The sequence below is a fragment of the Cnephaeus nilssonii genome, assembly GCF_951640355.1.
Source record: "Cnephaeus nilssonii genome assembly, chromosome: 4".
Lineage (NCBI taxonomy): Eukaryota > Metazoa > Chordata > Mammalia > Chiroptera > Vespertilionidae > Cnephaeus > Cnephaeus nilssonii.
Window position 1 is genome coordinate 38,033,607 of NC_137075.1, and position 72,089 is coordinate 38,105,695.

The following is a 72,089-nucleotide window of genomic DNA, read 5'->3' on the forward strand; positions in this document are numbered from 1 at the left end:
GTCTGTGATCATTTTCATTACCTGGTCCAATTATGTCTTAACTACATCATGGTAAAAATGTTTAAATGGCCAGCGAGTCTCACTTTTTCTTTGTATTTTTAGACATACAGTATCAATAGGAAATATAATTTTTAAGTGTATAAACATAAATTTTCTATAAGAAACAAATGTAATTTTAGTTATCAGAAAAACAAGGTTAATAAGAAAAATATATACTTAATCCCAAGTTCGATAATATATGAAATGTAACTTTTACTTATAGTAATTACCTCTCTGAAACTTAGAAAAAATATAAGGCAATAGATGCAACCTTTGTTTTGAAATGTAAATAGTTTCTCTTATTTGTTTGGTTGAGGGATTTTTCTCATACCTGTACCAAAGTTTAGCTTCTAGAAAGGACTTTTAGAATCAGAGAAATTGAGGTGAGTTCTTTGGTTTGCTAAGTCTCAGGATAATAGCAGTAGTTGGTTTGCTTTCAGGATACAAATACTTAGCTAATAGCTGCACCTGTTTAATTTGTAGTCAGAAACTATTGCCACGCATTCTGCCGCAGTTTCTCCATTTCTATGATGGAAGATTCCATAATGGTTATCCTTTACTGAACACTTACCATATATATACCAGACATACTAGATGTTTTAGATATATCAATTCATGTAATTCTCATAATTATACCTTGTGGTTGATATTTTTTAATTTAAATTCTACTGTTGAAAGTATTACATATGTCTCCTTTTTCCCACATTGACCCCTCCCCACCTGCTCCCGCCCCCCAGCAATGCTCTCATCCCCCTACTGTCTATGCCCATTTGTTATGCTTATATGCATGCATACAAGTCCTTTGGTTGATGTCTCCTTTTTCTCCCATTGACACCACCCCCCCCCCCACACACCATCCCCTGCCATCCCTCTGAGGTTTGACAGTTGGTTCGATGCTTCTATGTCTCTGTATCTATTTTTGTTCATCAGTTTATGTTGTTCATTCTGTTCCACAAATGAGTGAAATCATGTGATATTTATCTTTCTCCAACTGGCTTATTTCTCTTAGCATAATTCTATCCAGGTCCATCCATGCTGTTGCAAATGGTAAGAGTTCTTTCTTTTTGACAGCAGCATAGTATTCCATTGTATAGATGTACCACAGTTTTTTAGTCCACTCTTCTGCTGATGGGCACTTAGGCTGTTTCCAAATCTAGCTATGGTAAATTGTGCTGCTATGAACATAGGGGTGTGAATATCCTTTCTGATTGGTGTTTCTGATTTCATAGGATATATTCTTAGAAGTGGGATTACTGGGTCAAATGGGAGTTCCATTTTCAGTTTTTTGAGGAAACTCCATACTGTTTTCTACAGTGGCTACACCAGTCTGCATTCCCACCAGCAGTGCATGAGGGTTCCTTTTTCTCCACATCCTCACCAGCACTTGTCATTTGTTGATTTGTTGATGATAGCCATTCTGACAGGTGTGAGATGGTATCTCATTGCCATTTTGATTTGCATCTCTCAGATAATTAGTGACTTTGGGCATGTTTTCATATGTCTCTTGGCCTTCTGTATGTCCACTTTTGAAAAGTGTCTATTTAGGTCCTTTGCTCATTTTTTAATTGCATTGTTTATTTTTCTTTTGTTAAGTTGTATAAGTTCCCTATAAATTTTGGAGATTAAACCCTTATCAGATGTAACATTGGCAAATATGTTCTCCCATGCAGTGGGCTTTCCTGTTGTTTTGTTGATGGTTTCTTTTGCTGTGCAGAAGCTTTTTATTTTGATGTAGTCCCATTTGTTTATTTTCTCCTTAGTTTCAATTAGATGTGTCGGTAAAGATATTGCTATGAAATATGTATGATATTTTGCTGCCTATGGATTCTTCTAAGATTTTTATGGTTTCCCATCTCACTTTCAAGTCCTTTATCCATTTTGAGTTTATTTTGTGTATGGTGTAAGTTGGTGGTCTAGTTTCATCTTTGTGCATGCATCTGTCCAGTTTTTCCCAGCACCATTTATTGAAGAGACTGTCTTGACCCCATTGTATGCTCTTGCTTCTTTTGTCAAATATTAATTGAGCATAATGGCTTTGGTCGATTTCTGGGTTCTCTGTTCCATTGGTCTATATATCTGTTCTTGTTCCAGTACCAGGCAGTTTTGAGAAAAGTGGCTTTGTAATATTGCTTGATATCTGGTATTGTGATCCCTCCAACTTTGTTCTTCTTTCTCAATAATTCTGTGGCTATTCGGGGTCTATTTTTATTCCAAACTAGAGGCCCGGTGCACAAAATTCATGCACAGCGGGGGAGGAGGGGATTTGTCCCTAAGCCAAGCCTGTACCCTCTCCAATCTGGGACCCCTCAGGGGATATCCGACTGCCGGCTTAAGCCCGATCCCTAAACCAGCAGTCAGACATCCCTCTCACAATCCGGGACTGCTGGCTCCCAACCGCTCACCTGCCTGCCTGCCTGCCTGATCACCCCCTAACTGCTCCCCTGCCAGCCCGATCACCCCCAACTGCCCTCCCCTGCTGACCCGGTCACCTCCAACTGCCCTCCCCTCCAGGCCCAATTGCCTCCAACTGCCCACCCCTGCCAGCCATCTTGTGGCAGCTATCTTGTGGCAGCCATCTTGTGGTGGCCATCTTGTGACAATGTGGGGGCAGCCATCTTGTGACAACAAGGAGGTGGCCATCTTGTGATGATATGAGGGCATGAGGGCCACCTAGGCTTTTATTAGTATAGGTAAATTTTTGGAGAGTTTGTTTTAGGTCTGTGAAATATGCCGTTGATATTTTAATGGAGATTGTATTGAATCTATAGATTGTTTGGGGTAGTATGGACATTTTAATGATGTTACCTTGTGGTTGATATTAACCTCAATTTCATAGTTAAGGAAACTGAAATTTACAAAAGTTGATTATTTGCTCCAAGTCTTCTAATAACTGGCAGAGTTAGAATTAGAATCAAAGCTAGCAGATGCTGAAGCTACTTGCCCCAAGTTTTGCCTTCTCCCAATCTGTGTGATTTTCAAGAGTGTCCTGTGAAAGGGAGACAGTCACTGAATGAAAATATTAGGAGTAGAGCAGGATGGGGTCACTGAGGTCAGAATTGCCTTGGGAGGGGGGGTATGGGTGACTGCCTGGGGCCTGCACAACAGCCAGGACCAGTAGGAAAAGGTTTGCAGTTGAGACAGGGCTTTAGGTTGGCTCCCATCCCCGTGCCTCTACCTGGCCAATGTGGAGGGAGGTTGCAGTGCTGCCAAAGGGTGTGGAAGCTGGAAAAGGCAATGCTGACAGGAGGGTGATAGAAGACCAATTCTGAAAGAAGAGACCAGAATTCAAAGGTGTAAAGGAACTACTAAAGCAAAAGGTGGCCAGAAAAAGTTCCCTAAAAGTTAGGGGGCCGGGAGAGAAATGGTGATTCCAAACCACTCCATTGGAATTGGGATTCGAGGGTCACTAATAGGTGTTCTCTTTGAAAGCCATCCTTGCTGGAGAGAAGCCAAGAAGAGCAGATGCTCCAATCTGTGGCCTCACAACACCATCGTCGTGGTTTGCAAATCCCTTAATAGCCAGAGTCTCCAATGCAGTCTGACCTGGGTTTGCTCCTTTTAGGGCATTCTTTTCTTTTGGGGGGGATAGTCATGGTTATTGCTGCAAATGGAAAAGTTTCGTAGGCATTGTGGTGTATACACTCAGACCTATGTCAGTGATGGGAAGTGCCCATTCCCAGGGCAGCTTTGCAGATGTAGTTCTTCATGGGTTTTGTAAATCATTGCTCATCTTTGTCTCATTTATATTTCTTTCCTGGTGCACAAGTCAGCATGTTGAATTCATCGTAACTAACTTGAGCATGTGGACTGAGAGGTTAGATTAGATTAAGCAAATGTTTTAAGTAAATTGTGTAAAATTAGCTAATAAAGAGCTAAGACACTCAGCCACTTCTTCAATAGCAAGTATGTGATTAATGTTGAGCAAGATATTTTTATTTAATTCCCTGAAGAAAAAGCAAGGTGTGTTTTTTTTTCTTTTAAAAAAACTTCAATTACAATTGACATTCAATATTGTATTAGTTTCAGGTGCACAATATAGCGGTTACACATTTATATAACTTACAAAGTGATCCCCCCATAAGTTTTGCACATACCTGACACTATGTATAGTTATTGCAATATTATTGACTGTATTCCCTAAACTGTACTTTACACCCCCATGACTGGTTTTATAATTGCCAATTTGTACTTCTTAATCCCTTCACCTTTTTCACCCATCCCCACAACCCCCGTCCCATCTGGCAACCAGTAGTTTGTTCTCTATATCTGTGAGTTTGTTTTTGTTTTGTTTGTTTATTTATTTTGTTTTTTAGAGTCCACATATAAATGAAATCATATGGTATTTGTCTTTCTCTGTCTGACATTTCATTTAGCATAATACCCTGTAGGTCCACTCATGTCATCACAAATGGTGAGATTTCGTTCTTTTTTATGGCCAAGTAATGTTCCATTGTACATATATGTACCACCTTTTCTTTATCCATTCATCATTTGATTGGAACATTTAATCCATTTACATTTAAGGTAATTATTAATAGGTATGTAGTTATTGACATTTTATTAATTGTTTTTTATTGTTTTGGTAGTTCTCTGTTTCTATTCTCTTGCTCTCCTTTCTTGTATGTTGATTACTTTCTTTGTTGTGTTTGGATTTATTTTATTTACTAGGGGCCCAGTACATGAATTCATGCACCTTGAAATGAACTGTGGGCCGTGAGGCTGCAGTGGGCACAGGGGCGGGTCTCAGCCCATCCTCCGTGCCCCCACCCGGCTCCTCCTACCATGGCCCCTGGTCCCCTGTCTGCCCGCAGCCCCACTCCTGCTGCCGCCGCTCCCACGCGCTGATGGCACTGGCCCCACTCACACCTGCTGACGACACAGAGAGATTGGGGCCAGCACCAGCAGCAAGTGCAAGAGGGACCGGTGCCATCAGCGGGTGTGAGCAGTGGCTGCTGCCCCGATCACCCCTCAGGAGCAGGGGGAGGTGGAGAAGCCCTCAGGGGCAATCAGGGCCGGCAGCTGCTGCTTGCACTCACTGACGGCGCCAAGAGATTGGGGCCGGTGCCAGGGGCCGGCAGCGGAGCCAGCGCTGGCAGCAGGTGCAAGTGCAAGGCAGAACCGCAGCACACAGGAGCAAAGAATTTTCAGTATCCACCAGAAGCTCACCCCCTGACAGCAACTGGCACCCCACCTTGGTCTGACATCCCCACTTACCTGCTCCACCATCTCGCCGTGGCCGACGCCCACCATGTTCCACGCGCGCCCCTGGTGGTCAGCTCACGTCATAGAGACCAGTTATCTGGTTGTTCCATTGGTCAGTCTATTTGCATATTAGCCTTTTATTATATAGGCTTTCTTGTAGATTTTTGGTTTGTGGTTACCATGTGCTGCATATATAGGAAGCTATGTGTATAGTAGTCTATTTTAAGTTGATGGTCACTTAAGTTCAAATAGATTCTAAAATCACTACCATTTTTACTCACCCCCTCCCCATTTATATTTTTTATCATTATATTTTGCTTCTTTTGTGTGTTTTTGTGTATCCCTTAATTTACTGTTGGAATTATACATGATCATTCTACTTTTGCCTTTTAACCTGTGTACTAGCTTTAGTGTTGGTTGATCCACTTTTTTTCTGATATTTGTCTGTCAGTAAAAATATTTTTCTTTACAATATTTTCTTCTTTTTTTAAAATATATTTTATTGATTTTTTACAGAGAGGAAGAGAGAGGGATAGAGAATTAGAAACATCGATGAGAGAGAAACATCGATCAGCTGCCTCTTGCACACCCCCTACTGGGGATGTGCCCGCAACCAAGGTACATGCCCTTGACCGGAATCGAACCTGGGACCCTTGAGTCCACAGGCCGACGCTCTATCCACTGAGCCAAACCGGTTTTGGCTACAATATTTTCTTATTCATATTTTTTTTCTTCTTCTTGGAGCAGTCCCTTTAACATTTCTTATAATACTGATTGGTGGTGATAAACTCCTTCAGCTTTTTCTTATTTGGGAAGCTCTTTATCTCTCCCTTGCTGGATAGAGTAATGTTGGTTGTAGGTCCTTGCTTTTCATCAGCATGTTCATTTTTCAAAGAGTCTGTGAGTTGGTGGGTTTTTGAATATTTCGTATTTTTTAAATATTTTTGAGAAAAATTTTTAAAAAGAAACATAGAAAAAAATAACACAGCACCCATATTCCCACCACCTGGCATTATCTCTTCACATTTACCAAGTATTATTTAAGAGTCTTTAATTTAAAAATAATGAGGCATTATAAAATTTTAATTGTACTATTCTATACACTACCTCCCAAAGCCATTATCTTCTTCCATTTTTTCTAGTAATAATCTCCATCATGAAACTAATGTGAGTATCTTTCCAGTCTGTATGTAAATATAGATAGATGTTTATATGTATGTTTACACACATACACAGGCATCTGTGAACAATACTGTTTTGTGGGTTCCATTTATAAACATACACAATGTAGCATATTGCATGCACAGACAATAGTAGGGAACATGTATTGAGTGATTGCAATGTGCCTGGAGCTGTACTATTTCCATCCTTTCAATGACTATATGTAGTAGGCTGTTGTTATCCCCCTTTTTAGCAAATCAAGGTGCACAGAGAGGTCACTTGTCCAGGGTGAAACAGCTAGTAAGTGGTGACGCTCAGAATTAATCCCATAGCCAGGCTCTGGAGCCTGAGCACTTGGCCATCATGCTACATGGCCTCCTCACTGTGTCACTCTGCAGAATGCTTCACTCTCAATATCAGAAGCTTCACTCTCTCAATATCATGTTTCTGATATCTGTAATTAGGGTTTTTATTAAATTTATTGGGTTGACATTTGTTAAAAAGAATATATAGGTTTCAAGTCTACAATTCTATGATACGTCTTTTGTATATTGCATGATGTGCCTACCACCCAATCTCAAATCTTCTTCCATCACCATATATTTGACCCCCTTTATCCTTTACTACTCCCAACTCCCTTCCTTCTAGTAACCACCATACTGTTATCTGTGTATGTGAATTTTTGTTTTGTTTGTTTTTCTTATTTATCTGTTGCTTTCAATTTTATATCCCACATATGAGTGAAATCATATGTTTCTTAACTTTTTCTGTCTGACTTATTTTGCTTAGCATGATACTCTCAAGATCTATGCATGTTGTCACAAATAGAAGTTTTTTTATCTTTTCTTATGGCTGAGTAATATCCCATTGTATATGCAGGGGTGGGCAAATGTAGGTTAAATTGCCAGCCATCATTAAAAGGTAAATCACAAGTAAAGATACAAAATAATAACAATAATAAGAAGAAGAAAACAAATAAATAATACAACAATAAATAAATAATACAAGAATATTTATTTGCATACTCACAGCTATAAACCTATGTTTGCCCCTCCTCCCCTATGTACCACATCTTCTTTATCAATCATCTATCAAAGGAAACTGGTTATTTCCATGTCTTGGCCACTGTAAATATTGCTTCAATGAACTTAGGGATGCATATATCTTTGCAAATAAATGTACTCAAAATTTTTAGGCAGATCCACAGAAGAGAGGTCACTAGATCACATGGTAACTCTATCCTTAATTTTTTGTGGAGCCTCCATACTGTTTTCCATAGTGGCTGAGGACCTGAACATATTTCTCCCATCTAATTGTTGATAATACATTCTGTCAATAAAAATAGATCTAGTTCACAGTTATCCCATATTCCATTAAATGAATGTAATTTTTTTAAAATCAGTATTGCATGGTGATCAAGACCTATAAAATAGGAATAGTGAAAGTTCCTATATCACAAGGTTATCATGAGAAATAAATGGTGTAATTCAAATAAACCAGGTAGAACTGTACTTGGCATGGAGTAAGCACCCAATGAATGTTCGCTGTTATTTACTACTAGGGGCCCAGTGCACGAATTCGTGCACCTTGATAGAAACTGTAGGCTGTGAGACTGCGGTGGGCACAGGGGCGGGTCTTGGCTCATCCTCTGTGCCCCCGCCCGGCCCCTCCCACCATGGGCCCAGTCCCCTGTCTGCCAGCAGCCCTGCTCTCTTCGCCACCACCCCCACGCACTGATGGCGCCAGCCCGTTCGCACCCACTGAAGGCACGGAACAATTGGGGCAGGTGCCAGCAGCGGGTGCAAGCGGGGCCAGTGCTGTCAGCAGGTGTGAGTGGCAGCTGCTGTCCCGATCGCCCCTCAGGAAGAGGGGGAGGTGGAGAAGCCCTCAGGGGTGAGCAGGGCCGGTGCCAGCAGCAGGTGCAAGCACCGGGCGGGACCGCTGTGTGTGGGAGCAAAGAATTTTCAGTAACCACCAAAGGCTCACCCCGATGGCAGCAGCAGGTACCCTGCCTTGGTCTGGCACCCCGCCTTGTTCTGGTGCCCCACCTTGGTCTGGTGCCCCGCCTTGGTCTGGTGCCCCACTTTGCTAACCCACTTTCTGTCCTGCTCCACCATCCCACCACGGCCGACACCTAACAGGTTCTGCACTCTACCACCTGCTGCTGACACCCGCCATGTTCAGCATGTGCCTCCTGGTGGTCAGCACACATCATAGCAACCAGTTGTTAAGTTGTTCTGCCATTTGGTCTATTTGCATATTAGGGTTTTACATATATAGATTATCATCCATCTATTACCCCACTGAACCTAATAATTAGGTTTCCAATTTCTCATTATTGCACATATTCCCACAGTGAAAGCTCTGTGTCTGTATAAAAGTTTCTTTGGGGTATCTCCCTAGAAGAGAAATTGATGGCTCATAGGGTATGCATATTTGCAGTTTTACTTGATTTTCCAAAGTCAGCTATACCAATTTACACTTCCCAGTGCAGTTTGTCAGTTCTCATTCCCCCACATCTTCAGTAACAGTTGATATTGTCCGGATCCCCAGCCTCTGGCTTTGCTAACCCACTTTCTGTCTCTGGATTTGCCTATCCTGGACATTTCACATTAATGGAATTATATAATTTGTGGATTTTTGTAATTGCCTTTTTTCACTTACCTTAATGTTTTTGAGGTTCATCTCCTTTGTAGGATGTATCAGAATTTCATTTCTTCTTATGGTCTATTAATAGTTCATTACATGGATATACCACATTTTGTCTATCCATTTTTCAGCCCATGGAAATTTGGGTTGTTTCTACTCTTGGGTATTATAAATAATGTTGCTATAAACATTCATATGCAAGTGTTTGTATGGATATATATTTTTATTTTCTTGCCTATACATATATTTATATACTTAGCAGTGGAATTACAGAGTCATATGGTAACTATGCTTAACATTTTGAAAAACTGCCTACGTGACTGTGCCATTCTACAATCCCATAAGCAATGCATCAGTGTTCCAATTCCTCTAAGTCCTTGCCTCCAACACTTGTTATTGTCTTCCTTTTTAATTCTAGCCATCCTAACGAATGTAAAAAAGCATTTCCCTGATGACTAAAAATGTTGTCTTTTATTCATGTGCTTATTGGTCATTTGTATGTTTTCTTTGGAGCAATGTTTATTCAAATCCTTTGCCTATTTTTTAATTGGGCAATTTGTTCTTCTGAGTTGTAAGTGTTCTTCATGTATTCTCAATACAAGTTCTTTGTCAGATATATGATTTATAGATATTTTCTCCCATTCTTTGGGTTGTTTTTCACTTTCTTGATGTCAATTGGTGAATTTTCATATTTTTCGTTTTCATGTTTCCTGAAAACTTCAGTTTTCAAAATTGTGTCCATATTGTCTCCTGAGTGGATGGATCACAAGTCAGATAGCCTTGACATGCACATGGAGAATAAATTAACTGCATCTAGTTTTCTGTAGATTAAAAACTCCTGCATTGGACATAAAAGTACAGACTTTCCAAAGCCATCTAGGTGAGCCCCTCAGACAGGGAAGGTAATTTACATTTGATAACACAGAAGATATACCTTGACACCTAATTAGAATCCTATCTAATAAAAGAGCAATATGCAAATTGACCGTACCTCCGCTATGCCCATAAGCCACGCCCACCAGCCAATCAGGAGCAAGTATGCAAATTAACCCAACCAAGATGGCTATGACCACAGAGCGAGCAGGAAGCTTGGGTTTCCCCGGCAATGGAGGAAGCCAAGTTTTCTGCCTGCTCTGGCCTGCGCTCAAGGCTACAAAGTTTCAATTATAAAAGATAAATAAATCCCAACAAAAATGGCTGCAGCCACGGAGTGAGCAGGAGGCTTGAGTTTCCCTGGCGATGGAGGAAGCCAAACTTCCTGGCATGCCCTGGCCTGCACTCAAGGCTACAAAGTTTCAATTATAGAAGATAAATAAATCCCAGATACCAGGACCTCCACTTGGGTCACTGGGGGGCGTGGCCTGCCTGCAAACCACCACAGGCCCCTTGCCCAGGCTGCCCCACACCCCAAGGGAACCCCACCCTGATCCGGGACACCCTTCAGGGCAAACCAGCCGGCCCCTACCCGTGCATCAGGCCTCTATCCTATCTAATCCTATCTAATAAAAGAGTAATATGCAAATTGACTATCACTCCAATACACAGGAAGGCTGCCCCCATGTGGACACAAGATGGCCGCCACAAGATGGCCAGCAGGCGAGGGCAGTTGGGAGGGACCAGCCCTACAAGGGAGGGCAGTTGTGGGTGATCAGGCCAGCAGGGGAGGGCAGTTGGGGGGGACCAGGCCTGCAGGGAAGGGCAGTTGGGGGGGACCAGGCCTGCAGGGGAGGGCAGTTGGGAGTGGCCAAGCCTGCAGGGGAGGGCAGTTAGGGGCAATCAGGCTGGCAGGGGAGTGGTTAGGGGGTGATCAGGCTGGCAGGCAGAAGCGGTTAGGGGCAATCAGGAAGGCAGGCAGGTGAGCAGTTGGGAGCCAGCAGTCCTGGATTGTACTGAGGGGTCCCACATTGGAGAGGGTGCAGGCTGGGCTGAGGGACACACACCCCTGTGCACGAATTTCATGCACCAGGCCTCTAGTTTAATAATGAAAAGCATGAAACCATTCCTTATGTTTCAAAACTGTTGATTAACTCAACATCATTTGGATTTCTGTTTAACCTTATCTCTTCCTATTTCTTCTTTTCTTTTTTCCCCTCCTTCCTTTCCCTCCTCTCCCCTCCCCACTCCGTTTTAATTTCAGATTGAAAATGGCTCAGGAATCAGTCAGCAAGTTGACATCTGAGAAGAAAGTGGAGACAAAGAAAATCAATCCCACGGCCAGTCTGGTAAGATACATTTTTCAACATAACCTGAAGATTTTTCATTACAACTGATGTGCACCCAGGAGTGTGTCTGAATTTAAAGGACAAAACTCAGGGGAATGGCAGGTAGTATCTAGCTTCTCAGTTCCCACCCCAGAGTAATGTATAGAGGAGGGAGTGAGGAACAAAACAGCTTCATGTGTTTACCATCAAACTCAACAAAGGTCATCCTATGTAATAAAACCTTAATATGCAAATCGACCGAACGGCAGAGCAACAGGTATCTATGAGGTGCACTGACCACCAGGGGACAGACTTCCACAGGGGAGTGCACTCCCACAGGGGGAGCACCGCTCAGCCAGAAGCCGGGCTCACAGCTGGTGAGTGCAGCGGCAGTGGTGGGAGCCTCTCCTGCCTCTACAGCAGTCAGACATCCCCCAAGGGCTCCCGGACTGTGAGAGGGCGCGGGCTGGGCTGAGGGACCCCAAGTGCACGAATCTTGTGCACCGGGCCTCTAGTTTTCTAATAAACCGAACTGAGTCGCTTGTCATTTCATACCCTTCCACTGCCCTCCCCCTACATGCTGAGATTCCTCCTCCTCTCAAAGCACATTTCTCCTGAAATGTTTAAGCATTTCACTCTCATCAATTTCTTTCCCCAGTTAAAGAAAGGGGCAGGCTTATCCTCTTTTGATCAGTAGAAAAACTGAGATGCAGAAAAGATACAGTCTACCTGTACCACTTCACAGATGGATAACAAAAACCAGGATCACACTCTGAACCCCAAAAGTCCCTCCCTGTCCTAGAAACCAGCAGTCTGGTCCAGCTTCCTACCTGTGGGGGCAAGTCGTCCCCCAAGGTCATGTTTTCAGGGTGGATCACAATGAATCTCCACCTGTTTGTCACAGACAATAGTTGGAATAGCTAAATGGTTATGAACCCAAGGTGTCAGGGTTCAAATCCCATCTCAGCCACTTACTAGTTGTAAAACCTTATTGAAGTTCTTTTGCTTCTCCCTCTTTTGTGAAAAGAGGGAAATAATATTATCTTTGCTAAGGGTTATTTTGAGGAAGGTAGGAAGAGACATGTAAAGTGCCTAGCACATAATAAGAACTCAGTAAGTGTTAGTTCTTTTCCTTGTTATCATGAATTTTGGCAACTTTGGTTGGTGCTGCAATGGGGAACAGCAGTGAGTAGAAAGTGGGAGTATCACTCTCCTCACTTTGATTTTCAGACTCTCCCTTCCCTGTGCCCTGACCTCAAACAGCTACTTGGTGTTATCCTTTTGTGTCACAAGTACTTTTTGCCAGCTGCTTCAACTGCTGTGACAATCCAAGAGGAAGATAAGTTATAAAGTGAGATTATTTCTGTTGATTGACTGTGGTGTCTCTCATAACCCCATCAGCAGCTAAATGAAATGTTGAGTGAGGTTGATGAGTGAGAAATAGAGAAGCCAGGGCCACACAGCTTGGCCAGCAAAGGCAGTGGTTAGTGAACAGAGCCCCTACCTGAGCCGACACATCCTCCATGCCCATTGACACTCTGTTCATTACATTCACTTGTAGGATTTCAGTGACAGTGGGCTCATCCCTGATTTTTACCTTCTGTCTTCATCAGCCTCTTCCCTTTTCCCCAGGCCTCTTATTTGGATTTCTGTCCTAACTTTTATAGCCAAACCCATATCCAGGGGCAAAGAGAATGGACATAGCTCAACAGACCAGTAATTTCCAACCAGTGTGCCACAAGAATTTTTAAAACATACAATACCTGACTGTTTAGTCAGAGGTGCTGACCTTGTTTCCTTTAGATTGCCAGATTTAAAAAAATGACAATAGCCATCCAGTGTGAATGAATCAAAATTATACCCTTTTTTTTGTTGTCAGGTTGGCAAAAAAAGATAATACATTTTTTGGTGTGCTGAAGAATTTTAGTAATTAATTTATGTGTGCCATGAGATGAAAAAGGCTGAAAATTGCTGCTTTAGACAAGAGACTCAGTGCTATTCTTTTGTAGGTGACCTCCACTATGAGCAAGCTCCCAATTGTGATCCTAAACTTGTTAGGGTTGTTTATTTTGTTGTTTATTTTGGTAGAAATTAGGGAAGAGCTTGAAAACTGATTCCTGATTTAATTTCATAAGACAGGGATGGGATCCAAACTAGGGATGGCTGTTTAAAGTCATCAACATGCATTTACATCTAGACCAATATAATAATTCATTGTAACATCATATCCCCTGGATCACAAGCAGCTGAGGATCCACTCTCAAAGGGCTTCTCTCTGCCTCTGCTCTTCCCGAAGGAAGGTACTTCTCCCGTTTCTCCTTTAGCCTTCTATTCTCCCACCCCTAAGAGCAGACACACCCATCACTGTGCTTAATATATTTACTTCTCTAAAGCCCTAGACACAGTGAGGGCCTGTGTTTCTGTTTTGTGTTCTTGTTTGAGTTTACATCCTGCCAGCAGACTTCCACGTTCTTCCCCATGAGAAATTTGTCCCTGGGAGGGAAGCTCAGGGAAAACAGAGCGGAACATCTATGGCGAACGGGAGCTCCTGCCATTCTGCATAGACCATATCTGATCATCTTCCAGTTTGACTTTTTGTATTTAGACTCCCTAGAAACTATTTCTTGAGCATTCCATAATTCCATTAGTGGGCCAAGGTTAGGGATGGAAGGAGCCTTTGAGTAACACTACAAAACTAGGACTTTTATCACAGAACCACAACCTGGAATAGTAATGGTCAGTGTTTCAGATGGATATACTTGGTTTACTAGCTGGTTATTATTTTGTTGGCTTGTTGGAGAGTAAGGGCGATAGGTTGGAAGGGGCTGGTAACTGAAGGTTTCAGGAAAGAAGGCTAGAAACACTCTTCTTTCTAGGGCATGTAGTACAACTCTAGAATTCTAGACCAAAATTTTAGAAACTTATCAAAATTTGAGGAAGTTGAAAAATTAGAAAAGGAATGATAATAAACTTGTTGTGTGTGTTTTTTCTTAAACAACAGAAAGAAAGACTACGTCAAAAGGAAGCCAGTGTGACCACCAACTAAAAAAGAGACACTGAAGATGACAGCATGGCTGAGTACCTTGCTTATCCTTTGCAACACCAGCGCTGCAGGAAGTTCTTGAAAGACATGTTACTAAATATTGCTTTTGCTCATGGCTTTGTGAGGTCATCTGCAGTGAGAACTCGTGCCTTCCCAAAGAAGTCCCTGGTTAAGCCACAGAACCAATGACAAGCTGTGTAAGGGAACAGTGCAGGAGTATTTGATGATTGTTTCTGTAGAGGTCCAAAGTCTTTGTTATAAAAGATCAGAAGAAATCCCCAAGATTTTCCAAAAATTTTTAAAAGCAAAGATTCCAGGCTTTCTGACCCACTCTTGATATATGTAAATTTGTGACCAAAGAAGAGAGGGATCTTACGACAGTTGCCTTGAGAGAGTTCAAGCCTTTACACACTGCTGGTTTGACTATTGACCTTGATTTTGATCCCATTGCATCAAGATCCTGAAGTGTCTTTCTCGCCAAAAAAATGTTGACATTTACCCAAACTATTTTTAAAGAGGTCCACGACTATGTATTTCCAAAAGGAGAGAAATGGTTATCTTATTGTTGTTCATGTTATGGAAAGGAGAGGAAATGGGATTATACATGGTGGAGAAGGGTTTAAATAACCATAAACTTCATAAACCTGGAGAGCAAATTATGATACAGAGAGTTGACATCAGCCAGTAAGCAATTAATTGTGGTTTCCTGGACCAGCAGGGAGTCTCCATCCCAAATTCCGGAAGAAACAGTGATACCTGAGCAGGGAGACACTTGGGGTCAAAGCAGTTGCTTGGACAAGTGACCCAGTAACAGAGCACATTTCACGTTTCAGAACATTCGTGAACGGGCAATGTCTTGTTGATGTGCACCTGAGCTCTACGTCTTGTTCTGGGACTGTGTGCAGCCAGACCTTTCCCACCAACCCCAGAAGGCAGTTTCCAGACAGGACTGCAAATGTTACTTGCAGCCTTTTGTTCTGACCTTGACCCTTGATGGACTGGCAGTTGACAGAGGTCTGAAAAATTAAGTTCAGAAAAGTTCTTTACACGCAAATGCAAAGAAGGTGTTCACATTAATGGAATATCATGTACGTGCAGCTTTTTCGGACCCTGGGAGCCGACATGACTACTGCCCCTTGAGTCACAAGAGAAAGGAATCTACCTTGTGAGTAGAGAAAAGAGGGGACTGAGGGTGAATTGATAATAGGATCAAAGACTATTAGGTTTGGGCCTCGAAGAGAGAGAGGTCAAAGCTTTCTCCTCCAAATGGTGGAGCAACAACCTTAAAACCCTTCCCAATCCAGCTGCGGTGTGTGGCCTGACCCTTGTCCCATGATCTTCCCAGAACCTCTCAACTTCTAGGTGGCTGAATGTTTACCCAGGACATGCCTGCCAGGTATCAACCCCCTCAGGGACCCATAATAGATCCAGCTTATTAAAGTGGCACCATATCCTACTATAATGCCCGTCTTGGGAATCAAGAATGCACTGTCAGGATCCAATCAAGTCTCTGAAGCCATATTCATGCAGGTGCTAACCACCTTTTCAAAAGAAAGGAATATGGTAGCATAGTTGGGTTGCTGTTGTTTTTTCCAGTTCAAAATAAAAGGATGAGACAAGCAAAATAGGAAAGCTGGTAAGAAACTTACATGACTAAAAGAAGTTACTTGTGAGCAAGAAGCTTTTTTAGATTAGACTGTTTTCTTATATTTTTTCTTCCTTTTCACTTAACTGTGAAGAAAACCTAAGGAATTCATCAATTGAAAACAATTTTGCTTACAGCCATCCTGGGCTCTGTGACATTCCTTTTGGTATTATCGTGCAAAAAAAAAAAAAAAGTGCCTGTTTTGCCTATGCCTTGGGAATCAACTTTGAGTTCAGTAAGCCCAACATATGTTTGGATCCATGTGTGTCCTTAGAGACCCGATGGGAGACAGCTGCCAGTGACTTTCAGTGGAGTCGCCATCATCCACTTTAAGTCTTGAAGCGTGGTCTCATAGGAAAATCACTGAAGATAAGCAGGACTGTCACTTTGGCCACATAACCCAGCAGGGACACGCTCTCAGGGAACCAATGGGGCGGAATAACGAGTGGGAACATTTAATTTGAGAGTTAGACAAATGCAGCCGGAGGTGGGTTTTATCCTCGTGGATAGACTAGAAATTGGCAGTAAAATACCTCTTTCTAAAGAGCAAAGTTTGCCTGCTGATGTTGGGGAAACAGTGATTTTTGTAAGATTAGTCAAAGGCAATATGTTAGTATATTAAGACACCAGGGCAGGATCGCCATCATTTTCACCCAGTTTGAATCCTGCAGGGTGTATCCGGATACCCCCTCCCCAATCCACACACATGCTACACTGTTGACATCACCTTCATTTCTAACTTAAGTTGATCATCAGTCAAGGTTCACAAGAGTTGTTCAAGGTAGGCCATCTAAAACAGCCTTCAGGCCTTAAAATGTTCCCTCTAAAATGCAGTTGAGATTGTGTTTACACACAGCAGGTGTCTCTAAACTTCTCATGGAGAGGAAATAGTTGGGGTACCACTAGAGCTTGAGCATTTCAGGCAAGCAGGACTTAAGTGGCTATTCTGAGCACAGTCCTCCCTGAACAAGAGGGAGAGTGGCCAGTACTGCTATTCTGCTTAACCAGACACTCACATCGGTTAAGTCAGACTCTGGGAAATCTTAGCTTGTGAACATCATCTTCTCTTCTCGCCAAGATTCATTACATCAGGGCACAGTTGATAGCAGTTCAGACTCTTGCATGAGTAACTGGCATCATCCCTCAAGCACACAAGTATATCATATATTAAACCAGAGCATGATGTAACTATCTTAGGTAAAAATAAAAAAATAAAAACTCAGACCTGAGAGGTGTCAAAAATCAGGTTAGAAGGAGGTGTGCTCTATGGCTTTTAACCCAAGAAGAGGCAGCTTACCGGGGGAGAAAAAAGGGAAGAGTCTGGTCAAGCAGAAATTGATGATGGTGACTCCCCCACCGTCACAGGTGATGGACCTGCTGCCCATCCGTTGCCTTTTGAATACTTGAATTGACGTCCATTGATGTCTCTTCAAATGCTTGCTGCAACAACCTAGGAATTAGGGAGGAAGAATTTCCAAAATCTGAGAAGTAGGATAAGGAAACCTGGTGGTGCTATTACATCTGGAAATGTTGTAGCCTAAACAAACTGGCAACGTGGTTGAGGAATTGAATGTCAGATTGGATGCTGGTCTCCGACCTCCTGTTCTCCAAGTAGGGACAGTAGAAGCTGCACACCTGCTGAGCCTCCCTTCGGCACCCCTTTGTCCATAAGTACCGTGAGGAAAGGTGTTTTCTAAGTGAAAAGCTCGTATGCTGCTGCTGGAGCAACTGGAGAAACTGAAGGAAGGAAAAGAGATTTTGGTGGTATTGGAAATCTCCCCAAAGATAGTCATGGTTCTTCCATGGGCTTGGATGGTTCTTCCATGGGCTTGGATGTAGCAGAAGAGAGATGTAAGTGTATTTGTGCTCATCTCTCCATAGATTGCACTCCTTGCAATGGGGGAGTTTTCATTTCAATTATTCTTGCTTTCTTGAGTGTTGTGCTTTCTCATTTCTATTTTTCCTTCCTTGCCTGCTGTCATTCATGCAGATCACTGCCTGCAGCATCCCAGCAGTCAGCGGCTAGTCAGTGTGTGAGGGGGAATTAGCAAAACCGCAGTCTCTTTCCCAGTAACCAGGCTTTAACTTTGGCAAGGGAACCTCTTCACTCCTTGATCTAATAAGTTGGTCTATTTTGACACTCTCCCTTCCCCCAAACAAAGATAAAACCAATTTAGGGCTTTCTGTGTCAAGAAGAAATAAGTCAAAAAAATAGAGCTTTTTCCCAAAAATATCAAATATACAATGTTATAAAGTAGTTTAAGTTGTCTTTAGGAATCACTAGGAAGAACTGTTAGATTTGAGTTTTATTTTTCTTTGATCCTGCCTGTTCTAATCAGAAAAAAAAAAAAATCACAAATGAAATAAACAAAATGCCAAGAAATGGAAGGGAAAATAAAAAGCATCAGCAGGTTTGGCAATCTACAAATTAATTTATTGGTTTCTGAATTATAAAAAAAAAAGAACATACTGTGAAATTCAATGAGTTAATTTTTGAAAAAGCTATGTAGAAGGAGATGTGGCATGTTGTAGTAGAAATGCTAGACCATTTAAGTTTCCTTACTCTGGATTTTCTTAAGAGCAGTTTATAAATGCATGGAACATCCAGAAGTTCATGGCTATCACATTTCACATATTACATATTGTACCTTCAGGAACAATACCACTGAAGAGAGTGAATTCAATAAAGTCATGACCTTTCATTCATGTCAGCTACTTGGTCATCACAAAGAAATCTGCAGCATAAGAGAAACAAATTTGTGTGGCCAACCTAATAGTATTTAGTAGGAATTGAAAAGTAGGAATCCTTTTCAGCCTCTCCAAAATGCAAATAGCTTGTTGAATATATGTCCATTTTCCAGCTGTACAGAGTAACAGTCTAGCTGCTTGGAACCTTCTCTGTAATTGGGGCAGAAGTCACTTAAAGAAAAGACCTTCAGAAACAGGCGTAGGCATATTTGGCTCCTTTATGCTCACATATCAGTATGTACAACTACATTAGCAATTGAACCCAGGCATGACTAGGCTCCATAACAGCTGTATGGGACTGAGCGGCCCATTTTGTGTCATTTCTGCATACCCACCAGTTGTTGACACCTTGTTAGAAGCATTGAATGTTAGTTTCACAATTCTTCATTCCCTTCCCAAGGAATGGGCATTCTAACAAACCCTCCTCCAGATCAATGCTTTGCTGGGCAGTAGTGAATTCAAGAGGGTTTTAATATGTCCAACTTGAAGCCTATTGTGTGGTTGACAACTTACTTGAAAGCATAAAGATATTAAAATGGCAGCTAGCTCACTCTGTCTCTTAAGTCCCTGGGAAATTTCTACCAATGCAGAGATTAGGGAAGCAAATCAAGCCTCATTCAGTAGGTTAGCTGTCCTCAGATGGAGCGTATTGGATTCATTTCCCCTCTATCCCCAGCCCCTCTCCCAACCAGCCTGGTGGTTGTAACATAGAGGACCGTTTTCCTCTCATCCTTCCTTTCTCTGGTATGATGATTCACTTCAATCAGCAGTTCAAATGAACTCCAGACTTTATTGCATATTATATATATGAAGTGCTTGTTCATGAATTTCTTCTCCACTCTATGATCTGGGGACGACTGACTTAATCTCAATTTTTATATGGAAGTGGTAGCTAAAGCCATTAATTTATTCTTCTATGTCCCATCTATGTTTATATAATTTTCTGTTTGTTTGTTTTTTAATTTTCCCTCAATACTAAGAACCTCCAGTCTGCCTCTTTTTCTAAAAGCAGATCCAGATACTTACTTCTATGGGCTTTTTAAAAAATGTTTTATGTGAAATTCTATAGCATTGGACTAGCAAAATGCAAATGAGCCCATAGTTTCCTGTAGAAATTCACCTCCAAAGAATTTGGCATTCTTCCCCATGGAGTAAACAGCCTGCTACCAGACCTAGGCTGTTTTGTAGGCTGAGCATTTCCCTTAATTCTGTCTGTACAGACACCAAGGCACCAAGGGGCTCTTTGTCTTTGAAACTATAAAAATGTCTAAGAAGATAGTGAATAATTCTTCCCCCCATATATAGTGTGAGCTGCCAACGCATTATGCTTAGCAATGAAGAAGTCAAGTGTTTTCAGGTGTGCATTCATGGTGGCTTGTCAACATCTTTGGCAAAGTTGTACCTCCTTTGCTTTCTTGTGCTCTTTCAGGGCTAACTTCCATTATTGTCTCATGGAACAACTGTAATTTTATTTACCAATCAATCAGCTTCCCAAATGAAAGCTATTCCCATAGAGCACCGAGTGTACAGGGAAATTACTCCCTCCCTCCCCACGACATGGATGATCAATGTGTTCAGAAATGAACTCTCTGAGAACTCTTGGGATGAACTTTGAATTCCAGGTCTCTTTCTGTGAGATATATAAAAATGGGTGTATAGCATACAAAACGTGTACTACTCTTTTCAATAATAGACTAAAAAGGTATTCAAAATCTTTACATTTTAGGTAGATTTAAGTAAATTGTAAATAGCTAATTTTTTTTCCTTGCTCCTTGGCAATTGATCCCTAGCTATAGTCTTATTTCTTTACATCTGACCACCAAGACATAAAGAAGGTGGTCTCAGTCCCACTGAGATTCCACTCTGTGTAATCCTCCGAAAACATCCAGTTCCTTTGGAAACAAATCCATGAGTGAGGGGGAAGTCTAGCAACAATTCTCCTGTCTGCCCAGGTTGACACACCCAGGATTTTTTAGTCTACCAGAGGAATAGGACTATTCCAAGTAATTACTTTTATAATTCTGCAGTTCTTCAATTTCTCAAAACACAAATAATATGACTCTACTGTTAGTCGAATATGTAATCTTCAAAGAATATGAGCATTTTAAAAAGGATTTATCTTTAAAGAAACAATCTGAGATAATTCTAAAAAGGCAGAAACTTTTAAAATGAGAAATGGAATAATTTTTAAGACTCTTTAGACAAAACATGTCTTTGATTCATTATAGTCTTTTCTCTCATTGAGTTTTAATTTAGACTACTGTGGGGAGCAGCGTGCCCCTGGAGTTTGATTTAGGGAATCGTGCTTTGGCCTGGAAAATCAGCGCTGGCCTGCACGCCCAGACCTAAGTGAAATCAGTCAGCATCCTAATAGGAATCAGGCCTAACAGAAATGTAAATTATCTCAAGTCCTTAAACGTTTAATTTTCTTAGCAACACCCTTTCTTAAAATGGACACTGCTTTCTTAAAATGCATTGGATACATGTAGTCATTTGTGTTCATTCTACCTTGTGAGATTGCAAGCCATGGGCTGAGGGAGAACAGGTGACAGGGAAGAAGGAAACTTTGAACAAGGCCAGGGTGCGCTGTTTGGCTGATCATTGCATTATTAGGGAGCTGGTCATTTTCGCCATGGTTGTACCAATGGCAACTTAAGGAATCTGTATTAGGCAAATGGGAGTCCCCAGTGTCTCATATTGGTCAGTACCCTAACGAAACTGGCCTGTGCCTGCTGAAATAATGTCATTCAATTTCAGAGTCATTGCCAAGGGGTTGGTGGTCCAGGGATCTTTCTCTTTTCTCTGTGCCTGTCCAAAAGTCATTTTGGCATCTAGCTTCATTTCTGTTTTCTCCTTTCAGTACGGCTGCTGTGGCCTCCCCTTCCTTCACACCCCACAGCTATTTTTTCCCTCACTTTACAGTTTCTCCAGGACCCAGCTCTTTTACCCCTTTGCCTCACAGACAGCCCAGTGTCTCCCTGAGCCCTCACTCCCTCCTCTCACACCCAGTGCTCTGCTTCCCAGGCCTTTGGACAGGGCGCTCCTCTGTCACCAAGTGAGACACACTGCTATGACTGCCTCTTGTTAATGTCAGCATCACCTCATCACTTAGGCAAAGAGGGAAAAATCCATAAAAAGGATGGAAAATACATTTCTTTTTCATTTTATTCTATTTTATTTTAAGGAGGTTAGGGGGAGGGTTGTTCTCAACTTCTCATAGATTTTACTTTAAAACTGTCTAACTGGGACCATTCTTTTGATAAATTACAAATCAGTCCAGCTATGCTGCCTATGACTGAATTTTTGAAGCTCAAATAACTTCTCAGTGCTGTTGGACAAATTGACTTCAGTTTTGTACAAACATTTTGAATCATGGGCTTTTTATTGCCACTCCATTCTTACTACTCACGATTCAAACATCTCCATGCATCTGGATCAGACGTCGACAATTTGTGGTGGATTTCAGATCAACAGTAACTGTGACACTCTTGAAAGAGCATAAAGAGAAAGTATAAGCACGTCTCAGAGAGTCAAATGTTTGACTTGCAAGTATATTAGACCAATCTGTAGAAGTCATCTTCAAGGATTTTAAGCAATAATGAGGGCAGTTTGAGAAGTGAGGCGGCACTTTAAAGACATGAAACCTTACATGACATTGTCTTGGATATTTTTACTGTAATAAGCTAATTGGATTCAGGTATTTTTTCCTTTAAATTTTTTAAAAATATATATTTCTCATTTGTTTGCCTATTTAATTTTGTCAGTGCTGGAAATGCTCGTTAGTTGAATTTGTAAATGTCACTTGCAACCAAATGAAGTATTTATTTTTAAAAAGAAAAGGTGAAGGAACCAATATTGATTGTACATAATGAAAATATGTGTGTGCGTATATATGTATATTTTCCTCCTTGACACTACTTGGTTACCACATCAAGTGTATTTTTGTACATAGTATATATTGGTTAGAAAAATTAGATTGTCTACTCAAAGGATTCTATCTCTATGATAGGTTATATTTATTCTAATCTATTGATACCTCTGTTAATTTGTTTTAAGAGATAGAACTCTATTTTTTTGGAACTTGCAGAGAACTGCATTCATGGCTTCCGATGGTAAATATGCTAAGGGCATTTTAATAAATCTTGGTTTCATGTCTGTCTGGTGTGCAGTGCAGATTTATTTCCAGGAGGCATTTTGGAAAAGTATTCCAACAGTACTCTACCTTAGAGAAACCAGTCACTTCTAACTTTCATTCCTGCCCAAGCTCTGCATTACTACTGAGCTGCAAGAGCTGGGTCTCAGTAAACCTGTCATTCATATTTCCTTCTTTCTGCCCCGTCCATCCCGCCAGCCATGGCAACCTGCCTAGGCATAAAAGGCTACCACCAAACACACAAACCCAGCCAGGCATTGTCTCAGCTAAGCTGACCCAAAAGCAACACTACCTAAACATGTATTACCCAAGATGGGATGAGTGGGAGGAGAACCACAGGGATTGGTGACTTCAAGTTGTGGATTGGTAAACAATATACTAAGGAAAGAACAGAAATATAGTGGTATTGTAGTCCAGCGCTCAGCACAAGGTACAAATTCTTTTCAAGAAATGATATGACACTTGTAGGTATTTATGAACAAAAAAACTAAAATAATTCCAGCAGAATACACTTCTGTTTAAATAGAAGTGTGATTATTTTTAATTGATTAATCCATTCAGTGTTCCTGAATGCCATGCACTCCAGAGTTCTAGAAGTTTGCTGAGATATGCCCCAGAGGCTATTGACATTTAAATAACAGACAGGATTATTATCTAGGGAGACATTTTATCACTAGAAAATCTTCTAAATTATAGTCATAGAGTTTCTTTAGATATTGGATAAAAGCTATTTCACAGAGTAAAAACTACAGAGGTTCAAGAGACTTCACACTTAGTGAACATATCAAAACTAGAATCCCGATCCTTTGACCCCTCAAGGCCAAAAGCCCCTCCCAGAGGCTCAACTCATTTATCACATTAAATTGTTGTCTTCTTCCATATTCCCTTATGGAGACATGTTCTAGAACTGTTGGTGGAAAATAAGGGACCCAATGATCCTAAGAGTTTGTAGAAACCATTATTAAAGTTGTGTTCTGAATTAGAGCTCCTAGGAGAGAGTGGAAGCCTGTGTATCATAAGGACCTAGGAAATACATCAACCCAACCTTAGGAAAAGTCCTTTCTGGTTCCACCAAGGCTTACTCTCCTTAGCTGAGCATAGTGATACCTGTTGAATTTATAAGTATACATTTTTTGCCTATTCTTTAAATGACCTGTGTTTGCTGGTGGTCCAACTAATAGGCCTAAAATTTCTGAGGCTAAATATTCTACTTTTGGACTTTGCCACTTTTCCCCTGGCTGTGCTGTATTCATTGAAATAAAAGACTTGAAAGTTGGCCTGCCTGCGCTGGCCCGGCCTGCATGGATGCCTGCATTGCTTTGGATGACTCTGAGTCAGTCTCCCCAAAGTAGCATTTGCTTCATGCCCATCATTGTGTGACGATGAATGGTAAGAGATGGTAACTATGTTACTTATCATTTGCTGCATAACAAAATACCCCCAAAACTAAGTGGATTAAATCAACAACAATCACTTCTTTTCCGTGGTTTTTATTAGTATGAGAAGAGCTCAAGAAGGCAGTTCTCACTTGGGATCTACAATGGCTGAAGTAATATGTCCATTGGGCCTGTGATCATCTGAAAGCTGGAATGCTTGAATAGGGCTGGGATGTGGCTGACTCACTTGGCTGCCACGTTGGTGCTGGCTCTAGGCTGCTTGAGTGATCCAAGGTGAAACAGTTATGCTTTTTTGACTAAGGCCCAGAACTCATACACAGTCACTTTCATCATATTCTATTAAGGACTAAAACATTCTTCAAGTACACACACACAAAAAAAAAACCATAAAGATAGATAAATTTTACTATTTTAAAAGTAAGACCTCTCATCCAAAAGTATCTCTAAGGCACTGACCATGTAAAGATATTGGCAATATATATGCCTGATAAAGGACTCCCATCAGAATACAAAGAGAACTTTTAGTATAAATTCATACTAAAAGATCCCCAAATAATGTAATAAAAGAATCAACAAGAAACTACACAAAAGATATCCAAGTGGGCAATACATTTTTAAAAAAGATACTCAACCTTATTACTGATCAGGGAAGTCCAAATTAAAATCACAATGAGATATCACTGATTACAGGGTGGGGTAAAAGTAGGTTTACATTTGTTTGTATGGAAAATAACACAATCATTAAAAAAATATACAAGAATAAACTCTGTTTAGTGTACTCACAACTGTAAACCTACTTTTGCCCCACCCTGTATGCACCAAAATGGTTGCAATTAAAAAGACTGTCCATAGCCTAACTGGTTTGGCTCAGTGGGTAGACTGAAGGGTCCCAGGTTTGATTCCAGTCAAGGGCATGTACCTTGGTTGCGGGCACATCCCCAGTAGGGGGTGTGCAGGAGTCAGCTGATTGATATTTCTCTCTCATCGATGTTTCTAACTCTCTAGCCCTCTCCCTTCCTCTCTGTAAAAAAATTAATAAAGTATATTTTTTTAAAAAAGACTGTTTATACCCAGCATTGGTAAGGATGCAGAACAAGGAAATTCTCATACTGTTGGAGAGAATGTAAACTGAGACAGCTACTTTAGAAAAATAGTTTGGCATTATCTACTAAAGCTGAGCAAACACTTCATGATCTAGCAATTTCCTTCAGAGATAAATGCTCAACAGGAGTGCAAGCACTTTTATACAAAGATACACATGCAACAATGTTTAAAGCAGCCTGATTCAGAATAGCCAAAATTGGAGATGAGTTAGATTTCCATCAAAAGTAGAATAAATAAAAAATTTATTGTGATAGATATTCATATATTAGAATGTCATACAGTAATGAGGCCAAATGAATGGCAGCTACAAATAACATAGGTAAGTCTCATAAAAAAGATTTACTGCCCCACTGGTGTGACTCAGTGGTTGAGCATCAACCTATGAACCAGGAGGTCATGGTTGGATTTCTGGTCAGGGCACATGCCCAGGTTGCGGACTCCATCCGCAGTAGGAGGTGTGCAAAGGCAGTCGATAGAGGATTCTCTCATCATTAATGTTCCTATCTCTCTATCTCCCTCTCCCTTCTTCTCTAAAAACAATAAAAAATTGTTTTTTAATTTACTGAAACATAACATAATATTCCATATATTTCATTTATGTAAAATTCAAAAACAAAAATTATAATCTTTGCACATGCATACTGAGATGATAAAAACTATAGAGAAAAGGGACTATCATAAAAATTAGGATAATAGTCGTTTTGGGGGAGAAAACATGATTGAGTAGGAGCACGACTGGATACATAATTTGACAGGCCAGTGCAAAACGAAAAATTATTCACAGATGATGAGCAATTTCAAAACAGTGGCAGCAGAGCGTTAAGCCAAGCGTGGAGCCCCCTAAACACAGCTCCTGTCTCACAGCCACGGAGCCGCCCAGGTAGCACCCACAAAAGGCCTCCACGGTGCCAGCAATACTACAAAGGCCTTTGTCTATTAATAACTCAATAAGCTTTGTGTATTTTTCTGTCTGTGCATGATAAAGCATGATGGAGAAAGGAAATGTTTAAAAGGACCGATACAAAACAAAACACAGAAGCCACAAAGTCATTCCAACCCAGGGAGCCTCGGAGACTCATGCAAATCAGACTACGTGGCCAAAGATACACAAATAATTTGAAAAGCACTAAATTCTGCATTGGGCGGCTGAGTTCTGGTCACAACTCTGCTGTGACTTTAGGCCAGTCGCTGGACCCTTTAGGATCTTTATCAGTCTGCCAAATGTGCTCTCCCTCCTCCCTATCTCACAAGAGTAGAAGAATCAAAAGATATCAGATGGGGGAATAAGGACACATATGTAACACCTTAATCAATAAAGAAATTTTTTTAAAAAAAGACATCAGAGTAGCACCTTAGAAAGAACAAGTTGCTGTGCATTATAAAACAGTAGGACTGGAATATTCCTAACACTTTTTCATTTTTAAGTATCCGCTACTATGTAGAGCAGATGATTTCCATTTAAGTGGGGTCCCCTGGCGCCCTCGCTCACGGTTTGCTCTGGGCGAGGCCAAGGAACAGCAATGGAATTTCCAGGCTCCTTTGCATGCCTGTGCACATTTGGATCCCGGGATTGGAAAGGCCACACTGAACTACCGATCTCAGTCCCTAGCCGTGATCTTTCCCTCATGCGGAATCCAAGGAAGCACCGCATTTCGCTGCCCACAGCATCGTGCCACCTGCAGACCAGCCCTCAGCACTGAGGGTACCCAATTGCATCTGCCAGACTGGGAGACAGAACTGCATGTCTGAACTGAAAACGGGGGCTCACTCTCTGCAGCTGAGTACAAATGGAGGTTCTGGTGTTTTGGAATAAAGTCCCATAGTCCCTGTACAGTTCTTTATCAGGCCATCTAAAATAATTGGATCATACAGTTAAAACCTCTGTGGCATTCATTCAATACAATGGAGGTCTTTATTCAGCTGGGTTAAATTCTAAGGTTTTTGGAATAGGATGAACGTGCAGGGAAGAGGCGAGTGGGCCCCAGGTCTCAGTAAGCAGTCACTTTAAGAGACCGCTACATGAAAGATGAATGAAGTCAGCCACATCCACAGTCCCATGACCGCTGACAGTCTATCTCCATGTACACCTATTCCAATATCATGCTGTAATTGCCGACGTCACAGATTTTTTTTTAAGTGCTTTTGCTACCATTTTGTCTGTAATGCTCTTGGGTATACAGACTGGGTCTTATATATTTTCTTCATATTTTTAAAAAATATCTAGAACTGTGCTTTGTGACCATGGACCACAGAGGACTAAGTATTAGGGAGACCTGGTTATTAGCCGTGCTGAGGGTCTGCTTTGGCTCCCGATCGCACAGCCTTTCCTGCCTAAGGTTTCTAAGAGCCTGTCTTGGGGCCATCCCCATCCGACTTAAAGCTTCAGCGGTGGCCATTGTTCATCCTATCTAATAATAGAGTAACATGTAAATTACCATCACTCCGCTACGCCCACGATTGGGCAGCGGGAGGCTGGGGGGCGGGACTCGGGGTGGCCTATCCGGCCATTGAGAGGCACGGATCCGCTGCCACTGAGGGGGGCTACCCTGCTGATGAGAGGCGCAGGGGGTGGGACTCCCGCCCCCTGTGCCTCTCAATGGCCAGATCAGGGGCCGCTGAGGGGGCCTGCCGCGGACACCCAGCTGCGCCTCTCAACGGCAGGCTAGCCAGGTGTCCGCGGCAGCCCCCCTCAGCAGCCGTTGAGAGGCGCAGGGGGCGGGAGTCCCACCCCCTGCGCCTCTCAACAGCAGGGTAGCCCCCCTCAGCGGCCGCGGACCATCAAAAGTGGTGGAGTTGGGTTCCTGTCTGCTCCAGCACCAGGCCTTTCAGAAGCCTCCGCTGAGCCGGAGGCTTCTGAAAGGCCTGGTGCACCAGCGGACAGGCACCCAGCTCCACCGCAAAAAGTGAAAGCGTGTAGGGGACCCTACACGTGTATGATTCAATCATGCACTGGGCCTCTAGTATTTCATAACCATAAAGCAGGAAGAAGTGCATTTAGGGCCTAATACCTGATATCGAAGGAAATGACTGAAAACGAACTGGAAAATCTGACAGATGTATTGACTCAAAGGAGAGCCCCTGGGACTCCACTCCCACGCTGCCAAGGTGAGCCCACGGGAAAAATCAGCCTTTGCTGTTTTGTAATTCCTCACCTTCCCCGGTGCTTTTGCGGCTGTCCTTCCTTCTGGGTGGAGTTCAGAGGGATTCTTGGGGAGAAGGAATCAGAATTTTGCTGTAATCACTTTGCAAACCCTTCTTACAGATAAAAACCCTCCTGGTCCTCCTGACTCACAGGCTGGGAGGCTGGGTGGGTTTTGTTAAGTGCACAGAGCTAGGGAGAAGGTGTCAGGAGATCTGCGTCCCAGTCTTGCCTTTGTCTCAGACTAGTAATGAGTCTTCCAAAAAGTCTTCATCCTTTAGCTCAACTTCCTCATCCTAAATATGCACAGTGTTGCCTGGCTGCCAGGGTGATTATTGGGCTCAAATAAGATCTGACTGGGAAAGGCTTTTTAATCTAATAAAATGCTAGGTCAGTATGGGTTCACCTAATATTCCAGAAGAGAAAACAGAGATGAGTGGAAGCCATGCCTCCTCAAGGTCACAGAGCTTTAATGGAAACGCATTGAGCCTTGAGCCCCTGTTCCTGCCATCCTCTGGTGTTCCTCCCAGAACTCCTGCCTTCTTCGGGCAATTTGTCTGCATTTGATCTCCTTGAGGGAAGGAACTGGGCTAAATGTTTTCCCCATTTGATTGAGTGCCCAGTCACTATTGTTCACTTAATAGTAATTGAAAGTAAAAGATTGCCAAATGCCATGTAACTTCTGGCGGATGAGGTTGGATTCAGACGTTTGCATCTCCACAGTCAACAGGACTGATGAACTGAAGCTCTGGGCCTCCGCTGACTGCCTCCCCCAGGCTGCGTACCAAGGGCAGGAATGAAACGCTAACTGGGGTGAAGGTCACGGAGGGCTTAGAAAAGGAAGGCATTCTGATTTAGGTTCCTTCGCTTACATTGGATTCTGCTGTAGCACTTTGCTGAGGGAGGTGGGGGTGTGCTGCAAAGAACTTTTCACAAATCTCGCTGGAACAGGAATGGGAAACTTCATTTTGGAGTAATACGACTGGAAACGAAAAAGTCCGTGCCCCCAAGTATCATCCCTGTTTCCTTGCAGAGAAATGTGCACAAGGCTCCGCTCTGCACTCCTCAAAAGCTACTGGCATTTTTTTTTTTTTTTTTTGGCCTCCATTGAACCACCCCAGTTGCCTATATATAGCCCTGTCTTGTGTAAAGAATTTAAAAAGCATTAGAATGCAGAAATCAAAGAGACAATAAATTTAAAACCAATCTTATTGTCTGCAGCCTAAAGTGTTATTCAGATCAAAGGGGAGGGGACATCTGGCTTCTGGCTTGCTACAAAAGGCAGATCACGTTACCTACCAATCGCTAGATTCATCCGCCCTCTCAATCTTGAGGTCTAGAGAACATGGCTTTTTAGCTCTCAGCAAAGCATGTTGGGTGACTCAGTCAAACTTCCTGATACTTTTGAAATGAAACAAACTCCTCGGGATCATATAAAACTGTACTGATGAGTTCAACCCTGTGCCTCTCTGGTCATGTTGGAGGACTTCATGAGCTCAAAGCCATGGTCGGGCTGTCATCATGTACCCCAGTCCACTGACCACTCCTATAACCCACTCCCCCAAAGCTAGAACTTTCTAGTTTGCAACGATAACTTCATAATTGAGGGTGCATGTACATGTCAGATTATTTTAATCTTTTCCCCAAATCAGTTCAAACTGAGTCACAGAATGTTTAGTTGAAAACTTACATGCTTCTTTTCCCCCGTTTTGGTTATAAAAGCATAGATTTGCCTTACCATATATTTTTTGAACAGAAATTTAGTTATGCTCATTGTCTAGCAATTTAATGTATGTACAAATTCTATATACGATTCAGTTCTAAATTGCCAAGCAAAATCTCCATTCTGGCATAGATGAGGGAATAACAGCCATTTAAAGGCCCTTATTAATATCCCAAACTAGGAATTATTTAGTCAGTACATGGCTGTGATTTCATTTGTTCTCTTGAGCAAGTAGCACAAATGCAAGATGTTTGTGTGAGTTTTGTTTTTTTTCTTCAGGTTGTTTCAAAGGGGAATGATCAAAGAAGTAAGCACCACAATTAAGAACATTCTCCAGTTAGTAATGCCTCAACGCAACCCTCTCTCCCCTCACCAATTCCTTACCTCCAAAAGTCTGCAGAGGAATGCAGACAATGGCAATATGAACCTGCATTTAGGAAATCACCCAAAGCTGCCAGCAGCATTGTTTGATTAACATGGTTTACTCACTTTTCAATGTAATGGACATTTCTACTGAAGGATCCACATAAATTCCTTGCTATTGTTCAGTCCCACTGGTACACCTCTCTTCCACCACAATTTCCTTCTACTGATTTTGGTTCTCCCCCTGTATTAAAGGCCCTCTGAAAACTCAAAAGCAAATCAAAATTTTCTGTCTTCACCTACTACCTAACATTCTCTTCTCCTAACCAATTCTCACCTAACCCACACTTTCAAGTGAAAGGTTCTCTGTCGGCCAAAAGTTAGAAAAAGAAAATCACCAAGAGATTTGACATGATCCTAGCCTGATGGTCTTCTCCAAAACACACGATTCTCTTCCATAATCTTACTTCGTTTTTCACTAAGTATGCTGTGTTGTTGCTGATGAAAGATTGTTGTTCACAAATACCAAAAATCTTAGGTGAGAGATAAGAATAAATGGGAATTTTGTTGTTGTTGTTGTTTTTTGTCATGACAGGGTCTCAGAGTAGAAGGATATTTGAAAGGTCTTCAGTTTCTGGAGGGAGTTGAAATTAAGATTTTTCCATCTAGTATTTTTTATCAAGATTAATGGTTCTTTAACTCTATTTGAGTAGTATCCAGTTTCCTTTGAATCATGGATGAACATAAGAAGTTAGATTTGGTATGGGTGTAGAATTCAAGTTTTGACTGTCTGGAAAAGAATGAAGAGTTGAAATGCTTAATAAAATATATATGAAGAATAGTCAATAATATTGTGACAACTATGTATGATGTCCAATGAGTATAAGACATACTGGGTGATCACTTCATAAGTATATAAATGTCTAATCACTAGTTGTATTGCTGAAACTAATGTAATGTTAAATGTCAGGTATAATTGAAAAAAATCTTAATTAAAAAATAGAGAAAGAGGGAGAGATCAGCAGTGAAGAAATTGATCCTTCCAGCCTTGCATCAAACAACCAGAAAGGCCAATTTTCAGTGCTGTGTAGCAGGGCAAGAAACCCAAATAACGTATCTTCTGTAACACTGTTTTCTTTACAAACTCAGCCTCTCTCTGGGGCTCAGTGCCACATCCCACAAACTTTTCTGGATGCCTTCCTGCTCTCAAAAAAGCCCTAGAGGTGGGGTTGTACCTAGCCTAACTAGTAGCTACTAAAGGAAAAGCTTAATGCTTCTCTTAATTAGAGTGTTAATAACATAAAATAGCCTATGACTCTGAAAATGGTCAGGAATAACCTCAAACAGACTCTGTTCGTTATGATCTGGCTACGTGTTTATTGTGGGTACAATGACAAAAATGCTATGTCTTTCCCTTTAGGGAGCCTAGGTTTTATTTTGATAGACATATAATTTTTCTCAGACTTCTAAAAAGTGGACCTTTTTTTTTTCTAACACTGCCCTCTCCCATGCCTCCTGAAAGCACATCAATAAAGCCAAATTTGGGCAGAAGAGGGGGGAAAAATGAAGAGCAGAAATGAATGTCTAATAATTGAAAGCATCGTGGACCCCATTATGGTTTATGGCCTTATTTTAGGGGTCGGATGAGCACACTGTAAAGAATGTGGCACTAAATTTATTAGCATGGTTATCATCTTTCAGACAAGACATAAAGCTGAGGGGACCCACTTCTCCCATCACCTGCCATCACTATAGATCCCATGGCACCTTCTACAAGAAGAGTCGAGTTATCCTGGCCCCGGTCCAGATCCAACTATCTGATGACTTATATTTCCTTTGTAGTATGCCTGGGAGACATTACAGGGTCTTCCTCTTTGAAACTCAGCCACTACCATAAGAACAGCCAAGATGGGCTCCTGCAAAGGGATGTGGGAAAAAATTCTCACATCCCAGCATGTGGATCAAGTGAACAGAATGAGCAGCGTGGCCTGAAATAGGAAGCTGAGCTAGGTCATCAAAGTCTTCTTAGTTTCTTTCTAGTAGGTTCCTGACCCACACCCCACAATTGCACACTTGCATTAAAAAACAAGTTCCAGTTTGTGAATTGGGCGCTCCAATGCTATACAAATTCTAGTTTTACTGAACTCCGTGTACTGCATCTTCCCCCTCAAATAAAAAGAAAAACTAGTTTTATTTTCTTTGACTTCTCCTTGTTACCCTTACACTTAATTCCAGAATCTTTCCCCGGAGGACTTGGTAGAAAGCAAATCACTAAAGCAAGGTTGTGCAAATCATTTTATGTCTCTGATTTCAGCTTGTTCACCTTTAAAATGAAGATCATTTAAAGACCTGTCCTGCCTTTCTTTAAAAATTAATGAGGATCAAATAGAATGTATACAAAAGTGCATTTTTTCCCTTTTAAAGCACTCTACAAAATCAAGTTGTTACCAAGTAACAATGGGTATACATTTTTGTTGGACTCAGACAAATAGACTATATAAATTAATCTGTTTTTTTTTTCTTGTGAAACTCCACTAAAGTGAAAGTAAGGAATTTTAAAAGTATAAACATACAAGGACAAAGAGTAAAAAAAAAGACAATAGCAATTGAGTGATTTCAGTAAATAGTTTCAGAGATGCAAGGGAGACAGAAGAGTGAACATTGACATCACAAGGAAAGAAACTTCAAACTGAGTAAAAAGTCCTGAGAATCGAGGCTCAGAGGCAAGTGCTGCAGAAGATACAGGTCACAGTGAGCTGCAGGGCTGAGCACAGGAGACTGCATCCGAGTTTGTAAACAGGCCAGCAGAACCCCATGTCCCTTCTCCCTCCCGTAAGTCAGATGTGGCAGATTAATTGTGGCCCACATTATTTGACATTTCTCTCATCCCCTCGCTTGACTGTAGCAGATCTACATGGCTTTTACCAATTAACTATGGTAGAAGTGACACTATAGGTTTTCAAGCCCAGTCTTTTTTTAACCCCCTTCCCCCCAGTTTTATTGAAATATTGTTGACATATAACATTGTATTAGTTTAAGGTGTACAACATAGTGATGTGATATATGTACCATTAATGAGTTTAGTTAATATCCAGCACCTCATATAGTGTTCAGTTTTCTTTCTTGTCATGAGAACTTTTCAGATATACTCTCTTAGCAGCTTCTTCACCCCACAGCCCCTCTTCTGGCAACCACCATTCTGTTCTCTGCTTCTATGAGTTCAACCTTTTTAGATTCTACATGTCAGCAGAAGCATACAGTATTTGTCTTTCTCTGACTTATTTCACTTAGCATAATGCCCTCAAGTTCCGTCCATGGTGTCACAAATGGCAGAGTTTTCTTCTTTTTCTTTTCAGGCCCAGTCTTGAGAAACTGGCAGCTTTTATCTTCTTCTTTTTCTTGGAACACTTACTCTTGGAACCCAACCACTGTGCTTCCAGAAGCCGAAGACATGTGAAGAGACCACTTAAAACTAAGCTTCCCGCAGTAGCCAGCATCCACTGCCAGCCATGTGAGTGAGTCATTTGGGGCATTGACCCCTGTTGAACCTTCAGCAATGGCAGAAGAAACAGGCAAAAAGAATTGAAAAGGGTTGACCCTGAGAAATGAGGTGGAGGAGAGTCAGGTAGAAGAGACGGGACAAGAGACTGATGTTTTCATATAAGCCTTTCACATTTTTTTTTCACCGGTGTTTACAAATTACTTTGATGTGGCCTCTTGCTGTCTGGGTGCCTACTCCAGGAACCTATCAGGGTGCCTCCTGTAATGTAGAGCGTAGAAAGCGGAACACTCGCACTTCCCAGACTCCCGTGAAGTTATGTTTGTAAATTGCCCTAGATTCCAATGGGCAGTTACACCACACTAGACTTGCAGCAGAAGCAACCAACCTGAGTCAGCAACCATTCATAGGAATGCATAACTTCTGTCAGTCATGAAGAGGGAGTCACTGGGCTCTTGGGCATCTGGGTTGCAGTTTCTACATCTGTCTCTAGTGGCATAACTAAGGGGTGGTGGGCAAACCAGGGATGCTTTCCTACAATAACACCATGGTGCGTAGGGCATTTTTTCCATGGCTAGTTTATTTCTGGACTCTATATTCCTATGTAGCATTCAAACAAGATTCTTGCCCCACCCTCAGAGGGTCTGTGAGCTACCTAATCACTTTTAATACACCTCTTTCTGATCCAACAACCTAAAATATAGATTCTGTTTATTGTAAGCAAGAACACTCACTGACATTTAATAAAAAGAAGAATTTTTAAAATCTGTGATAATTTTTTTAGTAAACTAGTTTATAAATGTAATTCAAGTGACAATTTCTTCTCCATGGTGGATGGCCCCTTCTATTCAAAGCATCATTTACTTTGCTCCTCCGGTATAAGTTTTCAAAAATGTAAATTTTTAAATGTAAGATTTAGAATCTTCAACTTTAAGAGTCTCTTCCTGGGCCTTTAAATGGAAAACTGCAAGGTGGAAAGTGCTAACTAGGCCCATCCTTTTAATTAAAAATTGAATCCAAAAATTTTTATCTATGAAGAGAATGCCTAGGTTTGAGGTTTGTAGAGGGAATGGGAAGGAATTGGAAGGCAGTATAGCCGGTCCCTCAGTGGCACTGAATATTAACTTCTGTCTACTAAGTGGGGCTCTGGCCCCGCTGAAGGGTAAGTTCTCTCTGCTATGGGTTAAGGTCCTGCTTCTGTAGAACCAGTTTTGGTGCTACAGATGATACAGATGCAGGACACTAAAAGTAGCTCTGCTTTGCCTGCATTCGATCATTAGAGATCAATTCACAGAGTAAAAGCAATAAATAATAACATCTAAAACTTTCTTAGTGACACAGGTATAGGGTTCTGTGGGTCTTAAGTGACATAAACCCAATGCAAACTAAGCCAAAGACTGAGTTTACTGATTGGTGTAACTAAGAGTGTGTTGATTTGATTTGATTTTTTTAAGATATATTTTTATTGACTTCAGAGAGGAAGGGAGGGGGAGAGAGAGAGATAGAAACATCAATGATGAGAGAGAATCATAGATCGGCTGCCTCCTGCATGCCCCATGCCGGGGATAGAGCCTGCAATCTGGGCATGTGTCCTGACCGGGAATCGAACTGTGACCTCCTGATTCATAGATCAACGCTCAAACACTGAGCCACGCTGGCCAGGCAAGAGTGCGTTGATTTTTAAATAGGACCACAAGTTCATTGATACTTCTCCCTGTAAGAGGTGAAGCCTAAAAATCCTCCTCTCAAATGTAGGCAAACTTAGTGACTTCCTCTGACAAATAGAATAAAGGTGAAAGTAAAGTGTGATTTGGAAGACTAAGTCATAAAAGGTACTGTGGCTTCCTCCTTGCTTTCTCTTGGCTTACTCATGCTGGAGGAAGCCAGTTACCATGTTGTGAAGAAAGGTCCACAGTGTGAGGAATGAGGCCTCCAGCCAACAGCCATGTGAGTGAGCCCTACAAGTAGGGGTTTCTCCAGCCTCAGTCAAGCCTTTAGATGACTGCAGCCCCTGCTGATACCTTAACTGCAAACTCATGAGAGATTCTGAGCCAGATTTTGAGCATCCAATTTAGTCACTCCCAGATCCCTGTTAAGAAATGTGTGAAATGCTAAATGTTTGTTCTTATAAGCTGCTAAGTTTGGGCATAATTTGTTATAAAGTGATGTATAACTAATACAGAATGACCCAGAGATTGGCCTGATTCCCCATATAGCTTACTCCAGGGAAAAAATTCTTTCATTGAGTTACTTACTCCTTATTTTGGCTCTGCTTTTTTGAGTATAGAGGCTTCATTCTTCAGACAATTTCATCCATATAACCTGGGAAATATCACTATCATCAGATTTTGGTCTACAGGATTATTATAACTTGTGATCCTAGAAAAGCAAAAAGATCTTGTTTCTCCCAGTCTCCAAATTCAAATCTTAAGGAAGTTTATTTTGCATCCAGGTTGTTTCAAGCCCATTTCTAAAATCAATCAAAATGGCCAAATGGAATGGTCTTCTGATTTTCCGATGTGGTCTTATGTCAGCCCTATGCCTAAGGGAGAGCAAGGATGGAAGGCACAGTAATAAGTCTGGATGGCATCACATAAGGCAAGAGTTTCTCTTAAAAAAATTTTTTTTAAGAAAAAGAGGTGCAGAAGTAAAAAACAATAGGTATTTACTTCCCATATTTAACTTCTGCTATCACGGTGCATAGTAATAAATGTCTACATTCAAGGGGTCAATATTGGCATTTGTGGGATGTCTGCAAGGTAGTGAAGTTCATTTGTAATGGACTAATGCTACATGTGCTAATGATAAATGAACAGAGGAGAAAAAGCAGCTTCAATTATAAACATAGAAGATGGTAAAATCCTTTTGTGAGCATCAGAATCTAAGCTTTGTTTTTTATGATGAGGAACAAAATAATTGTTTAAAATACTTTAAAATATCCAATTAATTTAACCTTCTTCCCAGTAAACTTGTTGGTGAAACAGGAGACAGTGAACACTGATTGCTTGGTAATCACCACCCAGATCACAGGAAGGGGCTTAGGGCTACCTTAATGTAGACCTTCATCTTTTCTCACTTAATTCTAATATATAAAAACCCAGGGTCCGTAACATCCAAAATGACCAAAGTCTTGACTGACCGGAAGTCAGTGCTGGATTGCTGTGGCAACCAGCACTGACTGCCTGCCGCTGCGGGCTCTGTGACCAAGCACTGACTGCCGAGGGGGCTGCGGATCAGGCCCGGAGAGAGGCCTGGACAGAGAAGCAGGGTCTGATCTGTAGCCTCTGTGGCAGCTATTGATCAGCACTTGCCTCTCTCTTTCTCTTGGGAGCCTGGCCAGCAGCCCTGCCTCTCTTTCTCTCCAGGCCTCCCCTGGGGCTGCTGATCAGCCCCACCTCTCTAATCAGGCCCATTGATAGGCCCAGAGATGCTGACTGACATAGAAACAGACCAATCAGAACCAAATCTGGGTGAAGTGCAAGGAGCCATGGCTGCCTAGGAGGCAGAGCTTTTGACGCTGACTGGCATAGAAACCGACCAATCAGAACCAAATCCTGGAAAGTGCAAGGAGCCAATGGTTGCCTAGGAGGCGGAGCTTTTGACGCTGACTGGCATAGAAACCGACCAATCAGAACCTAATATGGGTGAAGTGCAAGGAGCCAATGGCTGCCTAGGAGGCAGAGCTTTTGATGCTGACTGGCATAGAAACCAACCAATCAGAACCTAATCTGGGTGAACTGGGAAGGCAAAACATAAGGTGGGGGCTGAGGAGGGGTTTTAAGGGCAACAGCTATTTGGTGTAAGGTGTAAGAAAGTGGTTCAATTTTTTAATGACCAGTTTGGCAGTATAGTGCATATGGCTGACTATCAGTCCAGATATAGGGATTATGTATTTTTGTCTGCCAAGAGCATCTCCTCCTGATGAAAAAGGACCCCCGCCCATTTAAGCAATCCTATCCTATATAATCTATCTATACTAATAAAAGGGTAATATGCTAATTAGACCAGGTCAACCGGCCATCTTCCAGATGTCCGACTTCCTTCTGGACAAAGCAATGGTGGTGGATGCTGAAGCAGAGGCAGTTAGGGGGCGATCAGGCAGGCAGGCAGAGGGGTTAGGGGTGATCAGGCAGGCAGGCAGGTGAGTGGTTAGGAGCCAGCAGTCCCAGATTGTGAGAGGGATGTCCGACTGCCAGTTTAGGCCCAATCCCTGTGGTCAGACATCCCCCAAGGGGTCCCTGATTGGAGAGGGTGCAGGCTGGGCTGAGGGAATCCCCCCCACCCAGTGCACTAATTTCGTGCACCAGGGCACTAGTTGGCTTATAACCAGATGAATGTGTGGAGTTTAGGGATGCACACTTTGATGATAAAACAATAAAGATATGCAAAGAAGAAATTATTATAAAAATTGAGAGTTGTTACTATTGAAGTGTGGAAAATGGTTAAAACAGAAGTGGATCATAGGAAGAACTTCTGGAGAGGCTGGAAAAAGTCCTAGTGGTTGTTAAAAGGGTGTTTGCCTTGTAACAATTGTTTTCTGTAAGTTTTGAAATCAGGAAGGGTGAGCCCTCCAACTTTATACTTCTTTTTCAAGATTGTTTTGGCTATTCTGGGTCTCTTGCATTTTCATATAAAATTTAGGATTAGCTTGTCCATTTCTTCAAAGAAACCAGTTAGGATTTTGATAGAGAATGTGTTGAATTTGAGTAACATTAAATCTTCTAATCCATGAACACAGGATATCTTTCTATTTCTTTAGGTGTTTAATATTTTTAAGAATGTTTTGTATTTTCAATGTACTAGTACATGTCTAGTACTTTCCTTATTAAATTTATCCCTGTGCATTTTATTCTTTATGATGCTATTGCAAATGGAATTATTTTCTTAATTTCAGTTTTAGGTTTTTCCTTAATAGAATACAATTAACTTTTGTATCTTGATCTTGCTGTGACCTTGATACACTCATTTATTAGCTCTTCCTCTGGTCCAAATTGTTTGTGTCCTCTCCCTTCCCCAGTTCGTATGTTGAAATCCTAATCCCCATTGGTAATGGTATCAGTAGGCGGGACCTTTGGGAGGTGCTTAAATCAAGAAGGTGGAACCCTCATGAATGAGATTAGTTCCTTGTAAAAGAGGCTCCAGACCTGGAAGCAAGCTGTCACCTGGCCATGCTGATGCCCTGATCTGGTACTTCCAGCCTCTAAACCTGTGAGAAGTAAATGTTTGTTTTTAATAAGCTACCCAGTCTGTGGCATTTTGTTATAGCAGTGTGAATGGACCAAGACAGCTCTAATACTTCTTTTGTGGATTCCTTAGTATTCCTACATACTAGATTATGTCATCTGAAAATAGAAATAGTTTTACTTCTTCCTTTCCAATCTGGATGACTTCTTTTTTCCTTTCTTGCCAATTGCTCTGGCTAGAACCTCCAGTGCAATGTTGAAAAGAAGTGGTGAAAGCAGATACACTTAGGGGGAAAGCTTTCAGTCTTGCACCCTTAAGTAATGTTAGCTGTGTGGGTTTTTCGTAGATGTCGTTTATTGGGTCTTTTATCAGAATTCCCTTATATTCCTAATGTGTTACGTGATTTTTATCATGAAAGGGTGTTGGATTTTGTCAAGTGATTTTTCTGCATGATTGTGTGATGTTTGTCCTTTATTCTACTAACATGATGTATTACATTTATTGATGATTAACCCAACCTTACTTCCCAAGGGGGAAATTCCACTTAGTCATGATGTATAATCTTTTTTGTGTGCTGCTGAATTCAATCACCTAGTTTTGTTGAGAATTTTTGCATCTATATTCCTAAGGAATATTTGTCTGTAGTTTTATTTTGTAATGTATTTGTCTGGTATGGGTAGCAAAGTAATATTGATCTCATAGGATGAGATAGAAAGTGTTCCCTTCTCTTCTGTTTTTTGGAAGAGGTTGTAAACATTTGGTATTAATCCTTTAGATATTTGGTAAAATTCACCAGTGAAGCCATCTGGTCTCGGACTTTTCTTGTGGCAAGTTTTTTATTGCTAATTCAACCTCTTTATTTGTGATAGTTCTATTCAAATATTTATTTCTTCTCAAGTAATTTTCATACTTTGTGTGTTTCTAGGTGTTATAGACACCAGCATAAACAGAATGGACCTTATTCAAAATTTGGCTCAGATGTCAAGACTGATGACACCACTACACACACCAAGAGTAAATTAAAGTTTTGTGACTCACATAACAAGGTTTTCTGTGGGGAGCAGGGCAGGCCTCCCAACCTGGTCTGAGAACAGGGAAAGAAGACTGGCTGAATTTTTATGGTGGTTAAAGAGTGAGGCTAGGCTGAGGGTTTTCACATGCAGACAGGTCCTTGAATGGTTTGATCGTCCCATCAGTGCCTAATATGGGAGGGCCTGGGCTTTCTTATCAGCTTGCCCAGATGTGGGGCAGGAGGGAATGAGAGAGGAGTGAGGCATAAAAGATGTTAGGAGTCAAACATGAAAAAATGGAATTGGACTTTTTGTTACATTAATAATATGTCCATTTCATCTAATTTGTTGGCATACAGTTGTTCATAGTATTCCCTTATAATCCCTGGTATTTTTGTAAGATTCATAGGAATGTTCCCTCTTTCATTTCTGATTTTAATAGAGTCCTCTTTCTCTCCTACCTCCCTCTCATTAGTCTAGGTAAAGGTGTTTCTCTTTTCTTCTGCCTGCTCTAATCTGCTGTTCGGTCCCTCTAGTAAAATTTTCATTTCAGTTATACTTTTAAGCTTCACAATTTCTATCTGTTTCTTTTTTAAAAAGGAACTTCTCTTATTTGTATTCAGGATTTGATGAAATTTCATTCTGCTATTTTCCTTAAGTTCCTTAGAATAGTTTTCTTTAGTTCTTGAATATCCAAAGAGTTGAGTTAGTCTTTGTCTAATAAGTCTGATGTCTGGACTTCCTAAGGGCAGTTCTTTTTTTCCTGTATGTGGGCCATGCTTTTTTGTTTCTTTGCATGACTCATAACTTTTTGTTGAAAACTGGATATTTAAGTGATATAATATGGTAACTCTTGAAATCAGTCTCTCTTCCCCTCACCAGGATTTGTTGTTGCTGCTGCTGCTTGTTGTTTGTTTCTTTGCTTAGTGACTTTTCTGGACAAAGTCACTAAGCAAAGAAATATGGTTTAGTATTTCCAAGGGCAGGGAATTCACCATCACCATCTCATGGCAACTCACTGCTTTGCTGAATCACTCTCATCTTTAGAGAGCTCTTCCTGTACTGAGCCCAAAATCTTTCTCCCATTTTTCCCTTAAACACCTCAAAATAGAGCTATTATCATTTCTATGACAATTCTTCCACTATTTGAAGGCTTCTCATAACCCTTTCTAACTCTTCTTTCTAACTGCCATAGCCTGAGGTATCCATCTGACATCAAGCAGAATCTGGAAGGTCTAGGTGGAAGAAATAAATTCCTTTTGAGGTCACAGGATCTAATTGTTTTCCTATCTTCCTTCCCACAAGTGAATCCTTGCATCAACTCTACCCTATGAACACTTCCAGTTACACAGACACACAAGAGACAGAGAGAGAGAAGAGGTTCTATTTATTGCTCTTTGGGAAAGGTTATATAGAACATAATTTGGGTAAAATTACATTCTAGTTACAGATTCATAAAACTTTGCTTGAAACCAAATTAACTTTCATGATACTATCAAATCCCCTCTCCTCCTCATACACAGCAAAGTACCTTAATCATAGTCTATATAATCCTCTGTTGTTTTTAAATGATTAAAGCAGACATAATACACAATGCAGTTGATATTAAATATCTTGAGAATGACAAATCAATAGAACTACTTTCACTCTTAAGCATTAACTTGTCACTTATAAATGTTCTGCACACACATTTTTTCCTTTTAGATTTTCTCCTTAAAAGGGCTTGTGAACTATTCATTATTATCCACTATTTGTACACACACATCATAAGTCTTCCAAAATAACACTTAAAATGATTCTTAATATTGCCTCATAAATGTTAACCTTTAAGGAACATTCAATTTAAAAAAATAAAAGCTCAGGTCTGGACTCTGTAATGCATGTTCAGATGTGTCAAGATCTTATTTCCCGCTGACCTGATAAAAGCCTCCGACAGCATACAATGTGCCCGCCTCTTCTTTGCTCAACTCAAAGGAAGTCAAATAAAGGAGAAAAAAAAATGCTTGAAATCACAGTGACCAAAGGATTTGAATTAATAATTACATTAAATAACCATAACTTTTTGTTTAACTATTCACATTCCACACAGTGGAAATTATCCTTTCCTCCAGATTTTTCACTTACATTTTAAACTTTGAAGAACTACAATAACAACAACAACAACAGAAACAACTTACAGACTTGCAGGATGTGTGTTTTTCTCATTCAATGCCAAGCACAAAGTGTACATCATAAAATTCATATTTGGTGTTTGGCATTATTTTAATAGGAAAGATCGAGATTGCAAATAGCTTGCCACTTAAAAAAACTTCTACTATAGTAATGAAAAAACATATCAGTACATCATCGGTGACTCCAATACACTATGTAACAGATATGGCACTTTTAATAAATGTTGGGAGACACACCGTACTTGTGCGAGTCTAATATAGGCACAGTAAGAAAAGCAGACGGTTCCCTCCTTGGCTAGGCTGTGTTTTTTAGGGCAGATTATCCCAGTGAAGTTCATTTTGAGGAAATTCTCTTTACGTAAGCCAAATTCAACTTACATGCAAGATGTGGTACAAGCTACTAAAAGAAGATTACTGCTGCCAACTTAAGTCATCTCCTCTAACACAACTGCATGCTTTTGGCACAGTTAAAACAAGAGAAATTCAGTGACGCTGGTTCTGAACGTCGTTTTTCCTCTTGAGTATGGTTTTACATTTTCAGTTCCTTTCCCTTTCTCTTCCTTTCCCCCACCCTCAAAAACTCTGGCTTAGCATTTGCGTGCTTAATTAAATCCATTCTGTGGTTTATTGCTGGAGGATGTGAATGATAGAAAGATTTAGGGCAGGGGCATACAGTGTATAAGAAATGCACAAATTCACCTAGTGTAGTAGGATCATCAGTAGTGAGTTTAAAAGTTTTAAAATTAGACCCAACATTTTGGGTGTTCAAAATAACTTCTGCTGCAGAGTATGGTTCTTGTTTAGTTGTTAAATGGGAGAACACGGAACCAAAACAAAAATAAAATAAAAACAGCCTCTTTAGTTACAATGGGCCTTTGAATGCTGGAGCCTTGATGGGCAACTGAAACACGAGTCTACAGTATTGGTTTCCCAGGTTACACATGACTTGGGTGGTGAGGCTGAGATGATACAAGACAAAAAAAAAAAAAAGTGTTGGGGGGCGGGGTGCAGTTTACATATAAAACCTCAGGCTTGACGGGAACAGGTTAGCCAAACCCCAAATGCAGTAAGGTTCACCCACACCACACTTGGGCCGTTACATAAATCTTAAGTAGCTATTGAGAAGTAGCTCAAGTTTAATTTTAATCAGAGGACAGCCTCTACCAGTACACTCTGAAGAGTTACAATGTTCCATGAATCCCACCAATGTTACCCTGACAGCTAATGGACCCAAATGCTCGGATTTCTTACCGGGGCTTCCCACGAGGCCCTCACAGGGCAAAGGAAGAAGGGAGGTCCTGTCCCTCCCATCTCCTCCCAGGCATTAAACTACTCCTGAGCCAGGAGCAACCTCCTTTACTTCCTCCCTCTCTCCTGCTCTCCAGCTCAAACTTCTCTCAATGGCTGCAACAGAAGATTCTTCCAGCTAGAATGGAGCAGGCCCTACACGCTCTCCTCTGAGCCTGGTTCCTCACTGTCAGGGCCACCCGGCAGAGGCAGACCCTTTGCAACCAGGCTGTGCCTCTCACAAGCATTACCCAGAAACAGTGAATTGGGAAAGAGGTGATCATAACCAAGCAAAGGGAATTAGTACCTCCTGCTTACGAGGTTTCTGTTCTCTTCTGATCCCTATGTGGGGGGCGCTGAGCTACATCTATTGTCCACCTGAGGGGCAAAGCAGGAAGGGGCGAAACTCAAAGTGGTCAGTACTCGTGTTTTAAGTTTGGAATTGGGTTCCAACTCGTTTCAGCAAATCAGAGTGACAGCCAACGTTAATGAATTTATTTTCTGCAATTTCATTTCTCCCCTGTTCACTTGGGTTCTGTTAACTACCAGGAGGAAACTTGCTAACACAAGGGTCTCACTGTGTTTGGGGGCTGGCCTTCCAAGACCCTGCACATCTCCCTAATGAATGTTGCTGGGCCCAAGTGGTCCTTAAGTTCAACCCCTCCCTTCTCTCACTCCTCTGTCCTTCTTGCCCTTGTCCACACCAACTCCCCTAGAGTCTGAAGGGTCTTCCAAAGATGGGAAATATTTACATCCATGGTCCAGTGAGTTCATTTAGAACCCTTGGCAAATGCGAGATTAGACTGAAACAGTCACTGAGATCCTACAAAGGGGTTGACTATGGAAGGGAGGAGGAAGGCAGGAAGCAAGCACAGGTTGAAATACCCCTTCCAAGTCTAATACAGCACTAACACAGGTCTCCTGCCCTCAGAGTGGCCTCTCCCATCAACATTCATTCTAAAGGGAGAGTCCCTAGGAAGGCACACGGAAGACAAAGGCAGAACCAGAGCTCAGACCTGCACCTTTGAAAATGCCTGGGATGGTGTGGGCTTTCTGGGCCGTCCCCTGCGGAAGCAGATTCATTTAGGTGATAGGAAGTGCCCTCCAGCAGAGACTATGTTTCCTCTGGTGTCTGCAGGCAGCCACAGCCACCCATGCACACGCATGCACACAAACTACGCACTAGCAGGTGCCCGTCAGGAGGCAGCTGGTGGTTCTTCTTGTCTCTAGATTTAAGCCAAGTTCAAATCAGGTTGTTTTAGGTCTGGCTCTGGGACTACCTGGGGCTGCATCCCTAGGACAGGCGGGGTGTCCCGGCTTAATCCAAATCGATGGAGATGCAACGGCACTGCTTCACACGCGTCACCCTCTTCTTCTTGGTGGGTGGCTGTAGTTCGGGGCAGTTGAGCGTGACCATCATGGTGGTGAATTTCTTGGGCTTGCAGAAGGAGCAGGACTGGAAGGAGCCTTCCTCCTTCCGGATGTGCCTGGGGATGTAGAAGGAGTTGCACTGGCCGTAGCAGAAGCGGTTGATGATGGTGCGGCTGTTGCAGCCCTCCTCGTGGATGGTCTGCTTGAGTGGCTGGGTTTTGCACCAGTCTCGCTTCAGGTATTTGCGCTCCGTCACATGTAGGGCCTCCTGGCTGGACTCCAGCACCTCCTCCCCAGGCATGGCAGTGCCTCGCCCTTGGCCCCGCCCCCGGTTCCTGGAGCCAGGCTGCTGGGGAGACTGGGTTTGCTCTGAGTCATTGTGCTGGGCCTTGTCTGGTGGGGGGATGGCACCTTGGGACCCATTCTTTTTCCCTTCAGCAGCTGGCAGCAGGGTCCCCAAGAGGAGAAGCAGGGCTCCCACAGTGTAGGCGGTGCGGCTCATGCTAAAGGAAGGAAACACAGAGAGGGAAGACATGAAAAATAGAAAAGTTAATTCATTAAAAAGTTAATATTGCCATGTGCTGCATAACAACATTTTGGTCAGTGACGGACCGCAGATACAAAAAGTGATCCTGGCCCTTGCCGGTTTGGCTCAGTGGATAGAGCGTCGGCCTGTGGACCAAAGGGTCCTGGGTTCAATTCCAGTCAAGGGCACATACCTCTGTTGCAGGCTCCTCTCTGGCCCCGGCCCCGGTCGGGGCTCCTGCAGGAGGCAACCAATCCATGTGTTTCTCTCACACCAATGTTTCTCTCTGTCTTTCCCTCTCTCTTCCACTCCCTCTAAAAATCAACGGAAAAGTGTCCTCGGGTGAGGACTAACAAAAGAAACAAACAAGAAGTGGTCCTGTAAGATTATAACGAAGCTAAAAAACTCCTATTGCCTGTGACATGGTGTCCATTGTAACATTGTAGCACAAGGCATTACTCCCGTGTTGTAGTGATGCTGGTGTGAACACACCTACCATGCTGCCAGTCATATATCAGTACAGCACATACAATTATGTACAGTTCATAAGACTTGATAGTGATGATAAACGACTATGTTACTGGTTTATGTATTTACTATACCAAATTTTTATTATTATTTTAGGATGCACTCTTTCTACTTATGAAAAAAGGTTTCTGTAAAACAGCCTCATACGTCTTGCGTTTACCACATGTTTTGATTAAACCATTTTCTCTTGTGCTTGATTTAATCTTGTGTTGTTTTATACAGCAACATACTATACAGGCTTGTACCCTAGAAGCAATAGGCTATACCCTATAGCCTGATGCACAGTAGCCTAGACTATCTAGGTCCATGAACTCTATGATGTTGGCTCACAGAGGACATCACCTACTGTATCCCATGTTAGGCAGCACATGAAACAGCAGCTAGTATGTCACCAGGCACTTGATAAACATTTAGGTAAAATATTTCACTTACTTTTCACAATATCTCTAGGAATTGGTACTATTATTCCTATTACCCTCCTGGCCATCAGGCCGCGAGGAAGCGTGCCCAAGGTCACACAGTGAATAAGTCGAGATCTGAACTCAGCCGGGGCCCTTCTCTTCGTCACAGGTGCTCCCGGAGGAATTGCTTCCTGGCTTCTGACACCAACTACGTTTGATTTGTATTGTGGTCACTTACCTGTATTCATTCCTGAACTTGACAATATTTAGTAAGTTCCTACTATTTCAATGTCAGATTACCTTGCACCTCTTTGGGAAACTTATCTTGTTTTTCGCAAAAATAAATTAGCTTCACATGCCAGGCAAGTCTCCCAGTCTTTCCCCCTGACTAGCCTCAGTGCTCCCCGAGTTGTGCCTTGTTCTGCTGGTTGGGTGCTTATGATATTCACTGTTTTCAGGCTTAGGAAGGTGACCGGTGGGGAGACCGGAAGGCGCGGGCGAGGGAGGATACTTCACAGGAAGGGTGCTGGACGAAAAGTTGAGACTGAGTTTCTACTGGAATTCCTAGGGCACCAACTTGCTATCTGACCTGAGGAAAATCACTTTACTTTTCAATAAATGACTTCATTTAAGCAACGGTATATACCGCATCTGCCCAGATAGGCTATTCAGATCAGATCTGATGTAAAAGTGAAAGCAATTTGAGAACTAACCTAATGTATGATGGTACTGCAGACAGAATGAATTACTTTACCAGAAGTTCTCGTAATTCACAAAGACTCCTGGACCCCTCACTTATTCTCATTTTTAAACTGAATACAGATATTCATTATATCATTCTTTACACAAAGATATATATTTTTCTACTTTAAATGATGAAATGTGTCATTCACATATGTGTGTGCGTGTGCGCGCGCACGTGTGTAAAATTTAGAAGGCAGAAAATAGGCACAAGAGAACAGGTGTGTGCAAATATTTGCATTAATAAATGCCATAGATGTGTTAAATAGATTGGTGACAGTGAATTATTGTGGGTGGGTCTGGATTTAGATAAAGATCAGAGAGGAAAATGGCATATGAACAATGACAAAAAATTAAATAAGGGGGGAGACAGAGGGAAAACTGACAAGAGAATAAAACAGTAAAGCAAGGATGAAGAGAGAGAAAAATTAATGGAGTAAGGAATGTAAATTGGGAAAAGGAGCATTGATCTGAGGAAGGGTGTTGGGGAAGGTAGGGCAGACAGAGGAGAAAGAGGAGCAGGAGGAGCAGGAGGAGCGTACTTTTAAAAGGAAAGCGCAAGAGAGAAGCATCAGACTATTTGGATTCTCCGGGGACAGCTTCTCAAACCTGAATATGCATGTAGTCACCTGGGGACGGACGCTGTTAGAGTGCAGGGCTGCCTTTTAATGAGCTTTGAGTAGGAAGGCCTATAGCACTTGCAGCCACAGCGTACAGAGGGACGGGGGCATTTTCAGATTCACAGCCTCCCTCCTCAGGCCTTCACACCAAATCCGACCTGAATCCTGAAACTTCCCCTGGCCTGCCCTGCCCTGGACTCATCACGGTTTTCTGAACTTAAGGACAAAGATGTGAAGCATCATTTCCCTGCTCTCTTCTGAACACTGGTGTTACCCAAGATCATCACGAAGTGCAATTTAACAGTAACCTTATCACAGCCCCCCCCCCCCCCCCAAGGAACTATCAGCTAGAGCAAGTACTTTTCAAAGACAAAGGCAATGTGGACTCTACATTCTCTACGAGACACCCCTGTCAGTAAACACCATGAAACCTGAAGGACACTGTCAAATTAAGATCATTAGATATTAAATCTAAAATATCCTTAAATGACTCATGGACACAGATAATAGGGTGCTGAAGGCCTGGGTCGGGGGCAGGCTGGGGAAGAAAGGGGGACATCTGTAATACTTTCAACAATAAAGAATTATTTAAAATAATAATAATAAATAAATAAATAAAATATCCTTAAATGGCACCATCTTCCCAACATTAGCCTAATACTTTAGGGCGCGTTCAAGTTTGGAGCTGATGATGTGACATTTAGCTCTCTGCTCTGACTGCAGACTCCCTGGCTTTTGTCAGTTTATGTTACAACATCCCTGTTCTTTAAACAGAGCCTTTTTTTGCCTCACCACCCAAAAAATTAATTTCCTTGTTTTGTCTTTTTAAAAAAATCACTCACGAGAAAAGTCCAGTTATAAAACAGGGCTGATTTTCTCCAGAGCCCAGGATAGCTGGAGCCAGGACCGTTCAGTCTCCTCCGCAAATGCTATAGAGTGAAACTGAAACGCTTTCACAAGTTTCTGCTATTTATTCAGCTCAGGGACAGGGTCTAAACTAAAACAGTCTCTGCCCATTTCAAAGAGGAGCATATAAGAGAGCCCCGGGCCTACACCCACTCTGTACCTCCCCCCTCCAGGATAATGCAGCCCTCCCAGAGCAAGGCCGGCACAGCCCACATCACAGAGGCCAATTTGAGACTGACTGGGAATGTATGCTGACTGCATATGACAGGTTCACGTCATGAGGCCATCCCTCCCACAAACATCTGTCTAAAAATGTCTTCTTCTTTTTTTTTTTTTTCCTGCAGACCAACTTAGGCCCTTCTTAGTACTCGGCTTTTCCTTCTTGGCATTTTCACATCTGTAATTACGTAAATACCTAAACTGAGAGCCATGAGGGTTTACTCATCACCTTATCCTGGGCACCTGGCACACAGTAGGTGCTCTTAAATGAGTGATTATTACAGACCATGTTGATTTATAGAGTTTCCATTTCTTTGCATTTTAAAACGCCTTCCCACTTACCAATGAGTAGTGCAGCCGACTGCAATCCTTTCATTCTCACCCTCAGTATAGCAAGCTCCTTACTGTCTAGGGAGCTTCTAGATACTTGCCTTCCTCTCTCTAGGAGAACCCCAAATAGCCACTACTTTTTACCTGATCCCAGGCGGAAGGCTATGGGTTTCATTTTCTAATTGAAGTCATTGTATTCACTATGGCAGAAACCAACAATCAAGCAGTAAACCCCAAATTAGTAAACTGTGGTTTTCAGTTTTAGTTTGGACAGACTTCCTGTTCCTATGGGAGCATGTGTACCCCATAAGCCAAAGGAATCTAGAATGGCAGGCTGGTGGTTTCTTTTAATAAGAAAAGTAAATTCGTCTCTAAATAAGATTTATTAGATGTGGAAAATATTATGAAGTGTTTTTTCATTTTTAAAAAGCCTATTCTTCAAAGGTCTTCAGTGCTAATTGTGAGGTTTTAGAGTTCTTAAATCTTATTAACTAGCTGTTTGGAGAGGAGTGAAAACCAACTTCTGGAATCTCAATCAACAGAGACCTCTGCTTCTTAGAGAAGAGCAGTGCTCTGAAGGACTCCACATGAGTGAGCGTGAGGGGGATGAGAAGGGCAATGACTACTGGAACCAGCGCTCTGTCTAGTGATTGTGGCCAACCATCCAACCCACTCTCCACCCCCACCCCCCACCCCCTACACACACACACCCCAACCTGGTCCTGATGACTCAGTGAAGGATATAGGACTATTTTGCTCTTGAAATCCCATTTGTATGGCCACCAAATAATTAGCACTTTGTAAATATCCTAGACATGGAGGAAATCAAGAAGATGTAAATTCCTTGAGGACCATTCGGAGTGCCCCATTATCAAAACTCAACCCAAATGCTAGTCCAGATTTAGGTTCCTATGAATTATCACCCATGTGCAACCATGAGTTGCAAACATTTTTTGGTAATTTGCATTTACGAAATGACCCATTCACATCATTAAATTAAAGCTGTAACTCGGATCCAGACTGCATCATGACACCCACAAAAACCTCCCTTAATTTTCCTTTACAGACAATATTCTTTTAACCTTGCCTCTATGTCCCCTTAATGCATTTCTCCTCCAAGTAATGTGATCATATTGTCGTGGTGAGCTTTCTCTACTACTGTTCCCCACCAGCAAGACCCATCCCATCTTTTTTATTTTTTCCTTTATCACTGTCCTCCCCTCCAATCCACTTGTACCAGAGAATATAGATATTCTCAAATCAGTTTAACCACCTCTGTCCTGAGTGGGACATGGTGATTTATTCCAGTCTTTACAAGACTAAGAGCACATAGTCTAATTCTGGGGAATCAAAAATGAAAATGCTATATGTGACTGTTTCTAATGTTCTTGGTGTCTTTGAAAAAGTTTAGGCTAGCTCCTTTCCGCCCTCTTCTTGCTATATGTCTCATTTTAGCTAACCAACCTGCTTATCACCAGTTAAATGGAGTATTGAGTGGGAATTACAGTGAAGAGACAATGGTCAGCAAGCCAGCTGTCTGTGCCTCGATGTCTGATCAATTCCTCCTGATGAATAAAGTTTTAGAAAGACATTCAACAGGTATGGCATCAAATTATTCTCCCAGCATAAAAATATATATATATGTAACGGAACTGAAAGCAAATGCTCTAAGTGCAGGCCAGATTTTAGAATAATCTACTCCTTTATCTTAGGGTTAAATCTTTGAGAAGGGCAAAGTTTATTTTGATCTTTACTTTTTAAAAAAGTCAACTTTTAGAAATTAAATAGAAAATTTAAGAATATGCTGGGTTGATTTTTTTTTTTTTTCAGTCAAGCTGTACCAAGAAGAGTTGGTGGTTGGCAAACTAGTGGACCGTAAAGTCTCAACCTGTACATGTTGCAAGTACCCTAACTATGACCTCCTGATTTTGAACCCCATTCAGGGGGTCCAACATTGCATAGGACAGGGAGAAGACCACCTGGTAGTTTCATGTCTCAGGAGCTCTAAGCTCATTGAAAATGTGTGTGTGTGTGTGTGTATGTGTGTGAAGTTAATGATTGTATACAATTCTTGCAGTCAACAGGAAATAAGTTTGAAAGGAATAAACATTAAATATTCACTGAGCAGCACTATGGACAGACAGCTAAGTTATAGGTTCTGTCTTGTGGTGAAAGATGTTGGTCCCTGTGTGAGTGTGATTTAGGATTTAATTTCAGAACCACCTTGTAAAATGGCCTGGTGCTGCAGAATGTTACTGCCTCTTCCAATGCCACCACTAATAAGAAGAGTCACCTATATTTTTAAGCCCTTACTATGCCAGGTATTATGTTACATTTCGAGCAAATTTTATCATTTACTTTTCACAACAAAATATGAGATCGATAATATTGTGTTTGTTTTACCAATCAGGGAGGTTAGGAATCTGTCCAAGGTTACACGGCTCCCAAGTAGGAGAGCCAAGGTTTGAGTCCAATTCTATCTAGCGCTCCAACACATGTCCTTAAGCGCTGTTCTGTGGGCACCCACCACAGTATTTAACAAAGGACATATGGACTTGTTTCGCATGCAATAACGTTTGAAAAATACCTTAAACTCAAAATGATGATCTCTTTTGTATCTTCATGTTCACTGTGGAGGAAATTTCTTGTCCCAGGAATTACTGTTGCACTTGGCATTTCTAAGAGCATATGTTAAAATGAAGGAAAATTCCTTGCAGATGTATGACATGGGCTGGTACCACTTCACCTTCCATCGCAGGCTTGGGCTTACCAGTTCTTCACTCTCTATTCTAGGACATGCTCCACAGCTTTGCCCTTGACAAGCATTTCTTGGATTGATATCACTTTTAATACTGAAACATTAAGACTGGGGAAGATAAGGCAGGCAGGCAGTTCTCATTCAGAGATGTGGGGACTTAATAAGTTTCTATCCTTCCCTGTGTGAGCACTCACCTACAGACTGTCAGCCAACTTAAATTTCCTATAGATCATGAGTTGCCAAAACATTTCAGTCAAAATGAACTTTTAAGAAAATAAGAAATCTGTGAAATTACTAAGTTTACGAAAGACTTTAATTTCTAAATGACCTGGGGGTTAAACACACATGCACACAGAGCAACTACATATCTAAAGAACCCTTAAATAATTAGTGAACCATTGGAAAGTGCAATTTATCCAGTGATAGTAATCAAATTACTTACTGTTGTAGACTTGGGTGTGCCAGGGAGGAGATGATAATCTGTAGTTTTCTTAAGATCTCCCCCTCATGGCTTTGAAAAATCCACCCCTTCAAGTTCCTATGCCCCCCTCCTCCCCTTCCAAAAAAAAAAAAAAAAAAGAAAAGAAAAGAAAAAGAAAGAGGAGGGGGAGTTGGAAAGCCCTGGGGAGAAAGAAGACTCCTCACCCTGGGACGGGGTTATCTTAACCTCTTCTCCGCTATTTATTTAACTTGTGTGTACAGCCAGAGGGAGGCCACTACGCTGGGGTCCCGGGGACAGTTTAAATCCCTGATGACCCACTTAACACAATAGATTATTTTAATCGACTTTTGTCCTGGCACCATCTCGAAGGGGAACATAAACAGACCCGTGCACCGCTGGGATCTGCTCTTTCCAGCAGGAGATCTAATTACCTACCCATGGTCGCCTCTCTGCCCTTGTTCCATTTCTTAAGAGATATTAACCCCTAACTTTGAGGCTATATTTCTGTCTCAAAGAGTCGGGCAGAAGGCGGCAACCAGGTTCGACCGGGAGCCCATTCAGGCCAGCTCCAAACGCACAGGAAGGACTTGATCGCAGAGCCTCGCTCACCTCTTGCTTGTCCCCCACCGTGCCCAGGGGCCGTCACTAAAGAAGGCGCAGAGGAACGCCAGGCCGGGGCGCCCCCAAGGCAGAGCTGGAATTTGAAGACAATGCCAAGCCAGAGTGGGGGCGCTCCTGTTCTCCCCAAGCCTAATGTCTACAATTAACTCTGGCTGATGAGGTGACAGCCCCGCAGCCCCTCCGCCCCTGGCCTTGCTCCCCGCGCTGCAGAGGGGTCAATGGGTGAGCGAGGGGTGGGAGAGGTCGAGAGGCCACCTGGGCTTCCGAGCCGGAGACCAGCCTCCGCCGCCAGTCCCGCGTGGTCCGTCCACAGCGAGGTGCGGCGAGGCGAGGTGGGAGCCCCTAGAACACACACTAAGGGGTGCCCGCGGAAGTGGGACCTGGCGGGTGGTCGCTGCCCGGTGCCTGCAAAGTCAGAGGTTCCGTCGAGAGGCGCACGGGACGGAAAGAAGCCTAAAACAAGGAACCGAGCGCCCACGAGCGCGCAGCCAGCACGTGGGCGTGTGAGCACCGATGAACCTCTGCAGTCCGCGTCCGGGACCAAGTATCCGACTCTGGCGCGCGTCAATCGCTGATTCTCCCGATCCTCCAGCCCAGGGCAGGCTCATCCACGGCACTCCGACGGGTGCCCCGAGACCTGGAGCGGCCCGGCTCCCCGCCTCAAAAACTTGAACCCTCTCAGTTTAACTGGCCCCGCGGTCTGCTGCCGAGCTGCAGGTCCCCGCGGCTCCCCGCGGCTCCTGCTCACTGGCCCTCTGCTCCCGCACTCCGGCCGCGGGGAACTCCGCGCTCCCGCCGTGCCGGCGCACAGGAGAGCGTCGGCGGGGCTCCAGGAGAAGGAAAAGGGACACGCTCTCGCTCGGGGTAGCCTCTTCCCCAGCCTTTCCCCGCAGACGGCGCACGGTGAGGTCTAGCAGCCAAGGCCTTGGCAGGAAGAACCCTGCGACAGCTTTTCAAGGTTCACCCCGGGGAAACGCGGGGCCTCGGCCCATCCGCACGGAGGGCTGCCGTGTCCACACCGAGCGGAACGCGGGAGTCGTTTTAGAAACCCCTGCGCGCGCAGACACGCACCCCCCCCCCACACACACACACACACACACACACACGCGCGCACGCACACAGCCTGCCCGGCGCCTCGACGCTCACCTGTCAGTGCGGCGTGCAGACGCGGCCTGCGCTCTCGACGCGTGGCGCGGGGGGCAGCCGCGGCCCGAGCCGCCGGGCTCGGCGCGGGGGCAGCGGGACAGAGAGGAGCGCTCTCGCCGCACCCTGGGTCGCCCGGTCCGCGGAGGGCGCACCGAGTGCGGGACATCGCGCCGTCTCCCGTTTAAATGCCGGCGGCCGAGCGCGGCGCCCGGGGCCGCGCCTCTCCATTGGCCAGGCGCCGCCGCCGCCGCCGCGGGACCCGCTATCCGCCCCCTTTCCCGGTACTGCCCCCGCCCCCGCACCCCTCCTGCTTCCCCGCGGGGTCCCCTCTCCGCCCGCCTCGCCTCTTTGTCTGCTCCCCCGCCCGGGCCGGCTGGGAGAGGTCACCCCAGGGAACCGCGCCTGGAATGCACAGCAAATCACATTTTCCGCTCCCGTTGGAGGGGGAAGCGCAGGAGGAAATCCCCCGGCTCCCGGCCCCTCGTTCCTTCTCCGCCCCAGGCCCGGCTTTTCTCTCGCCAGCTCCGCTCGCCGGCGTCCGCCCCGCGACGGGCTCGGCCGCGGAGACGGCACCGCGAAGAAGAGCAAGATCTCCGAGGGATCGGGACAGATTCGGCGATTCTTTCCCCGCGGAGGGGCCGGGAGTGCAGGGCGCTCAGGTTGAGCGGTCGCGCGGCTCCGCCCAAGGCCCCCAACTTCGAGGGCTCTGACCTCGGCGCCCCCCGTGAACCCTGGCGGGCTCGTCGCCGCCGGCAGGAGCCGGTCGCCGACGGGACACCGTCCTCTCCTCGCCGCCGCGGGTTCTTTCAGCTCAGAAGCCGGCGGCCGGGGCTGTGAGTGCACAGAAAGGAATAACGGGGGAGAGGGGAGAGGAAGCCCGAAAGGACCCTCGAAAGCCCAAGTTTTCCACTCCTCAGCCATTTTAAAAAGGGAGGTCTAGTCGCTAGGAGAGGAGGTTTGGTGTGGCATCTTAAAGATCGAAGAAACCAGGAAAATAAAACGTCTGACAAGGAAATAACTTCCCAGAAATTTAAGGCAAAACTTCTGTATGTGAAAACCCGATGCCACAGTCTGTATTCATGACTGAGAACCCGATGGATATTGGCGAACCTACCGAGAGCATGTTTTTCGAAAGATGAGCGAGCACTTTCATTTATTCTCTTAGCTTGAAAACTGGTTCTTAAAAGAGGCCGTGAGTTTTTTGTGTGTGTAAGTCATAGCCCGTGTAAAAACCCACCCGCCTGCGAGGTCTGTCTGCAGACCGCCTCCCTCAGACAGGTCAGATGGAAAAAAAAAAAAAAACACGTTTGGTATAGAAGGAAATTTGAGGGTTTCTGCACTGACTAAAGCAAAATAAACAAAACAATGAAACCCATCAAAAGGTACTTATGAAACCGTGGTGATTTAAGTACTTGGCTAAGAAAACAAAACAAAACCTCCAAACAACATGATTTTTTTCCCCTTCAGGCAGGCGGTGTGGGATGGGGGACAACACACAGTGAACACCTACTAGATACTGGAAGTCAGTTTTTCAAAATAAATGAAACAAGAAGGAAATCTGCATTGATTCCGTATCTAGAGAATCTTCATCCTTTGAATGTTTTGTTCGTGCAAAGGGCAGTTTCTCCCCCATGAACTCAGTGCTGCACTTTTAAATGTTTTCGGTAGTTTTTTGTTGTTAAATCATCTCGCGAGCCATAGTTTGTAGTTGCCTGAAGGATGTGAACATTCAACAGGACTTAACGACTTTCCCTGGTGGGGTTGGCTGCAGAAGAGGTAGGGAGTCAGAAATACACAAAGTACTTAGGCAATTAACAGTTCAGCCAAGCCCCGTTCTCTCACTGTGTAAACTCTTCATTCAAAGACCTCTTATTTTGCAAATTCACCAACTCTTTCTGATCTAAGAATTAATGCTTTAGTCACTCCCCCCCCCCCAAGACTCATATAAGCTACCCCAAATAAAAATACAGAGATAGAGCTCACCTGCTGAATTGGAAGTAATCGCTTTGGAGCCCTGATACGGTGGCTCTGTGTATCTCAATCGTTTATTACTCTGTATCTAGTAAATGTTGATCATCACTCTGACCCCTCTTCAGGAGACTTCTCAGAGCACACTGTTTACAATGGAAACATTCTGACCCCCCACCCCCACCCCTCTATCACATTTCACTGCATCATTTTTCTTCATTGCCACTGATCTCTCTCTGCCACTAGAATATAAGCTTCATGAGGGCGGAGATTTGTCTATCTTGATCATTCTGATTACACGATGCACACAGAATGCAGAGTGTCTAACACAAAATTAAGATTCCGTAAGTAGTTGTGGATTGGGAACGTTCAGCACATACCCACTAATTGGAGTAATCAACTGCGCCTGAATGCTGAGGACATACCCATCAGGAATGTGACCAACACAGGCCCTCACCTCACAGTTTATAGTCTAGTATGTTTGTAAATATTTATTTCAGTATCCAAGTTTTTTTGCCTCATATTTGTGTTTCCACTGCTCTCAACCAGTCAATGCAAACCATTATCCAATCAGGATGAAGCATAAGAGTAAAAATTCTTCAGCCTTCTTTTATATACGTATATACATACATATAAATATATTTATTGATTTCAGAGAGGAAGGGAGAGGAGAGAGAGAAACATCAATGATGAGAGAGAACCATCCTGCATATCCCCTACTGGGGATCGAGCCCACAATCTGGGCATGTGCCCCTAACCAGAATGGAACCTGGAATCCTTCAGTCCACAGACCCACACTCTATCCACTGAGCCAAACTGGCCAGGGCTTCAGCCCTCTTTAATTACATAATTGAAACCAGTTCTCAGTAAGAGGGGAAAGAAATAGAATGACTCCATGTAGTCAAAGTTAACGTTTTAAATATGAGACCTAAACAATGATCAATAAATGATAAATTGCACTTACAGAAACTACTTTTAAATTACTTTAGGGCTGTTGTGAGATATGTAGATCCTGCTCAGCTATTGGTTTGTAAAAGGAAAGTACATTTCTCTTTCTTGCTCACCTCTCTGTAGAATGTGTCTTCATCCAATTCCCAAGATGCTAAGAGGGAACTACTCTCCAGATTTAGAGAAGAATCTTGAAGGCCTTTGTAGGGAAGTTTTTGCTGAGAGCTGCAAAAGCTGTATGTGGCCGTTCAACCTAATTGCAGAGGCTATGTATGCCATCTTGGTGTGGTTTTATTCCCCTTTAAGCACTATATTTTTTATTTCCTCCTAGATTTATTGAGGTATAATTGACAAAAGCTGTATATATTTAAGATGTACAACATGATGATTTGATATACATATACATTATGAAAGGATTACCACCATCAAGGTAATTAACACAACCATTACCTCACACAGATCCTCTCTTTTTGTGTATGGTGAGAACACTTGAGATCTACTCTCTTAGCAAATTTTAATACCACACTCTACTATGAACTATAACCAGGCTGTACATTAGATCCTCAGGACTTATTGATCTTCTAACTGAAAGTTTGTACCTTTGACCAGCATCTCCCCATTACCCCCACCTCCCAGCCCCTGGCAACCAACATTCTACTCTGTGCTTCTGTGAGTTTGACTGTTTTAGATTCCACATATTGAGTGAGGTCATACAGTATTTGTCTTTATCTGTCTGACTTGTTTCACTTTTAACAAAGTCCTCCAGTTCACCCATGTTGTGTGAAATGGCAGGATTTCTTTCTTTTCTAAAACTGAAAAATATTCCATTGTGTGTGTATACTATGTATTTATGTATGTGAGTGTATATATGTATATGTGTGTATATGTGTTTTTTTAGAATTTCATTGAATTTATTGAGGTGACATTGGTTAATAAAATTATATAGGTTTCAGGTGTACATTTCTGAAATACATCATCTGTATATTGTATTGTGTGTGCACCATCCAAAGTAAAGTTTACATCCATCACCATTTACCAGCCTCCCCCCTTATCCTCTTCTCCCTCCTCCCATCACCCTTTCCCTCTGCTAATCACTATACTGTTGTCTTTGTCTACGGGCTTTGTTTCATTCTTTTTTGCTTAATCCCTTCACATTTTCCACCCAACACCCCTCCCCTCTGACAGCTGTCAGTCTGTTCTCTGTATCTATGAGTCTGTTTCTATTTTGTTTGTTTATTTTGTTCATTAGATTCCACATATAAGTGAAATCATATGGTATTTGTCTTTCTCTGACTGGCTTATTTCACTTAACATAGGTCCATCCATGCTGTTGCAAAAGATAAGATTTCCTTCTTTTTTATGGCCGAGTAGTATTCCATTGTGTAAATGTACCAAGCTTTTTTATTCACTCATCTACTAATGAGCACTTGGGCTGCTTCCAAATCTTGGCTATTGTAAATAATGCTGCAATGAACACAGGGGGACATATATTCTTTCAGACAAGTGTTTTGGATTTCTTCAGATATATTCCCAGAAGTGGAATGGCTGAGTCATAAGGCAGTTTCATTTTTAATTTTTTGAGGTAACTCTATACAGTTTTCCACAGTGGGTGCATCAATCTGCATTCCCACCAATAACAGTTCATGAAGGTTCCCTTTTCTCCACATCCTCGCCAATACTTGTTTGTTGATTTGTTGATGGTGGCCATTCTGAGGGGTGTGAGGTAATATCTCATTGTGGCTTTAATTTGCACTTCTCTGATGATTAGTGATGTTGAGGTTCTTTTCATGTCAGTTAGCCATCTGTATGTCCTATTTGGAGAAGTATCTATTCAGATCCTTGGCCACTTTTTAATTGGATTGTTGTTTTTTTTTGTATGTTGAGTTGTATAAAGTTCTTTAAAATTTTGTATATTAACATCTTATCAGATGTATCATTGGCAAATATGTTCTCCCATTCAGTGGTTTGTCTTTTCATTTTGTTGATGGTTTTCTTTGCTGTGCAAAAACTTTTTACTTTGATGTAGTCCCATTTGTTTACTTTTTCTTTTGTTTCCCTTGCCCGATGAGATATATCAGAAAAAAATATTGCTATGAGAAACGTCCTAGGTTTTACTGCCTATGTTTTCTTTTAGAGTTTTCCTGGTTTCAACTCTTACATTGAAATATTTAATCCATTTTGAGTTCCTTCTTGCACATAGTATAAGAAGGTGGTATAGTTTCTTTTTTTTCTTTCTTTATTTTTGCACATATATGTCCAATTTTTTAAACATTTATTGAATAGATTGTCTTTAGCCCATTGTATGTTCTTGTCTCCTTTGCCAAATATTAATTGGCCATAAAAGCATGTATTTATTTCTGGGCTCTCTATTCTGGCCCACTGATCTATACTAGTATGTCTGTTTTTATGTCAGCACCATGCTGTTTTGACTACTATGGTCTTGTACTATAGTTTGATATCAGGTAGAGTGATTACTCCAACATTGTTCTTCTTTATCAAGATTGCTGTTGCTTTCAGGGGCTTTGGTGGTTCCATATAATTTTTTTAAAATAGTTGGTCTAGTTCTGTGTAATATAAAATTGGTATCTTGATAGGAGTTGCTGTGAAATCTAGATTGCTTTGGGTAGTATGGACATTTTAATGACGTTAATTCTTCTTATCTATGAACATGGTATATGCTTCCACCTATTTGTATCTTCCTCAATTTCTTTTTTCAGTGTCCTATAATTTTCCAAGTATAGGTCTTTTACATCCTTGGTTAAATTTATTTCTAGGTATTTTATTTTATTTTCTGATGCAATTATAAATGGGATTGTTTTCTTAGTTTCCCTTTCTGATAATTCATTATTGGTGTATAAAAATGTCTGATTTCTGGATATTTATTTTGTATTCTGCTAATTTACTGAATTCATTTATCAGTTTTAGCAGTTTTTTGGTGGAATCTTTAGGGTTCTCTATATACAGCATCATGTCATCTGCTATGTATGCCATCTTGTATTGGATGAAAGAAGAATAAAGCCTTTATTCATTTGGAAGTGAACTTGTATGCCCTTCCTAAAAAAAAAAAAAATATGATAATGAATTTGACAATGTTTAAAGAAGATATTTGCAATGATCAAATAACAATCAAATGATTCATGTCCAGAATGGAGTTTTCTTAAAATTAATAAGGAAAAAACTCCACAAATAACATAATAGGAACAAAAAGGTTGGCAAAGCACATGACTGGACACTTCACAAAAGAAGAAAACTGAATACCCAATAAACATAAAATGATGCTAGATTATACTATTAAATTGAGGGAATGCAAACTAAATAAGAAGATCCCCTTGCTTATATAGCAGGTTAGCAAAGATTTAAGTCTGCCAATATCCAGCATTGGAAAGGATACAGAGAAGCAGGTACTTAAATGCATCTCCATTAAGAGTATCAATTGGCATAACCATTCAAGGGAGTAATTTGTCAATAAGTGACAATTAAACATGCTCCTAGTATATCACCCAGCTATCCCACTTCTAGGTAAACACGGTAGAAGAACTTGAGTGCACGTATGAGAACTAGAAACTGCGTGAGCACTTCTATTACAGTATTGTTTATAACAATCTTGGTGTCAATCAACACAAGAAGGCAAAATAAATTGTTTTATTCATATAATGATGCTGTATAGCTACTAACAGGAATGGACTAGATTTTTATATTTTGACCTAGACCTCAAAAACATAATGATGTTTTAAGAAAAGCAGGAAGTTGCAAAATGATACAAACAGTATGACACCATTATGTATATTTTATAATAAACATATAAAACAACAGTATAAATTGTTTATGAAAACATATGTGTTCATATAAATGTATAAATAGTGGATTGGAAACCAGACCTTAGGTGGTGCCCACCAGAATGGAGTGGAGGAAGGGTGGATCAGGGATGGAAGACAAAGAGATTTTAACTTCATAATGCTTTAAAATTTTTTATTTTGAAAAATCTTGAAATAAATATGACAGAATAATGACCATTTTAATTTCTAGGTGATGGTACATGGTTATTTGTTAGATATTCTCTTTACATATAATTTTTAAAATTTTCTCAAAATTAAAAAAGATGGAATCTGATCTTTTAATCAGAATTTCAAGTGACTTTGATCATCATTTGGGCACTGAGGATTTCTCCTTCCTATGAGTCACCTATAACCAGTTCCAATTACTAGGCAAGTTTTCAAAAACACATACAAGCCCATATTACTGTTTATATATCTGCTGCTCTGTTGCCTTCTGAGCAGGGTCAGCTCCTGGCTACCCACCTTGCTCTCTGCACATAAGCAGGAAAACATTTGCCAGTTTGCCATAGATGAAGAATGCATGAACTTGACAATTCTGAGCAATGCTGCCAAGTACAGTTTATGAAAAGGCAAATCATACAGACCATTTAAATACAATTCCAACCTAATTCCATGCTAATATTTACTGTGTACACTACATGTGCACTACAGTACGCAAAAGGCGACAGCATAAAAGTATGACATCGTCCTTCACAGTCAATATGTAGACACAGGGGAAAACACACTGAACTTGGAGTCAGAAAAATCAGAATAAATTTCTGACTCTTCCTTGTAGGAACCCTGGGTTAGACATTTAAACTCCCGGAGTCTAAATTCAATTATCTGTGTTATATGGATGGTAATACCTACCTCTGGGTGGGTGAGGGAAGTAAGTAAAATAAGCTTTGTGAAAGTGCCAGACACATGACAGACACCTAGTAAGCAGCACTGTCTGCATAGATGGTAGAGTTTAGGTAGGAGCTCAAGCAAAGACAAGGAAAGTATAATGTCAGCATGGGTCATGTCTTATGTATCTTTATATTTACAGTGCATATTGCTGGATGCCACATAGTAGGCGATTGTTAGGCTATTAAATGAGTATTTGCATAGGAGAAAGGGAACAAGGGAGGGAGAGGGGGAGGGAGACAGGAAAGAATAGGAAAGAATACTGGGGAGAGGAGAGGACAGGAGAAGAGGGGAGCAGGAGAAAATGAGAGGGGAGGGGAGAGGAGGGGAGAAGGGGAGGGGAGGGGAGGGGAGGAAAGGCATGATGCCATTCTAGTAAATGGCACAGCAACTTCTATTTTTGGTAAAATCAGTCAATGGTATGAATACCTCACAGAGTGGTACAAGCAGAACAAAAACTCTTCTGGCTCTCTTTTGCCTGCATCATAAGAATCACTTTAACTAAAAGTTATAGTTCTTGGGTTGTTTTCACTGCAGTGACAGAACCTGAGAAAAAGAGACCAGAAGATGCCCAACCAAGTAGCAGGAGAAGCTGAAACTCCCATGCCCAGGACTGCTGGCAGAGACGTGGAGTGAGACAAGACAGAAAGGGCTAGGCAGAAATACCTTTCTCACCATTCACATGCCCAGTGCCAGAACTTAAAGGAACCTGCTGCAAATTCAGCTCCCATCATTGTCTACAGACTAGGTGACTTGGGAAGTCTGAAAAGTTTTGTTGTGTGAGGTTTTCTTTTTTGTTTTTTTGTTTGTTTGTTTTTTGTCTTGAGCTCTTTGGCATGACCTCACGCTTGGAAAAAAGTCGGATGGGACTTTAATCAGTTATTGATTTTCTGCTTTCCCTTAGGGCTTGAACTGCTGTGGTTCTTCATTTTCTCAATCTTTTTTAGGTATATTTTCCAAGAAAAGCTCATTCTACCTCAATTGTAAAATGCTGGGGCTCGGTGATCTGCTGAGAGAGCTCATTAAACTGAAGGTCTCGGGTGTTAGGCCATTGGCTTTGGCTGCCCTGCCTCTTCTTCTTCCCATTGGCCTTACTGAATTCATTTCCAGCCTTTGTTCCCTTGAGATCTCTATTTACTAAGAGCCATGTTTTAAGATTTATCTTTTCAATTTTTTGTTCTTTTTTAAGGCATAGAAACATCCAGGTAATTTCTGTCCAAAAAGTCACTGTACTGGTTTAGTACATCTTTTAAAAGATTTTATAACATTATAAATATACTAGAGGCCCAATGCATGAAGATTCATGCAAGAATAGGCCTTCCTTCCCCTAGCTACTGGCACCCAGGACCCGTACCTTTGCTCTGGCTGCTGCCTTCTGCCTTAGCGCGCTGCCCAGAGGCCAGGAGTGTCCCGGCTCGGCCGACGCCATCTTTGTCATGTCAATTTGCATATTCCCTCCTTATTGGCTGTGGGTGCCACCATCTTTGTCATGAAGTGACAGTCAATTTGCATATTCTGTCTTTAGTAGATAGGACTAGAGGCCCAATGCATGAAATTTGTGCAAGAGTAGGTCTTCCTTCCCCGGCTGCCAGTGCTGGCTTCCCTCTGGCACCCAGGACCCGGGCTTCCCTCTGGCCACCAGCAGACACCCAGGACCCAGGCTTCCCTCGCAGCCCTGGCTTCGTCCAGAAGGATGTCCAGTCTAATTAGCATATTATGCTTTTACTAGTGGCCCGGTGCATGAAATTCATGCACGGAGGGGGGGTGTGTCCCTCAGCCTGGCCTGCACCCTCTCCAATCTGGGACCCTTTGGGGGATGTCCAACTGCTGGTTTAGGCCCAATCCATGTGGCCCCCCCTGCTGGCCTGCTCACCCCGAACTGGCCCCCCCTGATGGCCTGCTCACCCCCAACTGCCCCCCGCTGGCCTGATTGCCCCCAACTGCCCTCCCCTCCTGGACTGATTGCCTCTAACCGCCTCTGCCTCGGCCCCGCCACCATGGCTTTGTTTAGAAGGATGTCCAGAAGGTCTCCCGGAAGGTCTCCTGGTCTAATTAGCATATTAACCTTTTATTAGTATAGATTATTATAGATTATAAACTCATCATAGAAAACTTGAAAAATAAAGCAAATACAAAGAAAATAAAATTTTCCCATAATCCCACAACCCCCAAATAACCACTGTTTACATACACACACACACACACACACACACACACACACACACCACATTTATATATATGTTGATTTCTTTCCAGTTGTATATAGTGTGTATGTGTGTGTGTGTGCACGCCTTAAAGTCAGTTTTTACTAACTACTTAATACATGGTGTGGCAAAAATAGGTTCACAGTTGTTCCTGTGGAAAATCTACACTAATAAAAGAGAAAGATGCAAATTGACCATACCTTCGCAACACCCAATCAGGAGTGAGTATGCAAATTAACCCAACAAAGATGAGGGGTTAATTTGCATATGCAGGCTTCCAGCGGCCGGGGGCGGGACACTTGTGTCATCGCCATGGTGACGATGCAGGCATTCCACACCGCCCCAGCTGCTCCGGGCCTCTGGGCAGCATGGGAAGGCAGAAAGGCGGCTCTGGCCGGAGCAAAGGCAGTGCCAGCAGCCAGGGGAAGGAAGGCCCATTCTTGCATGAATCTTTGTGCATCAGGCCTCTAGTAATACAATAATTAATAAATAATAATATAAGAATAAACTCTTTGTTTTGCATACTCATAACTGTAAATCTACTTTTGCCTCACCTTGTATGTATGTACCAAACAGTAGGCTTTACATACACTATCTAATTTAATCTTCACAACAGGCCTATGATGTCGCTATTATTATTTGTTCTTTTAAAAAGTGAAGAAGTTGATGTCCAGATTGGTTGTGTAACTATCTGAAGAGTGCACTGCTGTATGAGGCAGAGGAGGAATTTATGGCCAGCTGATAGAATCCATGTCCTCTCCACTGACCTTGTACACCGTACAGTGTTAGAAGTGATATTCAAACACATGATTACTCCACACAAAAAAACAAAACACCCATAATGCTAAGTGATTTAAATAATTAAATAGTTGGTATTGTTGAGAAAGTTGGTTGTAAAAATATGAACATATATATAAGAAATATGACTTTGGATTCTATATGACTTTACTTATAAAGAATTATGAACACCTGGCCATTGAAAACTCAGATAAGCCCTGTTTTGTTTTATTTGCTTGTTAGTTTTTTAAATAAATCTTTATTGATTTCAGAGAGGAAGGGAGAGGGAGAGAGAGATAGAAACATCAATGATAAGAGAGAATCATCGATTGGCTACCTCCTTCATGCCCCACACTGAGTATCGAGCCTGCAACCTGGGTATGTGTCCTGACTTGGAATCAAACCATGACCTTCTGGTTCATAGGTCCACACTCAACCACAGAGCTATGTCAGCCAGGCATAAGCCCTGTTTTGTATAAACACTGCCTTACTGCCATTGTAATTGTTACTAGTGACAGTGCCCAGTGTGTTGGGGTCTGCTCAGGGCACAGAAGCGTGGAGCCGAAGGTTAGAAAGCCAGGTCAAGACCTGCTTTCCCTTCTGAGAACCAATGTGAGCTGGAGCCAGTGTATTTGGCTCATGAAGGGTCCAATTTCAATCTCTTTTAAATCTCCCTCCTTCTTCCCTCCTCCCCTCCCTAGCTTGAAGAGTGGATCATCTGGAATATGATTTCTCATTCCTTTTTAAAAGAAAGACAAAAATGTAAACCGTGGGCTCCTCACTGCTTATGTCAGAGCAATACATGTGTGCTTTATATAAACTAACCATTTATCTATTAATGTTTGTAAAGAGCTTTGTAGACACGAGGCATTTGGGACACACTCTCTAGAGAAATGTGGTGCCTTTGGAAAGAGGATCAGAGAAGGAAGAAATCAATGGTGGGAGAAATGCCTTTGTACTCAATGGTAAGAGAATGTGGAGAGAAATCCCCAAGACGAGCACGAGCTGCATGTTCCCCTGTGATGAAGGCTGTGGCAGGAGGAGAGAAACATTGCCAAGGAGACTTGGCAGCCTGGCCTGCACTGTTTGTTTCTATATGCTTTCACTTGTCTGTGTAACAAGAAAGAGAAAATAAAGAGGACATACTTTGTACCGGACAACATGGCAGCGTGTCCCCAGACACTGGCTTCCAGATGGTGTCCCGTGTGTCTCCCAGAGGCAGCAGGGTTCCCTGGGACTGGTCAGCCTGAGGATGAGGGTCTCTCAGGATTTCCCAGGGGCATATGTCTACCTGCCACCATGTTGTACGGAAATGCAGGGCTGAGCGAGGGACGGGCTCCTAAAGGCTGGAAAGTGTGGTTCTTGGCCACAGGGACATTGAGCCAAAGAAGGAAACCTTTCTGAGAAGAAATCATCATGATTCCTGAAGCAGCTACTCCGCTGGTCAGAGCAATCCATGGACATCCCTGAACAGATTAGTGTGTACTGTCCCTGGACAAAGCTCTGTGGCCACCTCGCACACCAGCAACCCCAAAAGCCTGCTTAGCCCAAACCTCAGGACACTGGCCTGAGCAACCTCCTGGTTACGTTTCCCATCTTCCTTGAAAGGAAGGAAGGAAGGGAAAGAGGGAGGGAGGGACCCAGGGAAGGGAAGAGATCGTTCCTTTTATTATGTTTTAATACATTTTTATTGGTTTCAGAGGAAGGGAGAGGGAGATAAAGATAGAAATATCAATGATGAGAGAGAATCATTGATTAGCTGCCTCCTGTATGCCCCCTATTGGGGATCGAGCCAGTAACCTGGGCATGTGCCCTAATTAGGAATTGAACCGTGACCTTCGGGTTCATAGGTCGATGCTCAACCACTGAGCCACACAGGTCAAGTGAGATCATTCCTTTTAAATAAGAAAGACAAGTTATTTCAGAAAACTACAGCTCCCCTTCCTTGGTACTTAAGCTTTAGCTCTGTAGGTCTAAGTGTCTATTCCAATAGCAGTTATTACTTATGTGAGCTCTGCGCTGTCAATCTAGGGAGAGAATCTTGTCACCAGGAAGAGGAATTTCAAAGTGAGAGTTTGCTGTTGATATGAGCATTTGATACAGATATTAAGTTGCACAAACACAGCACACGATATGCAAGGACAGGAGGCTGGGCTGCTAGTGTCTGCTCCTACCCCTGTGTTCAGTGTGTGACTGGCGGTCTCAGTGGAACTTAGTACAAATCCGACCCTTGAGCCAAAGTGGACCACAAACTGGCCCCTGAGCACATCCCAGATCCCCCTTTCCATGCCTTTGCTCCGGCAGTGCCTTCCAACCTCCACTTAGAATTTTCTGTCCTTCTCTCTTCTTTTTATGTTCAGGGATTTTTATGTTCAGACCATCCTATGTGGTTACTTTCGGTCTCTGAGTTTGCAAGGCCTGCCATGCAGGTCTCCCGTGAGCCTGTTCGGTTTAGTGTGCGGCCCCTTTTGTGTCCACAGTCCCAAGTGCTAGAGTTCACCTGGTTGCTGGTGATGGCATATAAGGTATTGAGCTTGAGTCCATCCCATCTCTTCACTGCCAGCACCCCAGCCCAGTTCAAGGTCATTTCTCATCTGAAGGGCAGCAGTCGCCCCTTTCATGCTCTCCTCACTTCCACCGATGCTGACACACAGCTGCTGGAGCAAACTTTTGAAATCGCTTACCAGAGCAGGTCCTTCCCTTGCCTAAAACCCTTCCCTCCTAGCTCTTACCAGACTTTTAAATTATTCACTTTGTTCATTTGCTTCGTTTTGTTGTCTCCTCCACATGCCTGTAAAATCTGTGGGCCCAGTTTCTAGCAAGGTGCTTGGAATCTGTAGGTGCTCCCAAGCATTGGTTGAATGAATAGATAAAAAGTGCAGAGTTGTTACCCTTCTCCTTCACATGGTAAGCCTCGCCCCGCCTCCCATTTTCCTTGTCCCAGCTTCTGGTTTCTGCTCTTTAGCTGGATCTCCCTGGAGAAATGAGCATGCGTGGCTCCGGAGTGAAGCCCTCCAGGGGAGCCTCAATCCGCAGCGTGGTTGTGGAATCAGAGAGCATGTCCCCACCCGCTGAGGGACAGCCAGTCCTGGTGGTGCAGCCTTAGGAACTTGCCTTGTGAAACCAATCATGAGACAACAATACAAAGACCCCAGAGAAGTCAGCTTTATGGCCTGCCAGATAGGATAGCAGCCACTCCGCTAAAAAAATATCATGGTAAAATGTCATGAGAAATTACTATTCACTCTTCCCCTTGTGTTTCTGGGAGACCTTAAAGATTTTGTTGTTGGCAGATATTTTTGTTTTCTTAGCCTGGCGAAATAGGGCACAAAAGAGGAAAGCCATACTGAATAAGAGAAGGAATATTTACATATGTGGCCAGGAATGGTGCATGTTTTGCCACTGATTTTCTTTTTTATTCTTTTTTTTTTTTTTTTTGAAACGGAGTCAAGTAACTAGCCAAGTAAATGTTCAGGGTATCAAAGCCTCTTCCTTCACTATTTATTGGTGGAGGCCCAAGTAGCTCATCCTAATTCATCCTGAGGAAACAGGGTGTAGCAACAGAATTTTACCATGATTATTGTGGCTTCTGAAAGCACGATTCCAAACCACAGGAGTATCCGATACTTCTTGGAGGAAGTGGGCTGGTCAGGAAGGTCTGGGGTCTTAGGAATAAATTCTGGTGGCGCCAGTTCTGGTAGAATTTTGTGAGATTATTTGTGTAGTTTTTCAGGCTGCTCACACTGCAGTGGTGTTCTTTTATTCTACCACTTCTCTCCTGGTCTATTTTCACCCATTCTCATGCCATCTCTGATTGCAACAGTGGGTATTGTTCCCTCCAATTGACTGTGCATCAGGGAAATTTTTTTTTTTAATGTGATTTTCAGAGCTTGCTCCAGAGGACTGAATTAGAATTCCCCAAGCCTGGGCCCAAGAATCTGTATTTTTACAAAGCTCACCAGATGGTTCTGACCAGCAGCCAGGATTGGGAATCACTGGTGTGGTGGAAAGCTCAACCACCTAAGCAACTCAGACAAATAGACTCCTGGACTGTTGGGAAAGCAGAAGAAATGGCACCTACATCTCAGAGCTGCTGCAGCATTCGAGGGGATTTTGCATGTGATCCATCCCTCTGTGTATTTAATAGACCGAGTGAGTTAATATTCTGCTGGTGATCGAGAAGCTTCCCAGAGTCTTTTCTCTGAAATAGCGTTTAGCTTCCTCTTCTGTGTTTAATTCCTTATGAAACTTTATTTCTCCCTTTGTCAGTCACCAAGGATAAGGCCATATGTAGATGAATCACAAGACCATTATGCCATGTGTTCTAAGAGCCTTCCAAGTTCATTGCTGCAAGAAACGCTCATCGTTTAATGCATATTGTTTCTCGATATCTCTTTCCAAGCTGCCAGTGCAGTTTCCATTTCTGGGAAATTACATAGACATGTCTGGAGCCAACTCTTTTATCTTTACATTTCCAACTGCTCTGTTTTCCTTCTTTCTTCCCATCAAATTCTCATATTTTGACAGTTTTAAGACCAGCTCTTCCTTGATCTTTTCCTTCCTATAATATATTGAATTGAAATGAGCCCATTCTCCTTGGTGTGTCTTCTCTCCAAACACAAAATACTCTGAAGTTCAGATTCTCTTTCTGTGAGTTGGTTAACATCACAAAAGTTTGTGGTTTTATCTATCATAAACAAGAGTGTTTCAAATGAACTCTGTCTCTTTTCTCCCAGGCATCTCAGAAAGGTTGAAACAATGTGAAGTAAATTTTTATTTTAAAAACAAGTTACTTATTGCCCTGGCTGGTGTGGCTCAGTTGATTGGGCATCGTCCTGTACACCTAAAGGTGGCCGTTTCTTGGTAGGGGCAGGCTGGATTCCTGGTGAGGGGGTGTGCAGGAGGCAGCCAATGGATGCTTCGCTCTTGCACCAATGTTTCTCTCCCTCTCCCTTCCTCTCTCTCTCAAAAAATCAATGCAAAAAAATTTTTAACTTACTTATTAAAAATAGTAATGATAAAATATATAAATTGGTTCAGTAGGAACAATTTGTAAAATGCTTTAACTTAAAAGGAAACACTTGTAGGCATCCAGAGTGAATCAGGAGGAAAACACTCCCACTTCTTGAAAAAGCTGTTTACACTTTTTGGTGTTGACAAAATGTATCCAAAAAAAGCCCCTTCTCTTATGATGTGAGGCGGGAGGCACACTCCGTGTGAGAGCGTCTGATCATACTTCACTGAGGAATGTGATGGTTTTGCTTGTGTGCCCAGTGGATCTGAGCATATTAACCAATATAGGGTTAGTTGCTGGCAATGTTTTGCATTGAACGCATCCATTTGCAAAAACAGAAGAAATACTGCACTCATATTTTCAATCCTCTTTATTAAAAAAATACTGCAATGTGGTTCGAGTTGTGAATCTACTGAGGACATCTTTGATGCATCAACAGTCAAGGCATATGTAAAAAGTGACTTGGAATAGTTCTCATGGGTTGTTGGCCGGGTGCAGAATAGAATGCTGGGCATCTCTTCATCCTCTTTCTGGCTCTTTCATTGACCCCTTTCACTTTCTAAGTTCATCTGCTTTTACAATAAAAATAAATTCCTCTCTCATATGCCAGCCCCTCTCAGAGTTTTCTGGGGCATGATAAACTAATTGCAAGTAATCTGATTCTTAAAAAATAACTGGTGCCATCTAAACACGATGCATTATTCCTCACCAGACACTCTACATAGCAGTATCCAACCAGAAAGCTCCCAAAAACTGTGGAGGAGAAATAAGCTTAGAATCCAATCTCAAACTCAACGACGACAACAAAAAAGAGCCAAAGTTTAGTGAAAAAGAAAACACCTTCATCTTTACTGTTTTCATCCAGACCATTGTCCCTCTATAGCAAGCATGTCAAACTCACAGCCCGCTGGCCACATGCCTCATTTATTTGGCCTGTGTTAGCCTTTGAGTTTGACATGCTTACTTTAGAGGAAAAACAGTTCCCATGTCAGTACTGATGAGAAAGCTTGAGTTTGATGTACGTCTTTGCTGCAATCACTATCTTTAGAACACACTTTCTTATATTATCAAACAGGAAGTTTGTAAAAAAAAAAAAAAGTCACCTTTAAAATCCCACAGTCTATCATTTGGCCACACTCTCTTCTGTGAAGCTATTATAGAATAGTGAGTGGATGGCTAAACTGAGATCAGAACAATGGGCTCTACTTTTACCCTCACCAGAGCATTCACCTTACCGGTGCTTTGGCTACTTCTATATTGAAAATACCAATTCCCTGATCATATTCTTTTGACAAAATGGAGGAGGAAAATATGATGTGGACTCCTTTCACTTCTAAGAATAATTGTTTATGAATGCTGGCTTAAAGAGCATATCTATTAATAATGACAGCTGACCGGAGACGCTCCGGGTTGCAGGGGGCCGGCCACAAGGAGGTCGGATCGGCATGCCGCCATAAACCCTCCCAGTCGCAGACTTCGAATGAGAGCAGTCTAGAAGATGAACTCTTCAGAAGAAAACACAAATTCTAAAAAAAACAACCAGGCCCTTTTATTACATGAATGGCGTGGCCCAGCAGCCTTACCCAAGTTTCTGGTATCAGAATTCTGCCTATAATCCATTCTCTGTTCCTGGGGCAGCATTCAGAAATGGAAATCTATATTTCTATGTTCAGTTGTGCCCAATGAGTATTCAAGCTTCCTCATACTCCACCCCCTTTGCCCACTACACCTAACTGAAGTCCTAAATTCCCTGTGTGTTATAATCCAGCAAAATTCTAGCACTACCGTGGCTATGGGGGAAAAATGAGAACCAAGAGGACTCAAACTGAACTTCAGCAGGTGCAACACAATGGATTTCACAGGATTCATGTGAAAGTAGGGGTGTGCTCGGTAGCCCTGATGAGGTTGAAGATGCTCCCCAGAGAAAATGCATGAAGAAGAAGTGGGAGAGAGGGACGGCTCCCCGCAGGGGAATGTTTCTCCTGCTACCTGGTTGGCTCAGTCTAATGAAGTCAATGAAGCCATCCAGTATGATGTGAGCTGGGGGTAGAATCCAGAGCTAGAGAAGTCCCCTGAGCAAATGCCCTTAGTAAACGAAGAGTCGTCACCAGACCACACAACAAAGGGATC

The 72,089-nt window shown here is 42.4% G+C and overlaps 2 protein-coding genes across 4 annotated transcripts in view; one reads left to right on the forward strand and one right to left on the reverse strand.

Moving 5' to 3' along the window:
- FMN1 (formin 1) overlaps positions 1-22,843 on the forward strand; it is a gene marked incomplete at its 5' end in the record, with an annotated part of 414,719 nt that extends 391,876 nt beyond the window's left edge. For all 3 annotated transcript variants that reach the window (XM_079768750.1, XM_079768751.1, XM_079768752.1), the window contains 2 exons: positions 11,189-11,273; positions 14,254-22,843. In XM_079768750.1, the coding sequence (XP_079624876.1) occupies positions 11,189-11,273; positions 14,254-14,298 (130 nt within the window). In that variant the 3' untranslated portion in view covers positions 14,299-22,843. The remainder of the gene's footprint in view (positions 1-11,188; positions 11,274-14,253) is intronic.
- Positions 22,844-44,073: 21,230 nt separating this feature from the next.
- Positions 44,074-54,537, reverse strand: GREM1 (gremlin 1, DAN family BMP antagonist). The gene is made up of 2 exons (XM_079769880.1): positions 54,328-54,537; positions 44,074-45,592 (listed from the first exon to the last, which is right to left on the reverse strand). Exon 2 carries the CDS (start codon positions 45,589-45,591, stop codon positions 45,037-45,039), a length of 555 nt encoding a protein of 184 aa, XP_079626006.1. The 5' UTR covers position 45,592; positions 54,328-54,537; the 3' UTR covers positions 44,074-45,036.
- Positions 54,538-72,089: the final 17,552 nt, after the last annotated feature.

Excerpts from the sequence above, each read along its gene's own strand:
- GREM1 (XM_079769880.1), bottom strand. The coding sequence starts at position 45,591 with ATGAGCCGCACCGCCTACACTGTGGGAGCCCTGCTTCTCCTCTTGGGG.